This window comes from Odocoileus virginianus, chromosome 10, assembly GCF_023699985.2.
Source record: "Odocoileus virginianus isolate 20LAN1187 ecotype Illinois chromosome 10, Ovbor_1.2, whole genome shotgun sequence".
NCBI lineage: Eukaryota > Metazoa > Chordata > Mammalia > Artiodactyla > Cervidae > Odocoileus > Odocoileus virginianus.
The window spans coordinates 2,198,723-2,269,968 of record NC_069683.1 but is presented as its reverse complement, the minus strand read 5'-3'; the positions used below and the strand labels follow the sequence as shown (position 1 = coordinate 2,269,968).

The 71,246-nt window shown below is 46.5% G+C and overlaps 3 protein-coding genes, 1 long non-coding RNA gene and 1 pseudogene across 4 annotated transcripts; 2 read left to right on the top strand and 3 right to left on the bottom strand.

The window, feature by feature from the left end:
• Positions 1–12,494: 12,494 nt before the first annotated feature.
• On the top strand, positions 12,495–13,634 carry OR6Q1 (olfactory receptor family 6 subfamily Q member 1). The gene has a single exon (XM_020872309.2). The coding sequence runs from the start codon at positions 12,495–12,497 to the stop codon at positions 13,446–13,448; it is 954 nt and encodes a 317-aa protein (XP_020727968.2). The 3' UTR covers positions 13,449–13,634.
• Positions 13,635–21,102: 7,468 nt separating this feature from the next.
• Positions 21,103–25,552, top strand: LOC139037049 (uncharacterized). Its single transcript, XR_011489834.1, has 3 exons — positions 21,103–21,160; positions 21,747–21,911; positions 22,794–25,552. It is a non-coding gene; the product is annotated as an uncharacterized lncRNA (long non-coding RNA).
• Positions 25,553–31,330: 5,778 nt separating this feature from the next.
• On the bottom strand, positions 31,331–32,204 carry LOC110123995 (olfactory receptor 9I1-like; annotated as a pseudogene).
• Positions 32,205–46,287: 14,083 nt separating this feature from the next.
• Positions 46,288–47,232, bottom strand: LOC139036973 (olfactory receptor 9I1-like). Its single transcript, XM_070472819.1, has one exon. It carries the CDS (start codon positions 47,230–47,232, stop codon positions 46,288–46,290), a length of 945 nt encoding a protein of 314 aa, XP_070328920.1.
• A 7,683-nt stretch (positions 47,233–54,915) lies between these two features.
• LOC110123996 (olfactory receptor 9I1-like) lies at positions 54,916–55,860 on the bottom strand. Its single transcript, XM_070472818.1, has one exon. It carries the CDS (start codon positions 55,858–55,860, stop codon positions 54,916–54,918), a length of 945 nt encoding a protein of 314 aa, XP_070328919.1.
• Positions 55,861–71,246: the final 15,386 nt, after the last annotated feature.

Below are 71,246 nucleotides of genomic sequence, written 5' to 3'. Positions count from 1 at the left end.
TGAAGTCGCCCAGTCATGTACGACTCTTTGCGACCCCAAGGACTGTGGCCCACCAGGCTCCTCCGTCCATGGGATTCTCCAGGCAAGAGTACTGGAGTGGGTTGCCGTTGCCTTCTCCGAAAATGCTGTTACTCAACAGGAAAATGAAGGAATGCAATGCACAGGAGAGGAAATCCACGTGGTCAACAAGCATTTGACATGATGCCTAGCGCTCCACTGGTCAAAACTGTAAGAGGCTGCATCACCCCAGGCTGACTTTGAATGAGAAATATCGTAAGTAACTCTCAAACACTGCTGGTGGGAAGGGAGCTGGGGAAGCCCTTTGAGAGGGCAGCTGGCATCATTTGGTGGTGTGGGAGATGCTCATTTAGGTATACACTCTGGAGCAGCAGTTCTCAAACTTTGCTTGTCTCATAATCACCTGGTGGGCTTGTTAAAGCACCCAGGCCTGGGCCCCGCTTCCAGAGTTTCTAACCCAGAGGGTCTGGGGAAGGAGCTGAGGATGTGTGTCTAACAAGTTCTCAGGTGCCTTTGCTGGGCTGGAGGGACCATGCTTTGCAGACACCGCCTGAGACGGCCTTTTGAGGATGTGCACAAGAATGCTATCGTGGGCTTTCCAGGGCATCCAGCAGTTAAAACTTCGCCTCCCCTGTAGGGGGAGCAGGTTGGATCCCTGCTCAGGGAGCGAAGATCCCACATGCCTGGTGGCCAGAAAACCAAAGATCATAAAACAGAAGTAGTATTGTAACGAATTCACTGAAGACTTGAAAAAAGAATGTTTATCCTCAGGGAGAGCAAAAAATCAGAAACAAACGCCCACCAGCAAGAGAATGAAGAGGAAATTACTCTCTTTTAATACAACAGAATATACACAGAAATTAAAATGAACAAAACTAGAGATGTAAATATAACATAAAGAATGAAAAACAATGTTCTAGGAGAAAAGCAAATTACAAAGTGATATATGGAATTTGATACCATCTATATACATTTTAAAGAAATGTAACTTGAAAATAATATAATGTTTATGGATAACAAATTGTATGAATCATGCCTGACCAGGATAATGCCAAATATATGATACTGGTTAATTCTGAGCAAAGAGTGAGGGTGATGGCATGGAAAAATGGATAAACAGATAATAAACATACAATTGTATGTGAACTTTAAATATTTCTTTCTTTCTTTTTCTTTTTTCTCATCTAGCTAGCTCTCTAGCTAGCATTTATCAGCTATATATATATATATTTTTTTTTTTTTACCAAATAAGATCCTAAGTAAATATCGCTGTCTTAGTTCAGGCCGCTATAACACAGTACCCCTGACTAGGTGGTGCACAAACAACAGAAATGGATTTCTAACTATTCTGAAGGCTGGAGGTCTGAGATCAGGGGGTCAGTACAGTTGTGTCTCATGAGAAAACTCAAGTTTCAGACTGCCAAACACTTGTTATATCCTCAAATGGAAGGAAGAGGGCAAGAGAGCTTTCCGGAGCCTCCTTGTGTAAGAGAACTAATCACGTTCATTAGGATTGCATCCTCCTGACCAAATTACCCCCCCAAAGATCCCAACTCCTAGTAGCATCACATCGGACATTAGCATTTAACATGTGGATTTTGGAGAGACACAAATATTCAGTTTGTAACAACTGCCAAAGGTTGATATTTGATAAAGCCAGGGAGGGGGCATACATTCATCATTGTATCATGTTCCTTCTTGTGTAAACATCTGAATAATTTGAAATATTTCATGATAAAAATGCATTAAAAAGAATACCTGCAAAAACACCAGCCCAGGTTTTGTTTCTGGATGTTGTTAGAGACAAAAAACGTAATTTTGAGAAGTCTGAGTCTCTATTGTGAAATGAGGGCCAGATACAATGCCATGTGCATGCATGCCTGCTAAGTTGCTCAGTTGTGTCCGACTCTTTGCGACCCCATGGACTGTAGTCCACCAGGCTCCTCTGTCCATGGGGATTCTCCAGGCAAGCATATTGGACTGGATTGTCATGCCGTCCTCCAGGGAATCTTCCTGACCCAAGGATCGAACCCATGTCTCCTGCATTGACAGGCAGTTTCTTTACCACTAGCACCACCTGGGAAGCCCATACAATGCCACACACTTCATCATAATGATATACAAAATTAAAACTACCAGCGTATGTGTGTGTATGGGAAAGTTGCTCAGTTGTGTCCGACTCTTTGAGACCCCATGGACTGTATAGTCCATGGAATTCTCCAGGCCAGAATACTGGAGTGGGTAGCCTGTCCCTTCTCCTGGGGGTCTTCCCATCCCAGGTCTCCCACATTGCAGGCAGATTCTTTACCAGCTGAGCCACAGGGGAAGCCCGGTAGTGACTCAGATCTCTGTTCAGAGGAACAGTGAAGGCCTCAGCTTTCCACTTGCATCTGCGTTCCTCTCCTTTTGTCAGAGAGTTGGTTCCACTGATCATCCCATCTGTGTCCTGGTTTTTGAGCTGGGCTATTTGATGCCTCAGCCCAGAGGAGACTGAAAGGAATATGATCATTCAAAGCCTCTTTTATTACCCTCACAGAGGAGAATTCTGTCTTTAATTGCTCAATTTCAGCCTTTGGTGGTATAAAACTGGGACAACTGATAGAGAGAACTTGAGGAGCCGGCAGGACTGGGTTGGCTTGCACTGTCAGGGTGGAGGGTCACGGTGGGATGTTCTGGAAGGCGAGAGGAGAGGAGGAGAAAGACAGGAACCTGGGGACCCGAGTCTGAGAGCAGAATTTGACGCTTGCCTCTGTTTCCTTGGTTCTCCAGGCTGTTCCTCTCTCCTGCACGTTTCAGCAGGCATGATGGTCCTCTTAATCGCTTTTTAAAGAATCATTTACGTATTTGACTGTGCCAGGCCCTCGTCGCAGCCCGTGAGATCTCTGTTTCCACCTTTGCTGTGGCATGTGGGATCCAGTTCCCTGACCAGGGATCGAACTTGGGCCCCCCCACGTTGCGAGTCCAGAGTCATAACCACGGGATCACCAGGGACATCCTCCTAATTGCTTTTAATCAACCTAGTATGTTGATGCAGCGGATGGTTTTTGTACTCTTGGGAAGAAAGAGTCTCTGTCAGATTGGGTCCACTTGGGTCAGAACTGGAAAGGGGTTTTCCCAGTGAGCATAGATATAGGTGTGATACTCTTAAACATCCTCCCTGCCTAGAGAAGCCCAGAATTTTATGTGCAACCGTCTCATGTCCACTGTTGGATGAGCAGAACCTTGCTTCATTTGTCTCTAAGCATATCTTTGTCAGGTAGTATTATCTTCCTAACTTTACAGATGAGGAAACTGGCTCAGAGAGACTGACCTCCCCCAAGTAGCACATCCATGTAGAGGCTTATGTGGGATACAAATCCAAGTCTATGATGTTTTACACTGAATTATACTGAGCTAGGTTTGTGAGATTGGGTAAAACAGTAAGACTTGGTTAGTCGGGAAGATAGCTTTATTATTTAGTTAATAATAAACATTATTAACATTAAAACACCTGAAACATTAAGGCTGGACCCAAGTCAGGAAATCAAGGGGAATGAGCCCATATGTACGCTAAAGAACTACTCAGCTCCAGAGTCCTGTTGACTTTGATTCCGCAGTCTCCTATGATCCAGCAGTGGAGGAGGGCATGGCAGTCCACTCCAGTATTCATGCCCGAAGAATCGTGGACAGAAGAGCCTGGAAAGCTATGTCCATAGGGTCACACAGAGTCAGACATGACTGAAATGACTTAGCACTCAAGCACGCATGTTCAGGGTAAAAGTGACGCTTGGTCACAGCCTCTGTGGGACTCTGGACTTCATGCGGATTGAGGCTGGGTATTTCACATCTTCACTGCACAGAGCCTGAACCAAACTGGCTCATTGTGTCGGTTTTCCCCACCTGGGATAAAGGGCATGTAGGTGGGTGGGGAAAACTGACCTACCCTAGTAGAAGAAGACCTCATTGTAACCTTGCTAAGTCTGGAACTCTTGAGATTTCATTTTAGCCTGCTGCAGAGTAGTTAGGGCTTCCCAGGTGGTGCTAGTGGTAAAGAACCCCTCTGCTAATGCAGAAGACACAAGTCACACGGGTTCAACCCCTGGGTTGGGAAGATCCCCTGGAGTAAGAAATGACAACCCACTCCAGTATTCTTTCTGGGAAATTCCGTGGACAAAGGAGCCTGGCGGGCTATAGTCTATGTGTCACAAAGAGTTGGGCGTGAATGATGAGGACAGTCACACAGAGTAGTCAGAGCCACAGGCCGTGACGGAGTCTGGCCACATTCTAGACACAACCTTCCTAGGTTGCCCCTGTGGGTGTTGGTCCAGCTTGTCTACAAACGGGGACTCCCATGCAGCTTTCACGTGCCCTGTGGGGCAGGGTCTTCCGTGATTCATTATCTTCTTTCCTTTGTTGTCTGAGCGGACTGAACCTCCATGGAGAGCTGATCCCAGGGGCCGCCCCCAGGGAGTGAGAGTTACGTGCACGGGAGATGAGTTCTTTTATAGCTGGTGACAACTGCTGTTTCTTCCCTTTCCTGGTTCAGCGGACGGGGGACCTCTGCCCCCTCTCTTTGGTTCAGAAAAGACGTGATCCCTGAAGCGGGGATTCAGTGAGAGCCAAGAGCCTGCATTTGCCACCACCCCCGAGGTTCTGAGCACGCTGGGCCCTGCGTGTTCTACCTGGAGTAAAAGCGGAGAACTAGCAGCGTAGGTGAGTGACTCTTCTGGAGGTTCATGGGCACCTGGTGATGGCACTTTAGCTTCTGGTTGGCATCAAGGCTGGGAACTAGGAAGCACATAGAGGGCAGAAGGTGGCAAACGGAAAACTCATCGCCAACCAGAGAGACACCAAGCCTAGAGTCAAGAGCCTTTGTCCCAGTGTAACCCAGCCCGTCTTCAGTTTTCCCAATTTGTCATCTCATCTTTGTTTTCTTTCAAAAACTCTTTTACAGAGTCATTATGGTTTTATTTATTTAAAAATTTTCTTTTTTTAAAAAACATTTGCTTTTAATGAGGATAATTGCTTCACAATATTGTGCTGGTCTCTGCCATATATCGACGTGAATCAGCCGTAGGTACACGCACGTCTCCTCCCTGGTGAGCCTCCCACCCCACCCCACCCCACCCCTCGAGGCCGTTACAGAGCCGCGGTCTCAGCTCCCCGAGTCACACACAGCAAATCCCCACAGGCTCTGTGCCGCGTATGCTGAGGGACATGCTTCTGCGTGCCTCTCTCGGCTCCTCCCACCCTCTCCTTCCCCCGCCGTGTCCTTAGTCTGCTCACTGTGGTTTTAAACATCAACCTACTTCTCAAGTGAGGAAACCGAGGCACACGGAACTCAACTGATCTGCTTCAGCTCACATAGAGTAAGGCTGTCAAGGGGCCCTTGGGGCTTTAGGCCCCCTTCAACTCTGCCTGCCCTCTCAAGACACCTCAAATAAACCTACAGCGTAAGCAAAAGTCAATTTTCTTACTATTCGAGTGCAACTTCCAGGCTGCACCCAGAGCCCGGCTGAGGTTGCCATCCCCAAGGCTTTTCCTTGATTGAAATTCTGCAGTCGTCACTAGACCATCAGCAATCTTATAAGAAGGGCTTCCTGGAGTGTGTCTTTAAAGTTTTCAAAGAGCCTGGACATTGCCTCTACACTGGTTCACATAATGTCCTGGGAGTCAGGAAGAGCAGGTATCATTCCTATTTAGGAGCTCAGAAAGTTCCACCCACCTTGGATCCTTGACGCTGCAGTGGGCTCGCCGGCTTGCCTCGGGACTGGGGTCTCTGCTGTACCTGTGACTGGAGACCCTTCCCACTTCTTTGCCATGCCTCCGTTTTCCATTTGTCCCCTTCGTGAGGCGGCTGTCCGTGAGTAGCTTTGAGGGACAGGTCATGCCTACTCAGGTGTGAAGCAGCTGGAGTAATGAGAGAACTCCCAGGTAACTGATCAGGTTTGGTTTCAGGAAAGCCAGCTGCCGCGGAAGTTGGTTCGGTGGAAGATGGTGGGCTGTGGTCAGATGGAGCTGTGTTCTCATCTGGACTCTGCCGCTTCCTAGTTGTTGAAGCAGGGCTCGTGGGAACGCCACGTGCTGGGTGCCTCTCGGTTTCTCTGCAGGCGCCTGGCAACTGGGGAAACTTAGGGCTTGGTGGAGTGAAGTTTGAGAACAACTGATATAATACTGTTTTTTTGGGAAACTTAAGTTCAGGAGCTCAAATCTCTGTGACCCCATGGACTGTAACCTGCCCAGCTCCTCCGTCTACGGAATTCTCCAGGCAAAAATACTGGAGAGGGTTGCCGTTCCCTTCTCCAGGGGATCTTCCTGATTCAGGGATCGAACCCTCGTCTCCTGCATCGCAGGCAGGCTCTTTGCCGTCTGGGCCACCAGGGAAGACCCCCAGATTGAATCTAGTAGCTAAGTAAAGAGATTACGGGCAGAAGTCAACTCAGCTCATCTCTCACCCCAGGCGGGTTGAGAGTAGGCTGCTCCAGCACACGGGCTCTGTTCTTGCATCTTCCGTCTTGGAGCTGATTGGCAGGAAGGTGACTTCAGCATCCAAACTGGATGGCTCTTCCGTAAGTGTTGGTGGGCTTCCTCCTTCCTCCCCCTACCCCCCATTCCCTTCAAACGGGTGGCTGGACTTGGAAAGGAAACAGCTTTCTGGGTCAGCAGAATGCTCCACGCGGGTATCCAATTGTTTTCACTGCAATTTATTTACATGTGCAATTATTTAATGTACAATTTATTACAAATAAATATCGGTGTATTTATTGCACGCAGACTGCATCCAGGGACTCTCTGTGGCTCTGGCAACACAGTGGTGAGCAAAAAGACACAGGCTCTGTCTTCAAGGAGCTCACTTGTGCGCGTGATGTTGTAGAGAAACAAACATCTAACCGCTGACAACGAAGCCATGACCAAAAGCATTAAGGCACTCAGTGGGCCAGACAGTGATGGGAGCTGCATTTTCAGATGGGTGGTCAGAAAGGGTCTCTTTGCTTAGGAGAACTGAAGCAAGCGCAGGAGGAAACCACGCAGAAGGGCAGAGGGAACAGTGTGAGCAAAGGCCCTGAACTTTCACTTAATGCTACTTCCTTCCATCTTCAGCCCAGCCCTGCAGATATACGTATTATGCCCTCCATTGGAGGACAGAGAAAAGGGAAGCTCAGCAAGACAAGGAATTTTCTCCAAAATGCAGCCAGGGTGGGGCCAAGGTCAAGTTCATCTTCTCTGATTCTGGAGATGGTGCGGTGAACTCGGGGGACTGTGTGCCTGAAAGTGGGGTGACTGCTGCTGTCCCCTGCAGGGACCCAGAGTAGAGAGGGGGCAGGGAGCAGAGCCCGCAGCCCCTGCCCGAGTCGTAGCCCCTTCCACCTGCCCGTGCCCCCACCACCCCCCACTGCCTGCTCCCTGTGGCTCGGGCGCTGTTTCCTGAAATTGTTGTCTGGTCTTAGCATGCTCCTTTTCCAAGTCCTTTCTCCCCTGGGGCCGCGTGTCCCAGAGGCTGGGGAGAGAGAACCCGAACAGGGCGAAATCCAGACTCCTGCCGGGCCCATCACGCAGCTGCGCCAGCCGACACCTGCAGGGACCCAGCTTAGCTTCCCTGCGTGGGCTCCAAACTGCTTTTCCCTACCTGTCAGGGACAGCCTCAGCCAAGCGAGCAGCGCCTTTTGAGCACACTACGTCAGCTCAGGTTCCAGCCTTCGCTCTTTGTTCAGATTGCTCCCTCTGACCCTCTCCTCCCCGTGGGGGCCGTTTGCTCCCGGCCGGGCACCCGCTTGACAACGTTCTCTCAGCCTCGGAGAGGAAGCCGGGCCGCTTCAGAAGCCTGGCGGTCTCACCGGGTTCCCGCTGCTCGCTGGAGCTTGAGGGGGCTCTTCCAACCAGGCCCCGAGGCGCAGAGAAGTGAGCCTTACTGCCAGGGCCGGCAGCGAGGGGCGCGGTGCGTCATTTGGTGACATGAGATGGTGGAGATGGCACGGTGTGTGTGTGCGTGTGCGTGTGTGTGTGCGCATGTGCATGCGTGCGCGTGTGTGGGGCGAAAGCACACACGTGTCTGTCCGATGTTCTGGGACTTGACTCCCATCTTTCTCGCTCACTGTCTGGCTCTTTACAGGAGTCTCACGACTCCTGTTCTTGGAGGCATGACTAGTGTTCCTCAGGGAGCCAGGCTCCTTGTGCGGTTCTGTTGTCCACTGAGGTCTGCGTTAAGTGTACTGAACTAAGCCGGTGAATCGGGAGAGAGTTAGCCTGAAGAGAGGGGGCAAGGCTCACCTGCTTCTTAAAAATCCCAGCCCGCCTCAAGGTGGGGGATATATGTAAAGATACAGCTGAGTCACGTTGTGGTACAGCAGAATGTAATATAACAATGTAAAACGATCGCACTCCAATTAAAAAAAAGTAAAATCATACACACACACTTCAGTTTAGTCAGTTCAGTTCAGTCGCTCAGCCGTGTCCGACTGTGCAAGCCGGTGGACTGCAGCTCGCCAGGCCTCCCTGTCCATCACCAACTCCCGGAGTTTACTCAAACTCATGTGCATTGAGTCGGTCATGCCACACACACATCTCAACCCACAAATGAAACACATCATTGTCTGGAGGCAAGAAGGTGGGAACACAGCCCCGGGCCTGGCTGCCACCTGACAGTGGCTCACACCGAGGAAGGAAAAGTGTGGGCCTTTGCTGTGAGCGTGTGTTTAAAATATCCTACATTTTTACCTCCTCCACCAGCAGCTGAGAAATAAAAGCTGTGCTTTCAAGGTAACATCTGGATTTTATGCAAGCCCCACAGGTTCTGGCATCCTATCTCTAAGCAATGGATCAGAGAACTGAAACTATCCTAAGGCAACACCTGCTCTGTGCCAGGTCCCCTGGTGGAGGCTGGGGGCACCTGTTTTCTGAGTGAATGCCCCTCTGGTACAGTTGGCACAGAGCTGGTGTCCTGTGCATTTTTATGGTCTGATCTGCATACACATACGGAGGAATGAGAAGTCTTCCTACTAAACAATGAGACTATCAAACCTGAGTCACACCAGGGAGGCTGGCAAGATTTAGAAATAATACTAACGATTCATGGATGAGGCAACCAAGCTAGTGAGTTGCAGGGACAGGGCCTGATCCCAGATCTGTTGGACTCTAAATCTTGTGCTTTTAATGAGTATGGGAAAGAATGAACGTTTCTGAAAAGCTTTACTACGAAGGCAGGCGTCTACAGCATCTGTGTGCAGTAAAGACATTTGGGAAGGGTGAGCACTGCGCCTAGGATGCTACATTGTAAGCCAAGTTGCAAAGGGGCGAAGTGCAGGAACGGTGCTCTGAAATTTCCTGGAGCCAACAGAGGCACGAGGTGTCTGGGGCTGCAGTGCAATGATTTGTTCAGGAAAGCAGTGTTTACAGACGCCCCCACCCGCACCCCCCGCCACCACTGTGGGGAGGTCAGAGCCGGAGTTTAGGTGTGGTGAAGACACAGGCAGGAATCTGAAGACTTTGACCTTGTTTCTTTCTGATTTTGTATCTCTACAAGCTTTCGTTGCCAGGAAGTCATGAAATGTTGATGCCAGAGGGAACCTGGCATCAATTATTTTTTAGAGGAAAGAGCAAGGGTTTTAGACCTTGGCAAACCTGGATTCAAATTCCAGTTCAGGCATTTGTAACCACAGGCAAAACATGATTTGTTTTCCTCCAAAGTTTCAGCAATATTGAATAATGTGTCCGAGGTTACACAACCGGTATGTAATGCTTTCCGTTATCTACTGCTGTTTAACAAACCGCTCCGAGGCTTAGCGGCTGACAGAACTGATGCTCAGTGATTGAGTTCACAAATCTGCAACCTGGGGACGGCCCAGCGGGTAACGCTGGTGTCATCTGGGCCAGCCTGCCCAGGGCTGGAGGGTCGATGCCCCAGACGACTCACTTACCTGGCTGGCATGTGGTGTCGGCTGTGAGTGGGAGGTCAGGACCGGGACTGAGGACTGAGTCCCTCCCCACCTGAGCCTTGCCGCGGGCTGCTTGGACTTCTCAGGCCACGGGGGCTGGGCTCCAGGAGGCAGGCAGAGGAAGCCATGTTTTAAGGCCTGCAGACAGGCACAGCATCCCTCCCATCCTATTCTGCTGTGAAGCGCTTGCCTGGTGGTTCAGTCGGTAAAGAGTCCACCGCAGTGTGGGAGACCCAGGTTTGATCCCTGGGTCGGGAAGATCCCCTGGAGAAGGGAATGGCAACCCACTCCCGTATTCTTGCCTGGAGAATCCCCTGGACAGAAGGGTCTGGTGGGCTACAGTCCACGGGGTTGCCAAGAGTTGGACATGACTGAGTGATAAAGCTTGTACACATGCTGTTGTGAAGCAGCTACAAAACTCAGATTCAAGGGGAGTGGCCATTGGCCCCCACTTTTTTCTCTCTCTTTTTAAAAACATTAAAAAATTTTTTTAAATTAAAAAATTTTTTTTAATTTTTAAATTAAAAAGATTTAATTGGAGGATGCCCGCTTTCCAGTGCTGTGTGGGTTTCTACCGCACGACGGTGTGAAGCAGTGGTCTGTGTACATGTGTCCTTCCCCGCGAGCCCCCCTCCCAGCCCCGTCCCAGCCCGCAGGTCATCACCGAGCACCTCGGGCCCCTCGGGCTCTATAGCAGTTTCCCTCTAGCTGCCTGTTTACGCAAGGCCGTGTATATGCGTCAGCCCTGCTCCCTCAGTCTGCCCCACCCTCTTCTGCCCTCGCTGTGTCTGCAAGTCCGTTCCCCACGTCTGCGTCTCCATTGCTCCCTGCAAATAGGTTCATCAGGGCCATTTTCCTAGATTCCACAAACATGCGTTAATAGGTGACATTTTTCTCTTTTGAACTTACTTTACTCCGCATGACGGACTCTAGGTTCATCCACAGCTCTACAGATGACCCGGTTTCGTTCCTTTTTATCGGTTCCACTTTCTAATGGGAAGAGTGTCCAAGAGTTTTGACACGGCCATTCTTCTCCACTGGTCCCCTCCTCTCCAGACCTGCTTCGGCACAGCGCACTGACCTGTCTCTGCATCACTCCTGTGCTGAGAACTCGTCAAGGCTTCTGTTACCCTTTGCCTTCCTCTTAACTTGGTCACTTCACGACATTGTCCTAGCTTGCTTCTCAAGGTCAGTGAAGTCATTTCTCCTCCATGATCTATTCCAGGATAAAGAAAGAAAGAAATCGAAGTCACTCAGTCGTGTCCGACTCTTTGCGACCTCATGGACTGTAGCCCACCAGGCTCCTCCCTCCATGGGATTCTCCAGGCAAGAATACTGGAGTGGGTTCCCATTTCCTTCTCCAGGGGATCTTCCCGACCAAGGGATTGAACCCGGGTCTCCTGCACTGTAGGCAGATGCTTTACCATCTGAGCCACCAGGGAAGCCCAACATTAAAAACATTCCAGGATAAAGTCAACATTAAAAAATTTCCTGTGGTATGTACGTATGTACTTTTATTGAGGTGTAGATGATGTCCAGAATTATGTGTTCACATGTGTAATATAGGGATTCTCAATGTAAAGGCTGTATTTTGTTTATAGTTATTATAAACATTGGTCATATTCCTTGTGTTATACCCTATAGAGATAAATAAGCTGTCTAACTTTGCAGCTTATTTATTTTATACCTGGTAGCTTGAACCTCTTAATCCCCTACCCCTAACTTGCCGCTCCCTGCGGCTTTCTTCCCATGGGTAACCACTAGTTTGATCTCTGTATCTGTGAGTCTGTTTCTGTTTTGTTATATTCATTCGTTTTATTTTGATTCCACATGTAAGTGATAACTTGCAGCATTTTTCCTTCTCTGACTTATTTCAGTAAGGATTAAAGTGTCCACCAACAGATGATAAGGAAGAAGTACACACACACACAACGGAATAGTCTTCAGCCGTAAAAAAGAATGAAAACTTGCCACTGTCGCCAACACGAATGGCCTGGAAGGGTAGTAACCGCTAGTATTTATTAACCCTACCACGGTAAATACTTTAGAGGGATTCTCTAATTTGAATTTTCACCCTGTTAGCCAGGTTCTTTTGTATTTGAAGTCAGGAATGCTTGACCAGGAAACTGAGCTCTTAACTCCCATTGTAAACTGCATCTACTTGAAGTTTCCCAGATGCAGGTTGTTCTTGCTGAAGTCTGAGATTTTATCCTTTTTCTATGACTTCTCTACTTCTCTTTTATCTCACCAACTTACGCTTATTTTTCAGGTTCCAATTTAGCCACCCTTCCTCCAAGAAGACTTCCCTGATTCTTGAAGACAGGTTGCACTCCGCATTAATATTCCGTCTTATTTCTATCTAGCACTCTTCACTTTGTCCTGAAATTATCTGTTTTCTGGAGCCGGTCACAGGCTGTACATTTTCTTTCTTTTTTTCTTTTTGGAGAGTTAAGGCCAGCATCTTGATTTTATTTTCCTCTCCAGAAGTGAAAGATCCTTCAGTCCAACATCTCACAGATTCTCCCTGAGTTGTCCTCATCTATGAGGCTATGAGACCCCTCAGTTATGCAGCCCGACACCCCAAACCAGACCCACATGGCGGAGTTTGTCTTGCTGGGCTTCGCTGAGGCGCATGGGTCACGCCTCTTCCTCTTCGCCCTCTTCCTCACCATGTACCTGCTCACCTTGGTGGAGAACTTGGCCATCATCCTGGTGGTGGGCTTGGACCACCGCCTCCATAGGCCCATGTATTTCTTCCTGACGCACTTGTCCTGCCTTGAAATCGGGTATACGTCAGTCACGGTGCCCAAGATGCTGGCGGGTTTCCTTGGGGTGGCTGGAGCCCAGAGGATCTCCTACGCCGGCTGCCTGTCCCAGCTTTTCATCTTCACCTTCCTCGGGGCCACGGAGTGTCTGCTGCTGGCCGCCATGGCCTACGACCGCTACGTGGCCATCTGCCTGCCTCTCCGGTACGGGGCGCTGGTGTCCCGGGGCGCCTGCGGCCGCCTGGCAGCCGCCTGCTGGCTGGGGGGCCTCCTCACCCCCGCGTTGCCCATCTACCTCATGTCCCGACTGACGTTTTGTGGCCCCAACGTCATCGACCACTTCTTCTGCGACGCCTCGCCGCTGCTGGCCCTGGCCTGCTCGGACGTCGCCCTGAAGGAGACCGCGGACCTGCTGGTCTCGCTGGCCGTGCTCCTGGCCTCGTCCGCGGCCATCGCCGTGTCCTACGGCCGCATCGTCTGGACGCTGCTGCGGCTCCGCGCGGCCGCGGCGCGCAGGAAGGCCTTCTCCACCTGCGCGGCCCACCTGAGCGTGGTGAGCCTCTTCTACGGCACGCTCTTCTTCATGTACGCCCGCACCCGAGCGGCCCCTTCCGTCAGCTTCAGCAAGGTGGTGTCGGTCTTCTACTCCATCGTCACGCCCATGCTCAACCCCCTCATCTACAGTCTCCGAAACCACGAGGTGAAGGGGGCTCTGGGGAGAGCCTTCTCCTGCGGGTCTTGGGAAGGTCGGTGAGGAGGCAGGTGCTGGAGGGGTGGAATCCGTGCCTAGCTTCTCAGAAGGAGAGAGGTGAGCACTCTGGAACGGAGCAGAGGCCTAGGAGTCACCAGTCACGGGATCAGTTCAGCCACTCAGTTGTGTCTGACTCCCTGTGACCGCATGAATCGCAGCACCCCAGGCCTCCCTGTCCATCACCAACTCCCTGAGTTTACTCAAGCTCATGCCCATCGAGTCGGTGATGCCATCCAGTCATCTCATCCTCTGTCGTCCCCTTCTCCTCCTGCCCCCAATCCCTCCCAGCATCAGGGTCTTTTCCAATGAGTCAGCTCTTCACATCAGGTAGCCAAAGTATTGGAGTTTACGCTTCTGCATCAGTCCTTCCAATGAACACCCAGGACTGATCTCCTTTAGGATGGACTGGTTGGATCTCCTTGCAGTCCAAGGAACTCTCAAGAGTCTTCTCCAACACCACAGTTCAAAAGCATCAGTTCTTCAGCATTCAGCTTTCTTTATAGTCCAACTCGCACATCCATACATGACCACTGGAAAAACCAAAGCTTTGACTAGATTGACCTTTGTTGGCAAAGTAATGTCTCTGCTTTTTAATATGCTGTCTAGGTTGGTCATAACTTTCCTTCCAAGGAGTAAGTGGCTTTTAATTTCATGGCTGCAATAACCATCTGCAGTGATTTTGGAGCCCAAAATAAAGTCTGACACTGTTTCCACTGTTTCCCCATCTATTTCCCATGAAGTGATGGGACCAGATGCCATGATCTTAGTTTTCTGAATGTTGAACTTTAAGCCAACTTTTTCACTCTCCTCTTTCACTTTCATCAAGAGGCTCTTTAGTTCCTCTTCACTTTCTGCCATAAGGATGGTGTTATCTGCGTATCTGAGGTTATTGATATTTCTCCCAGCAATCTTGATTCTAGCTTGTGTTTCCTCCAGCCTAGCGTTTCTCATGATGTACTCTGCATGTAAGTTATGGATTGTGTATTAAAGTAAAATGCTACTTCTGCTATGACAAGAAACTCCTACCTATATTAGCTTAAAGAAGGAAGGAGACTTCCTCTTTCCTGCCAGAGTCTGAGGTAAGTGCTCCATGTTGGTGGCTGGCTCTGCTCAAGAGGCATTCGAGGATCCAAGTTCCTTGTATCTTTCTGATTTTTGTGGGGGAAGCTCTCTGCCTCCAGTCAGCAGCACACACTTCTCTTCCTCATCACTTCTTTTTCTTTCTTTTCCTTTTTAAAATAGATCTATCCAATTATTTTTATTTAATTTTTTTCTTTTTGAACCCTTTTATTGTGAAATATAAAACACAGATAGGAGGGACTTCTCTGAGGGTCCAGTGGTTAAGACTTCGCCTTCCAATGCAGGGGGTGCTTGTTTGATCCCTGGCTGGGAAGCTAAGATCCCATATGCCTTGTGGCTGGAAAACCAAAACATAAAACAGAATCAGGATTGTAACAAATTCAATATAGATTTTTAAAAAGGTCCATAGAAAAATATCTGAAAAAAAATACATTTAGGAAAGTGAATACAACATAACCATATAGCTTAATGGATTACATAATGACCAACAAGTTAATATACTGAACACTAAATCCAGAAATTAACCATCATTGGTACCCCAATGCTGGGAAAGATTGAAGGCAGGAGGAGAAGGGGACGACAGAGGATGAGATGGTTGGATGGCATAAGTAACTTGATGGACATGAGTTTGAGTAAGCTCCTGGAGTTGGTGATGGACAGGGAGGCTGGCTGAGCTGCAGTCCATGGGGTCGCAAAAAATCCGACACGACTGAGCGATTGAACTGAACTGGTGCCCCCAAAACCTGCCCCCAGCAGGCCTCTTCCCAGTCGTAGTCTCCTCTCCCCCAAAATGGTAACCACTATTTAGACTTCCATAGTTATCTTACCTTTCCCTTCTGAGGGTTTAAAACCTAAGAAGGCAAGCCCCAGCACTATACGGTTCACCTTGAACGACGCTTAGGGGCACTAACTCTCCAAATGGTCAAAAAGCAAAGGGTAACTTGTAGCTGACCCTCTGTATGCGAGGTTCCTGGTAACCATGCTTCTGTTATTTTTATTAAAGAAGCTTTATTTTCTGGTATGGTTGATTCACAAAGTTGCATTACTTTCAGATGTACAGCAAAGTGAATCATTGCACATAAACACATTCCCACTCTTTTTCAGATTCCTTTCCCGTTTAGGCCATTGCAGAATATTGAGTAGAGTTCCTTGTGCTACAGAGCAGGTCCTTGCTAGTTATCTGTTTTATGTATAGTAGGGTGTATGTGTCAATCTTGAAAGTGAAAGTGAAGTCGCTCAGTCATGTCCGAGTCTTTGTGACCCCAGGGACTGTAGCCCACCAGTCCTCTGTCCATGGAATTCTCCAGGCAAGAACACTGGAGCGGGTTGCCACGCCCTCCTCCAGGGGATCTTCCCCACCCGGGAATCGAACTCGGGTCTCTTGTGTCTCCTGCACTGTGGGCAGATTCTTTACCACCAGCGCCACCTGGGAGGCCTGCGTATGTGAGGGAAGCCCTACATGTGTGAAGTGTGACAGACAGCCACTGGGAAGCGTCTGTGCCACACAGTGGGCTCCGCTCGCTAGAGCTGGCGGCTGAGCGGGGAGCGGGACGGAGGTTCAGGAATGAGGGGGTACATGGTGCCTCCGACAGCGAAGAACTGGCCTGCGGTGCGGGAGACCTGGGTTCAGCCCCTGGGTTGGGAAGATCCCCTGGAGGAGGGCATGCCAACCCACTGCAGTGTTCTTGCCTGGAGAATCCCACGGACAGAGGAGCCTGGCGGGCTACAGTCCATGGGGTCGCAGAGAGTCGGACGCGGCTGGGCGCCCAAGCACAGTGCGTATCTTATTCACATTGTTGTGCAGCAGAATCTAGCACAGCATTGTAAAGTGATTGTACGCTAATGAAAAAAAAAAAAGCTAAGAAGCTCTCATAGAATTAAGACTTTTTTTTCCATAGAGAAGTGTAGAGACTAAACGAAATATGACTTGTCTGTTGAGTGGCACTGTGTGAAGCCTTCCCTGACGCCGGCTCCTCAGGCTGGGCTTGAGTTCTTGCTTCTCATCCCCTGCCAGCCCTAGGACCCTCGCCTTTATCCCATCATCACGGCGCTCCTTCTGTCTCAGATGGTTTGAGCTCGAGTCTCCCCTCCCCCGTTACACTTTAAGCAGGACCCACTGAACAGGCCTAGCTGTTGGGCGCCTGCATGAATGCATGCCCTTCTCTCCCGTCCTTCTCGTCTCCCTCCCCTCCTCCTGGAGGGTGTCTGGGCTGCTCCGGGCAGGGTCACTGTCTCACACTTTCCCCGGCCTGTGAGGGAAGCTGTCCCACCAGGTGTACGCAGACAGGTTCTTTAACTTCAAAGTCTTTGGCGACTCTCCGGCCCTAGATGAGCCAAGATGACACAGAGGACTTGGGAACTGGCTTTTCTCAAAAGGTAACTGCTCCTTCCAAGTTTACATTGCTAGCGTTACTATTAGACTCTCATCATTATCATTAGAATCTTTCATTACAATCATTCTAGTGTTAGAACATTATTGTTAGAATCTTATCATTATTATTACAATCTCTCATTGTTGTTAATAGCAACAACCACTAACTACTGGAGTGGGTTGCCATTTCGAACTCCAAGGGATCCTCCCGACCCAGGGATCGAACCCATGTCTCTTGTGTCTCCTGCCTTGGCAGGCAGATTCTTTATTGCTGCACTACCTGGGAAGCTCCTAACATTTATGAGCATTTATTATATAGCAGGCACTGATTATTCCATTGTTAACACCCACAATGACTCTAAGATATATCTTTGTCACCTTCGTCTTGTAGGTAAGGAATGTGGAGCTCAAAAGGGATGCCTTAATTAGTCAGGATCGCATAATGAATAAGATGTTTTTACGATTCAAATCCAGGTTTCCTGACTTTGAAGCCAGGGTCCTTCATCATTTCTAGTGCTTCTGCTTCCCAGCCCGTCTCTGCTGGTTCCCTCTGCTGGTTTGCATCCTGGGATTCATGTGAAACCAGGAGAATTTCTACCAGGTCCTCTGAGTGGATGAACTCTGGGGTTTTACAGAAGCAGAGTTGGAAAAACACAAGGCCTGTTGCCAAATGCTCAAGCATTTCTTAAGATGTAGTCCATGTGGAGCTCCCTTGAGTTTTAGCAAAATGAAGATACCATGCCAAGGGGTGGGATCCCCCGTGTTTAGAGGGACTATGCAGACACTCTTGAGTTCATGGACCTAGGAGCATGTGGCCTCCCAGGCTGGCCCTGGGGAAAATGAACTTGACAGAGGTCAGCGTCACATCACAAGTGACCCATTGGGCGGTGATGCTGCGGAGACCTAGGAGGTGGGCCAGGTGTGTCCTCAGGGCTGGAATGTAACCACCCAGACAGGTGACAATACCATCAACTGAAGACTTGACCTGCCTGAGTGAAACGGGGTGAGGATGTCTCAGCCGTGCCAAGCGTTCTGGTCGCAGGTCTGATTTCATAGAGATGCTGGTTCAGTTTCTTCCTACGCTCCAGTTCTAGGCTCATGGCTCATCCTTCCGAGAAGACACTGGCCTCAGATAGAAGCTTTTCTGCAGGGAGACAATACACAGACCAGCCAGCTCAAGGCTGTTGGTCGTGTTGAAAATCACATTTCTCATTCTGAGTTAATAAGTGATGTCTGAGTTTGACAGTTATTTTGGGCGGCTCGAGCCAGCCCCACCAATACCAGGCATTCCTGGGTGAGTACTTTTTCCTGGAACTGTGATGTCATGCTATTGTCTGTGCCCTACTTGACTGAGCCCTTTGAAGTTGGCAGCTGGGGCTTACTCATATTAGTATCCGAGGGGATTATAACCTGGCCTGCAGCAGTTGTTCAGAAAGCACCTATTGGCTGGATGTGAACCGTGCGATTTTTGGAGCTACTAAGCTGGGACTAGTAATGTGTCGGGAGGCTTTACTTTCCTTGTCCCCAGGGCGCCTGACTCAGGAGCGATGTTTGCGCTCTCGTTCTTGCGAGGACCATGGGGCTGGTACAGGAGCCCCCGGTGGGAGGTGGCAGATGGGCTCAGATCCTAACGTCACCCACCCTGCTGGAGGGGGACCGCAGAGCAGGCTGTGACCATGAGGACTGGACTGACTTCCTGCACTTTAACCTTTCTCAGTTAGAGCAACGTGGGTCTTATTGTCGGGGCTTCCCAGGTGGCTCAGTGGTAAGGAATCTGCCTGCAATGCGGGAGACGAGGTTTGATCCCTGGGTCAGGAAGATCCCCTGGAGAAGCAAACGGCAACCCACTCCAGTATTCTGGCCTGGAGAATCCCATGGACAGAGGAGCCTGGTAGGTTTCAGTGCTTGGTGTCGCAAAGAGTTTGACACGACTTGTGTGAGAAAGGCGTGCTCCTCCATTGACCTGAGACAGTCTCCACCACTCAGTACACAAGGCCTCTCCCCGCCGGGGGGCCTTGGAGGGTGGGCGGCAGGTCTGGGGTCCCCTGATGCCTGCATCGATCAGGAGGGCTCCTCCGCTTCCCCCCGCCCCTCCCCTCCGCCCATGTGGATAAAGAGCACAACCCACTGTGGGCAAGGAGGCTGCTGGAAGGTGACCTTCGGCTGACCCAGCATTGTGTATAAGGAGGTCACAGCCCCGATGATCACATTCCCTTTGATGGAGAAGAAGTCTGAGGGCCTGGATGCTGGCGGGTACCCCGGGGCCCGGACAGTGTCCCCCACAGGCATTCCCTGAGAGCAGGGTCCCAAGGACCCCTGGGCTGGGCAGAGGGGCTGCCCTGTCACCTGGGCGGGAGGCTGGGGCTTCTCTGCCTGCAGACCCCCTGGGCCTGGCTTCCCCCGGAGGCTCCAGGCGCCTGTGCTGGGTCTTTCAGAGACCCTGAAGCGAAGCACAGTGATCATTGGTGAGCTCCCAGATTTCGCCCTCCACCGCTGTACCCTTGGGCTTCTCCAGGGCTCTGGGACACCCTTCCAGCCCTCATCCCAGCAACCTCAGTCAGGCCGCTCACACTCTGACTGGTACTAACGCTCCTAACGTCCTGGCTGAGGGAGGCGTTGGCTGGGACAGTGGAGCTGGGGGTGTGCTCTGCCTAGCAAGACCTTCCTTTCTTCCAGGACCCCGCGGCAGGTGGCCTGTGTTTCTAAAGGACTCAGACCCCCCTGCCCCAGGGTCTCCTGGGCCTGCTCACACCGCAGAATCTTCAAAGCTAAAGTTAACCCAGTGATCCCAGCAGAGAGGCCTGAGGTCTCCAGGGAAGGGTTGGAAAACAGGCCAGAGAAGCAGCCAGTGGCCTGTGGCCGCGGGCCTTGGGGAGGCCCGACTGTCACTGGAGTGGGGACGCTGACACGGGGCTCCTGGGGGCCCCGGCCTTAGGGGTCAGCCTCAGGCTGCTGTGGGCTGTGTTCCTAGCTGTGTGGCAAACACCCCGACGGGCCTCCATGTTCTCTCCCGTGGCAGGAAAACGCTGGAGTCCACAGGTGGTTCCCAGACTTGGCTCCAGCGGCGAAACCCTCCGTGACTCACAGCAGAGGCTGCCTGCGCCGAGTCCGGAGGGACTGGGACAGCCCTCTGTGAGGCGGGGGCGGCTGTGCCTTGAGTTTTGCCCGCCTGCTCTCCCTGGCCTCTCTCGGTGGTTTCCTGCGCCTCTTGAAAGTATCTTCCTCCTGTAAGGACCACACTGTGATGCTGCTGCCTGAATTTCCTAGAAGGCTTCTTGCAGGGTGAGCTCTGACTTTCTTTTGTTTTGAACTGTAGACTTTGTTTTTTCTTCCAGTTTTGTGGAAATAGAATTGACATGTTTAGTTGGTAAGTTGTATCTGACTTTTCGGCCCCACGGACTATAGCCCACCAGGCTCTGCTGTCTGTGGGATTTTCCTAGGCAAGAATACTGGAGCGGGTTGTCATTTCCTTCTCCAGGGGATCTTCCTGCCACAGGGAGTGAACTCTCAGCTCCTGCACTGGCAGGCGGATTCCTTACCACTACGCCCCTAGGGAAGCCCAATTGACGTACAGCCCTGGATAAGTTTAATGTATACAGCATGGTGATTTGACTCACATACACCAAGAAATGATGACCACAGTAAGTTTACTGGACATCCATCTTCAGGGATAAAAATAAAAGAAATAAATTTCTTTTCTTGTGATGAAAACCGTTAAGATTTACTCTTGAAACAGCTTTCATATATAACATATAGCAGGGTTAATTATGGGGATTCCCTGGTGGATCAGGTGGTAAGGAATCTGCCTGCAATGTGGGAGACCTGGGTTCGATCCCTGGGTCAGGAAGATCCCCTGGACGAGGGCATGGCAGCCCACTCCAGTATTGTTGCCTGGAGAATTCCATGGACAGAGGAGCCTGGTGGGCTACAGTCCACGGGGCCACATATTTATCACGCTGTACGTTATATCCCTAGTACTTATTTATAACTGGAGGCGTGTGCATTTTGCCTATCTTCATCCAATTTCCCTTCTTCTCCCCTCAGTTTTCAAGTGAATATGACCAAATGAGCATTGGAATAGTCGTAACTGTTTTTTTATTAAAAAAAATTGACTGTAGTATAGTTGATTTACAGTATTGTTAGTTTCAGATGTATAGCAAAGTGATTCAGTTATATACATATGTATGTATATATCCATTCTTTTTCAGATTCTTTTCCCATGGAAGTTATTATAGAATATTGAGCAGAATTTTCCATGCATACAGTAAGTCCTTGTTGGTTTTATATTATAATATTTTATATATATATATTGTATTTTATTTTACATATATATTTTACATATAAAATAGTGTGTGTTTGTTAATCCTAAACTCCTGATTTAGCTCTCCCTGCAAAGTCTGCATTGGTAACTCTAAGTGAACTTATTTACTGAAAAGCAGCAGGCTCACAGATTTTAAAAAGAAACTGATGGCTGTAACCTTGACCCAGGAGGGATCGGGGCTGAGGAGGGGCCAGGGAGCGTCTGGACTCAGGTTAGCAGGGCGTGCGCAGGGATTATACTCTGTGCACGAGGGGAGGCCAGGAACATGGAGTGAGCAGGGGCCGTTTGTGAACTGAGAGCCCGTGGAATGCTCTTTCCTATGGATTGTGCCGGGGGCAAGCCAGCCGTGGTTCCAGAGAGTTCAGCTGAGCCCCTGAGGGCAGGTATGAGGAGGGCAGGTGCAGGGGCCCTGGAAGGGCAGTTTCAGGGCAGAGACACCTTACAGTGTGGAAAGCATCCTTGAACCCACGTTCCATTCGGTCCTCATCATCCTCCAGGTGATGCAGGACTTATCGTTCTCCTTTTACAGGTGGGAAGTGCAGAGAGGTGCAGCAGTTTGCTCCGGGTCACGAAAGCCATAAATGCAAGATACAGGCTTAGACCTCGAGTCACCTGGACCCGGCCCCACACCCGCACCGAGGGGCAAGGCAGTCCTTCTGGAACGGGAAGGGCGTCACCCGCAAGAGCCACTTGGGTAAAGCTGCCGGGGCAGCCTGTGTGTTTGAAATATCTCCCAATGCAGGGGGTGCATCGGCGGAGCTTTGTCCTTTCCCACCCCAGCTGCCGCACGGAGCAGCCTGCACATCCTGCCATGAGCTCCAGAAAAGCCTCGGGAGGCTCAGGGCTGCCACGCCCCTGCCCTGGCTGATGGCTGAAGCCTGAAATTCTTCTTTGTTATGTAACATTCCTGTGCCGCCGCGCCCGCCCCCCCCCCCCCCCCCCAAGTCAATGAGAAGGAGCCCAGCCGTCAATAGGAGGCTCCCCTAGTGGAAGCCCTTGGGAGACAGCTGAGACATTCCCCAGGATTCAAACCCTGACTCAGACCCTGCCATCTGTGTGAGCCTAGCAAGACATTCAATACCCTGGTTCTCACTTTGGTTTCTCCAAAGATGGGAGCTATTGTGCATCCCATTTGCTCAGCTGTTGTGAAGCTTAAATGTGATAATTAGGCATTCAGTAGAGCTTGGTAAATTTTAAAGTGCTGTGAAAAATAAGGGATGGCTGAGCCAGGACGGGAAACAGAGCAACAGCAGCATATTATTGTCAACTGCGTGGTTATCTCAGGGGCCTCCCTGCAGCAGGCTGGTGGGAGGACGGGGTGCAGAGGCAGTGTACCGGTCAGCCTGGAGGGGGCGCCAGGGCGGACAGAACGTGCAGGGCCGGGGAGCAGGGCCCAGGAACTCGAGTCCCGGCCAGCCATCTGCTTTATAAAGTGAAGCTTTATTGCAACACTGTCACAATAATTTGTTTAGTATTGCCTTTGGCTGCTTTCTCATCCTACTGGAAGACGAGCAGTTTTGACACAGGCTGGATCAGCCGGCAAGGCCTAAAATATTTACAGTCTGTTTCTTTCCAGAAAAAGTTTATCTGATGCTGCTTTAAAGCAACTCTGAATTTACAAGAACACAAAGGACGGTGACATCGTGTTTTCCATTGCCGAGTGACAGACCACCGCAAATTTAGTTGCTCAAGATCATGAGCGAACATAAGTTCTTGTGTCTGATGGACGGTGAAGACAAACAATACTGAACTGGCAGAGTCTGGAGCAGAGGAAGTTTTATGGAGGGCCACGCAAGGAGGCGAGTGGTTCCTGCCCCCCAACACCTCACTCTCCCAAGGATTTCAGCTATGTCATCTGTAGTAGAGTGTATATGTTAATCCCGGTTTCCCAGTGCACCGCTGTCCTCACTTATCCTTGGTAAACGAAAGTTTGTTAAGTACATCCATGACTCTGCTTCTGTATCAGCAGAACATTCATCGCTCTGCATTTTCTAAGTTGGGGTGTGATTGCTTTACCACGCTGTGTTAGTTTTTGTTGCAGAGCAAAGTGAACCAGCTGTGTGCATGCGTGTGTCCCCTCCTGCTGGAGCCCCCTGCCCAGGTCGTCACAGAGCACTGGGCTGACCTCCGTGCGCTTCGCAGCAGGTTCCCGCTGCCTGGCTGTTTCACACGAGGTCGTGTGTTACCTCAGTGCTGCTTCCCCGACTCGCCCCACTCTCTCCTCCCCCACCCCCACTGTGTCCACAAGTGCGTCCTCCATGTCTGTGTTCCTGCCCTGCAGAGATGCCCACCTGTACCATTTTTCTAGATTTCATATACGTATATGTGAGTTATATACAGTGTTTGTTTTGCTCTTTCTGGCTTCACGCTGTATAACAGACTCTAGTTTCATCCACATCACTACAAATGACCCAATCTTATTTCTTTTTTTTTTTTGACTAATATTCTTTTGTATATATGTGCAGCATTTTTTTTTAATCCATTCATCTGCCGATGGACATTTAGGTGCTTCCGTGTCCTGGCTGTTGAAAACAGTGCTGCGGTGAACAGTGGAGTACACGTCTCTCTTTGAATGTGGTCTTCTCAGGGTATGTGCCCAGTAGGGGACTGTTGGGTCATTCGGTGGTTAATCACAAGGTGAGGGAGGGGTGGAGTTGCTTGTTCAAGCTTCCTGGGGCAGGACTCCTTTGTCCAAATAGGTCGGGTCATGCTGTTCCTATAAACCTCCAATAAGGACAATGTTCTTCTCAGTTCTGCCACTTTTTGTCTCTGTATGAATGGAAAATCCTTATACTGTTAAAGGTCAGAACCTTGAGCACTGACTCCCCTATATATTTCCGGCTATGAGCAACATTCTTAACTCTAAATAAAAGCATAGACTACAAAGGCTAAAGTAAAAGAAGCAGATCTCATATGGAAGCAGAGTTGTTCTTCCCTGTTACAAAATGACATGTATTTATCATCTCATAATGGCCACGAGACGGCCGTCAGGGCGTGAGTCATAGGAGTCTTCTGATCAGGGTCTCCTGCGGCTGAAATCTGAGCACTGGGTGGGATAATAGTTCCACCTGAGACTCAAAGTTCTCTTACCAGGCCCATCGGTTGTTGGCAGAATTCCTTGCTTTGTGAGTTTAGGACTGTGGTGCCGTTCCCTTGGTAGCTGCAGGCCAGGAGCTGGCTTCGAGCCCACCCTTGCCTCTTAGCCCCCTCTCGCCGAGTGCCAGCTTGCTTCTTCAAGGCATGTAACGCGACGTCTCTACTGTTTTGAATTTCTCTTTGAGGGTTCTTCCCCGGTGGCTCAGACGGTAAAGCATCTGCCTGCAATGCGGGAGATCGGTTTCAATCCCTGGGTCGGGAAGATCCCCTGGAGAAGGAAATGGCTACCCCCTCCACTATTCTTGCCTGGAAAATCCCATGGACGGAGGAGCCTGGTGGGCTACAGTCCATGGGGGCTGCAAAGAGTCGGACATGACCGAGTGACTTTACTTTCTCTTTGAGGGTTACTCCGTCAGGTCAGACCCGGTCAGGCTCACTGCCTTTTTGGATGAACTCAGAGTCAACTAATTGGAGACCCTACTTACATCTTAAAAATCTGGCACTCTCATACCAGGATTGCTATTGCATCATATCTCAGGGGCTGCCCTCGTCCTAGGAGAGGGGAGTATAGAAATCTGCGCACTCCAACCACTCAGACAGATCTAGAGTGCAGAATATTTATAACACAACTATGTGTCGTGAAACAAGTGAAAAGGAAGGGGGACTCTATGAGATTAAAAGAAGGCAAAAAATGTAGCCGTCCAGTGCAGTGCTTTAATTTAGACTGGACCTGGATTAAAACTATTAAAAACTACAAAACCCATTCTTGGGTAAACGAGGAAAATATGAATGAGAACAAGATATTAAATATTGTGATGGGTTAATCGGTCATTTTCTTGGGTGTGGTAGTATTGCAGGGAAGAACCAAATCCAGCTCCACGTTGGAACTGTTTCTTTGACTTGCTTTTCATTGCCTTTGTTATTATAATCAGAGAGAAGGAACTTGTCTCAGAGAACCCTGCCCCTCTGCCTTCTGTCAAACGGAAGCGCCTTTGTTCTGGACCCTGTCCACCTGTGCATGGTCAGAAGGAAGAAATGATCATGTCCCCTGCCCAAAGCTTGCTCTTCTAGGAGGTATTTGCAAGATTAATGGCCTTTTTACTTTGTTTCCTAACCTCTCTCAATCTTTGACCTGAAAAAGAACCTGTCACTCAGACCTCGTAAGATGGCTGCTTTGAGACGTTAGTCTGCCGTCTTCTCTGTCTGCTGGCTTTCCGAATAAAGTATCCGTCGCCTCCACACCTGGTCTCCGAGTCACTGACCTGTCATGTTGCACGCAGAGCGAACTTGGACTTGGGAACAGAAGGGATATTATAATATCATAGTCACGTGAGAATATCCATAATATCCATACTATTTAAAAAAGATCATTGAAGTATGACAAACACTCAGAAAAATTAATGTCATACATGAATTTTCAGTCTGAACAGACCTGAGTTACTAGCACCAGATGGAAATCAAATACTTCACTAATCCCTGAAGCCCCTTTGCGTGCCATTTCAATCATCACTCCTGAGCCAGGTCTGATAGCACTGATTCCTTTGTTTGCCTTTGTGCTTTATGTATCTGGAATCATATAATATATAGTAATTTGTGTCTGATTGCTTTCATTCAACATTATGCTAGTGAGATTCATCCAGATGTTGCAGTAAACTGTAATAGTTTTGATGGAATCACTATTTTTTCTTCATAGAGGTGTCTAGTATGCTTTGAGAAAATTTTGCTGAATGGAGAATATTCTTAATTCTGTTTTTTCACATTGAACTGTATGTTTCAGTGAAAATAAGTATTTCCACATGAGCATTTTTTGACCTTTAGTTAGACTACCTACTGTTCTTTGATAATTTCTTTTAAGACAAAAATCATAAAATTATGATCTCTTGAATGTTTCATCAAATTTGTTGAATGAAAAATGATTGACTTTATTATTTCACTCCAGTTCAGAAGAGAAATTTCTCCAAGTGAATCAGGGACTCCACCAAAAAGAGTCTTGTCACAGGTCGATATAATCCAAGCCACAGTTATGTAAATTCAGAATTAAATCTTGAACACTGATTTGTATGTTTGTTTAGGTTTTCCTTTTCAATGGAATGGATAAATTTCAATTTCAATGCCTTCCAGTTTGCAAGATTTGCTTTCAATATTTGGAACTTGCCAAAACCTTCAAAAGTTGAAGGTTCTTGTGCTCCATACCTTACATTTTTTGGTTAAAGACCAAGATTTCTAACTGATTTTAAATAAATACAATACAAATTTTGGGAACATTTAAACAAAGGAGCTCAATATTATTGTAGATCACTCAGGTTGATTAAAGAGGAGCATTTCAAAGGCTTACATACTTCTACGATGCTATGGATAAGAAGCAGGAAAGAAATGTTGAGCTGCCACGCCAGAGAGTTTTTGTTTTTGTTATTCAATCCCATCTTGATCAAAACATTTTGTACTCCCTTTCTCTAACTGTATCGCTATGAAAATACTTGTAAATGCTAAAAACTATAGCTTCTATTTTGATGGAAAAACCATCATAACTTGTTTGGATGTGATCCTAAATTATGTGTGCCACAGTTGACTTCAAATATAAGTCTGTGCCATAGGTTTCATAATTCAGTAAGAACATCCTTTTCCTTTTTTCATGATTTCGTGCTTCAGTAAAACTTATATTTGTCTTACCAGCACATAAACAAGGAGTGTTGTCTTCAAGCTTGACGTTTTATGTGGAATTTACAGCGGCATTCACAATAATGTCAGCTATTTCATCTTTGTCAGAATGAACTCTCAACAGCTTTGCTTTGAAGAATTGGACCAAAAAAAAAAATCAAATTATTGGAGTAGATTTTCTGTTTGAAGTTTTTAATGACACTGACATAAAACCATTGTCATTTCACTGTATGAAATTGTAACTTTCTCTTGGAGACAAGACATTACCAAGTATTGTTTTACTTTCTCTCTGTGCACAAAACACTGGTATTAAAGAAATGAGCTAAATTACTTTTGATGAGTTTGAAAAGTCGTGCTTTGTGGAGTGAAATGTAAACACACCTGCTACTTTAAATTGTCATCAGGCACAGTCTTTGAAAGCAAGGGGTAATGTGTCTTCAGATGATTTGTATCTTCTACTGTTCAAATCCTCATGGACACTACTAAGACATCTGCTGTGGATGATAAATGGCGACAAACATTTTGGGCAAAATATATGTTCATCATTAACTGTCTTGAGTAATATGCACTTGTTTTTTGCTACCAAAAGTTCTCACTGCAAAATATGAAAATGATACCAAACAATCATATATATTGTCTGACTTTTGCCTTGTTAAAAAATGGACCAAACTACTGTAGCAAAAGCTTTTGGACTACTCTCTAATACACTATAGATGGACGTCATTTACACCTAGGAATCAGCCCAGTGGGCAACGTGTTGGCGTCATGTGCTGAGTCATGGACCACAGTATAACTGGCTAGTACACCAGTGGCTGCCAGGGGCAGCAGATTTGAATATTTCTGTCATCACCACCCTAGACCTAAGAAATGAGCTGTCTCTAGATCCTATGTCTGGGTGATTTCTTTCTTTCTTTTTTTTTTTTTTTAATTTTTAAGCAGGGGGCACCTTGCTTGCTGTCCTTGGACAACAGATTTCATTCTGGAAAGAATCAAATAGAGAGACGAGATTTGGCTGATTAGTCTTTCAGATTTAAATACATGTCGACAAGAGAGCCCTGCTCACTGCGTGCATGTCCCCCGCACTATCAGACTGACCGTGGTAGCAGGTAGAAGTACAAAGATGGAAGTCTACGCAGCTGTTAATTAAAAGGTGAAAGGTCTGGGACAAATGCTGCACTGACCAGGACGCCAGGACAGCAGGTGCCAGTAAAGGCTGTCCTGGGAAAACCGTTCAGTTGTAAACGTGCTTTTCTTTCCTCCCCTCCTTCCCTGCTCCCTTCCTCTCTCCCTCCCTCCTTCCTTCCTTCACCTTTCTTCTCTTTCTTTCCTCCCTTTCTCTTTTTCTTCTTGAAGCATTAAAGCCTTTCTTTCCTTCCAGATAACTGATGCTAAATACAGGTTTCTGTTTCATGCCAGCAGCACTTTACTGAGGTATAATATAAAGGCAGTAACTGACATGACTGAACAGGGCTTCCCTGGGGGCTCAGACGGTAAAGAATCCGCCTGCAATGCGGGAGACCTTGGTTCCATCCCTGGGTAGGGAAGATCCTCTGGAGAAGGGCATGGGAACCCACTCCAGTGTTCCTGCCTGGAGAATCCCCACGGGCAGAGGAGCTTGGAGGGCTGCAGTTCATGGGGTCGAAAGAGTCGGACACGACTGAGCAGTGAAGCACAGCACATACAGCGACTGAACGACAGCAAAATTCACTAACTGTTGCGATTTAAGTGCGCAGATTAGTGGATTTTGATAGCATACATGTACACATATAACCATCACACAGATCGAGGTATAGAAGATTTCCATAGTCCAGGGAATCCTTCCTGTTCCTTTCCAGACCATCCTTCTTCCCTCATCCTCCAGAGGCGACCACTATCTGTTTTCTATTACCATGGGTTAGTCTGTCTACCTGAACTTCGTAGAAAGGAAATCTTTATGTCTGGCTTCTTTCATTCATCATAACTTTCTTTTTTGAGATTTGGCCATGTTGTTGTATGTATCAATGGTTCATTTCTTTAAAAAATGCTGAGTGTGAATAGACTGCAATTCATTTATCCGTCCTTCTGTCTTTACACATTTGGGTTGTTTTCAGTGTTGAGTTTCTATGAATAAAGTTGCAGTGGACGTTGCTGTCACGGTTGTTTTGGGTGAACATAGGCATTTGTTCTCATGAGTGCATACCAAAGAGGAGGAATTACTGGGACATAGGGTAGGTGCATCTTTAGCTTTATAAGAAACTGGAAAACGATTCTCCAAAGTCCTATAATCTTATATTGATCATACCAAGAGTCAGAAAGCACATGGAGAAATTGGAGTTCTCACTGCAGGAGTTCCCACATTGCAGGTGGGAATGTCTTGGAAGTTGTTTAAAACACATCCAATTCCTTCAACAAAGTAGGATAATTCAGATTTTATTATTATTTTAGTTTGTAAAACTTCTGTTTATTAGGGAATTTGTCTATTTTCTCTGTTATCAAATTTATTGGCATAACGTTGGTTATACTATCTCTTTATTCTATTTTATGATATCTATAGGATCTGTAGTAATGCCCTTTTAAAATTTAAAAAATCTTGGTACTTGGGAGTTCTATTAATCTTTTCAAGGAAGCAAAGTTTGAGTTTTTGTTGAGTTTTTAAAAATCTATTTTTATTAACAGCTTTGTTGAGGTGTAATTGATATTCATCTATTTTTTACGTCATTGATCTTTTTCTCATCTTTACTACTTCTTTCATTCTATTTTCTTTGGGTTTAATTTGATCTTCCTTTTCTAGCTTCTTGAAGTGGAAGCTTAGATAATCAATTCAAGACATTTCCCCCTTAGTGTTGTCATTTAGAACTCTAAGCACTGCTTTAATATCATCCCCATCCCAAATTTTCATATTTATTTCATTAGTGCTCAGTTTAAAATATTTGCTTATTCATGTTTTAACTTATTTTTCCTGCATAGTTTATTTAAGAGTGTATTCTTTAATTTCTTTTAGTCACAAATTACTAACATTGTTGGGCTTCCCTTGTAGCTCAGTTGGTAAAGAATCCTCCTGCAATGCAGGGGGCCTGGGTTTGATTCCTGGATTGGGAAGATCCCCTGGAGAAGGAAACGGCAACCCACTCCAGTATTCTGGCCTGGAGAACCCCATGGACGGACGAGCCTGGTGGGCGACAGTCTATGGGACCACAAGTGTTGGACGTGACTTAGCGACTAAACCACCACCACCAGTAGCGTTATTCATTTAATTCATGTGGAAAGAGAACTTGTTTGTCTTGATTTCATTTCTTTGTGATTTATTGAGACCTGACCAGCATATAATCCATTTTGGTGGATGTTCCACATAAACTTGAATTTCGATTCTTCTGGCTTTGAGGGTGTAGCGTTCCATGTATATCAATTAGATCAATTTAGATAGTGGGATTCAACTATCTGCCCTTACTGACTTTGACCTACTTTTTCTGCACATTACTGAAGAGAAGGGTTAGCATATCCACCTATGTATTTTCCTCATGTGTTTTGAAGCTGTGTTGTTGGGTATGTAAATATGTATGATTGCTGTGTCCTTCTGAAAAATTCATGCTTCCCTTTATCTCTGGTTGTGTTCTTTTCCTTAAAGTCTCTTGTTCAATAATCACGTAGCCAGCCTAGCTTCTTTATCTTAGTGCTTCCATGGAATATAATTTGTCATTCTCTTGCCTTTAACCAATCTATGCCTTATCTTTAAACAGTGTCCCCTATAAAGAGCATATGGCACAAATGCCTATGGCTGATACATATTGGTGTATGGTAAAACCATCACAGTTTTGTAAAGTAATTATCCTCCAGTTAAAATAAATAAATAAATTTAAACAATAGAAAAAAAACCCAAACAGCAGGTTATCCATATCATAAAAAAAATCCCTTATTCTCCCATTAGCATGATTCCAGCTACAATCCTTCATAAAGAGTAGAAGTCACTATTAATGAGCATAGAGACAAAGCATAAAGAAAGGGTAACTACAATATTGTAATTAGCCTCCAACTAATAAAAAAAAATGGTAAAAAAAATTTAAAAAAATACATGTCTTCATAATATAAAAAATAAAAGAAGGGGTAACTGGAAAACTCAAGCATGTTTACTTTGGGGAATGGGAGGTTGGATGTGGTGATTGGTTTACTAGGATTATGTGATCTTTTAGCTCTGTGATATCAGAGAGTAGCCCTGGGACTCTGAGAATTTGGGGGGTAGACTAAAGAGAAAGAGGGAAAGAAAAAGGAGGCAGAGGGAACCAGCCAAACAAATTTCACCAAGCTTGCAGCTTTCCTTACAGAGCTGTAGTTCTTGCCCACTTCCGAGGTGCCAGTGAAAGCATTCCTTCTTTAGGGTAAGCTTCATATGGCATTGATGCTACTGATGCTTATCTCTCTGGGGAGAATGTGGGTGAGGATGAAGGACCTTATTGAAGCTACATCCATTGGGAACTGAATTTTACAAATGACTTCTCTGATTGCGCCTTTTATGTCTTTGTTCCTCAGACTGTAGGTCAAAGTGTTGAGCATAGGGATGACCACAGTGTAAAAGACACAATCTTGCTCTCCTCTTGGGATTTTGTCTGAGTTACTTCTCTGGCACATGAAGGCAAGTGTCCCAGGGAAGAGAACAAAAGCAGTGAGATAGGAGGTGCAGGTGGAGAAGGTCTTGGCTTTCCCACCAGGAGACCTCATTCTCAGAATCTGAGCGTTCTGATGAAGAGCCTGTAAGAGACCAGGATGATCGTGCCATTGGCCAGGAACATGCGTTTGGCAGGAAAGAGGATGACAGTCTCACTTTGTGTCATGCTGTGGGAGGCAAGCTTTAGCAGGGGTGGGAGATGGCAGAAGAAGTTGATTTGATTGTCATCACAGAAGGAGAGGGTAAATGTGCACATGGTACGCAGGATGGCCCCTGATAACCCATAGACGTAGGCCCTGGCCAACAAGCCCATACAGATGTCTGGAGACATCACCACGTTATAGCTCAGTGGACTGCTAATGGCAACAAAGCAGTCATAGGCCATCACAGTGAGCAGGAAGAGTGAACTGACAGTGAAGACGATGGTGGATTTGGTGAACTGATGGTGAAGATGGTGAAGAAAAAGAACTTGGGTGCACATTGGAAATAGGAAATGACCATTTTGCTTGTGGTCAGTGTGGCCAGGACCGTAGGGGTGATGACCACAGTATAGCAGGCATCTAGCAGGGAAAGAAGGCCCAGGAAGAGGTACATGGGGTGTGGAGTTGGGTGTCCCCTGGGGTTAGAATAAGCATCTCCACATTTCCCAGAAGGGCGACTAGATAGAAATTGGGAAACATCAGGAAGCGCGGAATGGTCAGTTCAGGGTGATCTGTGAAACCCACAAGAATGAACTCTATCACAATGGTGAGATTTCTTCGGCCACAGGTTCCATGCAGCCGGGTGGCCTCAGAAGGAGAATGGAATTAGAGATTCCAGACCTGCAGGCCTTTGTCTTCCTTAGAGTCAGATGTTAGATGAAAATCTCATATTTTTCTGCTCAGAGAGAGAAAGAAATGTTATGATTTAAAGAATCTGCAGGCACTGCCCTGGTAGTCCAGTGGCTAAGACTCCGAGCTTCCAGTGCAGGGGGCCTGGGCTCGTGGCCCGGAAACTAGATCTCACATGCTGCAACTAAAAATTCCGCATGCCACAAAAGATTGAAGATTCCATGTTCTATAGCAAAGACCTGGTGCACCAAGTGAAGAAATAAATAACAATAAATAATAACAATAAAAGAATCTATAGCTGGCAGGTACTATGGAGAGTGTTCACCTATATGTGTATCCTTCTGGAAAATGGACTCGGGGTAGGTATTTCTTCAGGTTCACTTGCTTGTCGTCTAAGGTCTAAGACCAGAGAAAATCTTAGACTATCAAGACTGGAAGGGACCAATACGGAGTCTCTCTTTCCTAGAATATCCCCAACAGATGGTCACACAGCCCAGATGTACACGAGGGCTGCCTTGTATAGATTCCAAAGTTGGGCCCTGCCAACTCCCAGTAGGACGTAGACTGTGATGTGAATGCTGCCTCCAGAGTTGGTGGTTGGACGCGGCGCCCTCGGTGGTTGGACACAGAGTCCTCTGTTACCTGATGGGGACTTTCTGGGCACTCTACCTTTGGAAAATTCTTCCTGTCGGGAAAGCCACATTGCCCTTTCTGTATCTTCTACACATTAGTGTAGGGTTTCCCGGTTGGCACAGCGGGATGACCTGCCAGTGCAGGAGATGCAAGAGAGGCAGCTTTGATCCCTGGTCGGGAAGATCCCCTGGAGGAGGACATGGCAACCCACTCCAGTGTTCTTGCCTGGGAAACCCCATGGACAGAGGAGCCTGGCCGGCTGCAGTCCACAGGGCTGCAAAGGGTCGGACCCGACTGAGCGACCGAGTTTAAGGTTAAGTCTCCCACATTAGTATTACGCTTGATTCTGCACGTTGAGCAAGACCCCTCTCTCCCAAGACAGAAAGCGATCATGCCCACTCTTATCACGTCTCTTATTCTTCAAGTCAAACATTTCCAGTCATTTTAGCAATGCCTAGTGAGCCCTTTCATAATCTATTTTTGTTCTGCTATGAACATGGTTATCATCTGTCTGCTGGGATCTCTTTTTGGAGGGTCCTTGAGAGAAAGCAATTCTGTGAAAATCGTTAGATTTATGAGGCTCTTATTCTGTGTCGGACGTTTCCACATTAATTGACTGATTTCTCTCAATAATCCTGAAATAGCCGTTATGAATTTTCACTCTGAACTGTGTAAGCCGAGGGTCAGGAAGTTACAGTGGCTTGTCAAAGGATAAATTGCAGGTGCAGAAGCCAGAACTTAAGCTGTGGTGTCAAGACTCCAGGGCTCTGCTTGTTTCATTACCCTACTCTGGTCCTCAACCACCATCCGTCTCCTTGAATTTTTAGCTTCCGGAGCCTAGAGGCACCTCATAGGAAGGGGGTTAAGAGAAATCAGGGTTGATTCTTCACTTTCTAGGGGTGGAATGGGTTCTTTGATAGCTATTCATTGTTCCAGGCGCTGCCCTCTGGAATGAAGCCTCTGGGGGTGGGGGTGGGGGTGGAGACTTCTCCCTCAGGAATTCAGGGACTCACTGGGAAGCTGGTTGGAGTCAGGATTAAAGACTTGTTTGTGAGCTAGGGGTTCTCACCAGCCAAAGAACTTCCATAAAACGTTTTGGGCTGTCTGTCAGTTTCAATCCTGAGGATTTCAAGGCTCATAAGGCAAAATCAAATTCCTAGTATTTCAGATGCGGAGTACCGGGCCCACCAAGTTTCTGACGATTACCATATTAGATCTGCTGATTAGCCGCAGCTTGAGTGCCGACCACCCTGGCTCACCCCATCGCTCTCATCTTCTTCGACCGCAAGTGCCTTTCCTCCAGAGCACTGTGATTCCTGTGATTTTCCTGTGTTCCTACCTTTTGTTTCTTTCTGTCCCTCTGTGAAATGCTTCCCATCATTTTTCTCTTTTTTGCTGTCTCATAACTTACACATGGTGCGGCTATTCACCACATGGAGGTCCATCACCTTATTGAAAAACTGAAAGAAAATTTTCAGGGCTTTATGTTATAGTTCAAATACATTAAAAAGGGAATTTGATGTATCCAGCTGCCTTTCTGGGAGGCAGTCCAAAAGTTAAAGAGTTGAACTATATAGCCGGGCCTACATGTTAATTGCTGTGTCCGAAGGATCAGTTATGTGGTACAAAACAGAGCTTCACGCCTTCACCTGGATTGTGGAAGATGCTGGCATTGTGATAGCTTTTTGAGACCCAAGTCTTGAAAACTCAGCTTGGAACTTACTAGTATAGACAAACTGAGTTTGTACTCACATCTATTATTCTGTTCCAAGACTCTCTAAATCCTTCTTTCAAAGCAGCATTCTTTATCCTCATTTAGGCACACACTCTATTTTTCCTTCTTTCCATAGAGATGAAAATTTAAAGACATGGAAGCATGCTTTAGAACATGCTTAACTAAATGTCCTCCAACTCTTTTTGCCACACTTGTCTCTGAATCTTAAGATTAGAAATGTAGGTTTCTTTGAAGCATTTGAAAGATTACTTTGAAAATTTCAGTATTTGGACTAAATAGCTAGTAAATTCAGATTTCTAAACAATCACATGCTTTGTAGACATAGCAATATCCCACAGCTTAGTTGGATTTGGATTGGCTAATCCACCATCTATTTTCCAGAGTGGGCATAATCTTTTGGCTTCCAGGTGGCTCAGTGGTAAAGTATCTGCCTGCAATGCAGGAGATGCAAGAGGCAAGGGTTCGATCCCTGGTGGGGAGGGGGGTAAGATCCCCTGGAGGAGGAAATGGCAACCTGCTCCAATATTCTTGCCTGGAAAATCCTACGGAGAGAGGAGCCTGGAGGTCTGCAGTGCATGGTCTTGCAAAGAGCCGGCCAACCAGTGAACATGCAGGCAGCATAACCTTTCAGTCCAGCCCTTGGACATGCCCCACAGCATTTGCATAACTTAGTTAACACAGCCTGAGAATAGGCACCTTCATTGGTGTCTTCAATAGGCCCTCATTGACCTAAAAAGAAACGTTCATCTGGCAACTTTCTTTCCGAGGTGGTAGCTAAAATTTGCATCTGTTCAAGACACTGTCTCCATGGGGAAACCTGACAGAGAGAACTTTCCTTGAAACTTAGTTATCAGCAGTTGTCTGCTGGATTCTGGGTGCACGTCTGTCCGATGTCTGACATTTGAACGTGACCTCGTGTCAGCAGAGCGTCTGGGAGAGTGGTTTGTCTTTCTCCCCAGGGACTGGGGGTCTCTGTGTCCACGGCCGTCAGGATGGGCTTACATGTTCTTCTCTAGCAGTTGGTGGGAGTAACCACGACCCTCACCAGGGCTCCTGGGCTTTACAAACACACGGACCCCTGGAGCCAGGAAGGACCTTGGCACGCTGTTCTGTGAGTTTCCCCTCTGCTCCTCAGAGGCCTCGGCCTTTGTGGAGATGCCTCGGGGGACACGGCAGGGGACGTAAGCAGGAGGCGGAGCGCGGACGGTTCAAACAACGCGGCGTTTCCTGTCACGCTTGTGAACAGACAGGTACTTTTCCATCTTGTTTGGAGAGGGGGTTGACCTTAAAGAAAGGTGGCCGTCTGCTCCACTACGTTCTTTTCGTTTGGCAGAAGAGAACACAGAAGCTCAGAGAAGTAACTGTCACCCAGCGTGTCAGAAGACACTGCTCCCACACCGCTGCCGGTGGGGCGTCTCCTGTGGGGCCCAGGACAGCCCGTGGGGTCGTGAGAGGGCAGCCCGGAGCTAACAGGCCCGGGACGGAGCCCCCGGGCTGGGAGGATTGCGGCAGCGTAGTTGGGAGCCTCGGCGGCCAGGTCCCCGAGGCTTCCTAGTGGCCACCTCCCTCTCTGTGACGCCCATCCCCACGGCACCTTCTTTGTTAATGGGGGGTTTTTGCCGCACATCAGTGTGAACCAGCCACAGGCATGCGCGTCCCCCTCCTGAGCCCGCCTGCCCCCGGCTCCCCATCGCCCCTCCAGCTTGTCTCGGCGCTGGCTCTGGGCCCCTGTGTCACAGAGCAGGCCCGCTGGCTGACGGTTTGACAAGTGGTGATGGATACGCGTCAGTGCTGTTCTCTCAAATCCCCCCGCCCTCACCTTCTCCCACTGAGTCCGAAAGCCTGTGCCTTATGTCTGCGTCTCCTTTGCTGCCTAACACTTGGGATCATCGGTACCGTCCTTCGAGATTCCATATGTATGTGTTAATATGCAGCATTTGTCATTCTCTTTCTGACTGACTTCACTCTGCATCAGGCTCTAGGTTCATCCACCCCGTTAGAACTGACTCAGATGTGCTCCTTTTCATAGCCGAGTAATATTCCGTCATACATGTACCACAAAGTCCTTATCCATTTGCCTGCCGATGGACATCCAGGTTGCTTCCCTGTCCTAGCTATTATAAATAGTGCTGCAGTGAACACGGGTACACGTGTCTTTTTCAGTTTTGTTTGCTCTGGGTGTTTGCCCAGCAGTGGGATTTCTGGGTGGTATGGTAGTTTTATTCCTAATTTTTTTAAGGGAATCTCCACACTGTTATCCATACTGGTTGTATCAGTTTGCATTCCCACCAACCGTGTAAGAGGGTTCCTTTTTCTCTACACTCTTTCCAGCATTTATTGTTTGTAGGCTATTCGATTTTGGTCAGCTGTTCTGACCAGTTCTACATTATCTTTTCAAAAGCTTCTTCTGAAAGAAGGTCTTTCTGACCTCACCACCTGAGACAACCTCCCCAGAGGGATGGGACCCAGCCTTGGTACCTGCTCTGAATACCTAGTTATTCAATCATGTGGGTGTTAGGAGAGTAATAGTATCTATGCCAATTATTGTTCCCTGCACTTGACATACTTAGTGCTAACTTCTGCAGTCATCAGTAAGGTATGTATTCCTGCGTCTGCTTCACAGGAGACAGAATTAAAGCCTTGGCAAGATAACCTGAGAGGTCACAGAAAAATTTTAATTGTTTTCAAACATTTGGAAAACACACTTAATAGTCTCTGGAATATTTCTGATCTCCCAACATAGTTACAGGATTTACCCTACCTCATGGGGAAAGAGCTGGTCCTTTTGCTTCTGTGAGGAAATTCTATGAAGCACTGCTGATATTTCCTGTGTTCTGAGCAGATCCAAAAAGACTGCTGCTGTGGTGATCTGAAAGTCATAGAAAATGCAATTACCTAATCTTCCTCGGGCTGATATTACATTTTGCTGAAACCCGCTTTTGAACACACTCCCAGCAGGTAGCAAGACCAGGCTGTAAGCCCAGTTTTATCCAGAGTGCCTGGGCAGCTTTCAAAGCCTGCAACCCCCAGGTCCTCCTGGTGTCTAACTGTTTTGCCTTCTTGCTCAAGCAACCCAATTCAGACCGTCTTGTTTCTGAATCATTGAGTTTTTGGATCCTATTGAATCCTTTGGTGGTTTTAACACCTATAGGTATCACTTGTGTGTGTGTGTGTGTGTGTGTGTGTGTGTGTGTGAGAGTCACTTTAGTCGTGTCTGACTCTTTGAAACCCCATGGACTGTAGATCACCAGCCTCCTCCGTCCATGGGATGCTCCGGGCAAGAATACTGGAGTGGGTGGGGGGAAGCAGGGCTTGTTGGGATGGTCTGCACCACTTCTTCAGCGTTCTATTGGCTAAGCTGCGTGTCCATACTTTGCCGCAAAGGAGGCTGGCTAAGAGTCTAGTTGTTTTACCAGCCCTAGCTAGATAACATGAATCATTTGGGGTCAGAGGGCACGATGAAGTAGGCGGCCCCCAAGATGGCCCTAGTGATTCCTGCCATCCGGTAAGCACTCTTTGAGTGATTTACTCTTTTGAGAATGGCCCGGATTTAGTGACTCACCCTTAGTAAATAAAGTGTGATGGGGTGTTACTTTTGAGATTAAGTTTCAAAAAAACGCTGGTGCCTGTATCGGGTATTCTTTCTGAGAATACTATTCTATTCTCTATTAGAATACTATTCTAATACTCTGCTATTCTCTCTGAGAAAAGTCAGCTGTCGTATTGTGAGTTGCCCCATGGGAAGGTCCATGTTGCAAGGAGCTGACATATTTGGCGACCAGTGGGGAAGGATCCGAGTCTTGCCAACAGCCATGCCTGAACATGCTGCCCCGGCCAGCAAGATAATCACCGCTTTGTGAGACCCTGAGGCCAACATGCTAATCACCGCTTTGTGAGAGACCCTGAGTGAGGTTCCCAAGCCACTGGTGCTGCATTCCTGACCCCATGAAAACAGTGACAGGAAATGTTTGCAGCTTTAAGCTGCCAAGTTAACAATAATAGACAACTAACACATCCTCATGCAGAGATGCTACTGATGGCAGGCAGAACTTCAATACTCTGCTTACTTCTTGTGGTTCTTTTTTTTGCCTTGTATGTTTAGCCCTTGATTTCTTAGTATCTTTTCACTTGTTTATTTTATCTTTTTAGGTGCTTTTGTTTTATCTCTTTACATGTTTTAAGGCCAGTTTGGTCAGAAAATCCTAGTCTACCATCTTGCCAGAAATGGAAATCCTATTCATTTAAATCTTTCTGCTTTTCAACAAGTCTTTGTTGAGCACCTACTGTGATTCAGAAAGCACACTAAAAATAACGGATAGTTCTTGCTTCCATGGAACTTACATTCTACCGGAGGCGGGGTAGAAAACAAACAGGCAGATAGATACCAGGCCTTGTCGTGTCCTTAAGAGTGAAATAGCAGGGTCGGGGGATAGAGTGTGACATGCAGCAGGGAAGCTCTTGTTCTAATATCATGGTCCAGAAGGGTTTCTCTTAGATGAGGCAACATTTCAGCAGAGACCTGAGTGAAGTAAATGAATAGGTCTTGTAGAATGATAATGAGAATGCTTGCGCAGACCCGTTCTTCTTGGAGGTCTGCAGTAGATGTTAGGAAGGATGCATTCTCTCATTCCTTTTATTCCAGCGGAATTGAATGTAGGGAGTTTGGACACGGCTTAGCAGGTTGGAGGATCTGAGATGTCATTGCTGCTTTCAGCCTCTCAGGCATCAGTAGAGCTGTCTTGTCTGGGACAAGACTTAGAGCTGAAGCTGACTTAAATGCCCTGGTCCCATCTCAGCCATCACAGAGAACAGGGTCAGTGTAGGCACTGAATAAATCTTTTATTGAATTACTCTTATATACAGTCTCTTCCATTTTCTATCCAGCTGTTTAGCCAAGAACTTGCAGGTGTATAGGCATTTAGGTTAAGTAAGCTTCTCTCCTTGTTAAATACATGTTTTTATTTTGTTTATCTTGTCTTCTCTGATGTATTGACCTTTGGATTTTCCCTGACTGAGCTTTGAATGTCCCATCACACGACTCCTAAGTTCCCCAGCAAGAAAACCATCTTCTATGATTCTTGGAGAAAGAGACTAATGAGTAAGCCCGTTCTGTTGTTGTTGGGAGAAATTTATTTATTTTTAATTTGATTTTTATCTTATATTGGAGTATAGTTGGGCTTCGCAGGCGGCTCAGTGGTAAGGGATCTACCTGCCCGCGCAGAACATGCAAGGTTGATCCCTGGGTCAGGGAGATTCCTTAGAGAAGGAAATGCAACCCGCTCCAGTATTCCTGCCTGGGAAATCCCGTGGACAGAGAAACATCGTGGGCTACAGTCCCTGGGGTTGCAGAAAGCTGGACATGGCTGAGCACACATATAACCGACTTACAATATTGTGTTAGTTTCAGGTGTGCTGTGAAGGGACGCATGGGCTATTTTCCCTTAAGTGATTCTGTACCAGAGAAGGCACGATTGTTTATAAATTGGTGTTCAAAGGTGATGTAAACTGGTAAATAAGAGTCCAGTTTCTGGAGCCAGATCCTCTCAGCGCAAATCAAGAGTCTGGCTTCTGTGACCTTGGACAGCTTAGCTTCTCATGTCTTAGTTCCCTCACCCCTGTGCTAGAACAGTAGCCTAGAACACCCCTGTTCTAGAAAGTGCTAGAACAGTAGTTACCTAAGCAGAGGGTGATGAACGGGGAGGTCTGTCCTGTAATGGAAGAATGACAGAAGCGTAGACACACTCTCATACTGAAAAGCGAAAATGAAAGTCGCTGCGTCGTGTCCGACTCTTTGGACCCCGTGGACTGTAGTCTGTGGAATTCTCCAGGCCAGAATACTAGAGTGGGTAGCCTTTCTCTTCTCCAGGGGATCGTCACCACCCAGGAATTCAACTGGGGTCTCCTGCATTTCAGGCAGGTTGCTTACCAACTGAGCTCTCAGAGAAGCCCACCTCGCTCCTGTGTGGGGTGATAATCGCACCTGCACTTTAGGGTTGCTGAGGCATCACAGGGCTGTTAAAGACATCTCAAAGTTCTTAGACTCGTGTCGTGCATATAATAGGTGCTCTGTAACTCTTAGCTGTAATGATGATATTTTATTAGGAGCCAGGACAGTGAGTTATTAGATTCTATAGATTGTAAAAAAGACCACTCAGATTATCTAGTAGAATAAGGGTCTATGGTTAAGACTTTTATGCTCCAAAAGGGAGACAGAGATTTCTTGGGCGACTTAATGGCAATGCTAGAGCTCAGTCTGGAACATAATTCAAGACTCAGAAAGATCTAATGCTGCACCAGGGACTGGTTTCTCCGGCTGCTTTTTCAGCATCTCATTTGCTCATTTCCTCTCGGTCTGCCCATAAGCATGACTCAGCCATTCTCTCCATATCTTATCGTCACGTGTGAGTCTCATTTCTCAGCTAACGTAGTCTTTCCTCATATTTTTCGGTTTAAATCCTCAAAGCAGAGACGCCTTTATTGCTCCTGCTTAGTAATCACCACTGTACGAGTCTAGAGCGTCTCATGGTTTCCTACTCTGTTCATGTACTGATGAAATCTGTGCCGGGGGCTTATTCTAGTCTGATCGCCTGAAGGGCAAAGTCAAGTGCTAGAACCGTAGTTACCTAAGCAAAGGCGACAAGTAGGGAGGTTTCTCCCGTTATGGGGGAATGACAGAAGCATAGGCACACTCTTCATTTACACCACTTACTAGGTCTCACACCGAGACCCAGTCCTTTGTTGATTCAAAGAGTGTAGATGAAATGAGTGTCCATGAGGGCAGACCTGCTGCAGCATACTAAAGAGCTCCTTTCCATTAGTGTTCTGTAAGGATGGAGGCCTTTGACCCTGATGACCGAGCTGGAGCTAGTCCCCGAAGGGGAATTTATTACAGGCCCCAGTGTGTCCTAAGGGAGCAAGAACATGGCTGTGGCCGTGTTCACTGAAATGGAAAGTAGGGAATGGGAACTGTCCGTGCTCTTCCTGAGTCTTTTGTTGCAGATTCTTTAAAAAAATATTTTTTTTATTGGGGTGTAGTTGCTTTACAATATTGTGTTAGTTTCTACCATATAGCAAAGTGAATCAGCTATTCGTATGCATATATGCCCTCTCTTTTTTGATTTCCTTCCCAGACATACAGAACAAATGTATGGATACCTACCAAGGGGGGAAGATGGGGATGGGATGAATTAGGAGATTGGGATTGACATGTATACATACTGGTACTATATATGAAATAGATCCCTGGGGGAGGAAATGGCAACCCACTCCAGTGTTCTTGCCTGGAAAATCCCATGGACAGAGGAACCTGGCGGGCCACGGTCCACGGGGTCACAGAGAGTCAAACACGCCTAGCGACTAAACACCAACAACAACATAAAATAGATAACCAATGAGATCATACTGTACAGAGAAGGGGCCTCTGCTTAATGCTCCGTGGTGGCCTAAATGCAGGTTCTCTTTGAATAACTACGTCATTGTCGCCTCTCTCTTGACGTCTCCACGCTGGTCAATCTGGTCTCCTACGCTTGATCTCTCATGTGTTGAGCCTCGCGATGCCCGGGGAAAAGTTTGTATTCATACCAGGTGTTCACTTCTGAACAAAACGCCTGCAGGCAGAGGGGCAGGCCATCTTAATGAAACAGTTGTTCCCATGTGGAGGGGCATGGAGCATCGACTTCTCATAAATTCACAATTGGTTAGAGGGATTCATTGGGCACAGAGCAATACATTCAATGAAAAGGGCATCCTTGGGTTACCCTTGAGTATGTGGGATGCAAATAAACACACTCACTCCTCCTACCCCACCCCCAAAATTAAACATTCATATTCATTTTATTTCTTAGGTGAGAAGGAATGTTGTTCATCATTCTGTGTTCATTGTCTTGCCTTTTCATTTGTTCATGATCTATTTAATATTTGCTCATGGCCATGGAATTGTGGCAAGGGCCAGTGTTGACATCAGAAAGTAAACGAAAGAGAAGGGAAGAGAACAATATATATTGGGCAACTGATTGGTGCTGGATTTCTTTCTCATCACTTTGTTTAATTTTTACAATATGCTCTTGAATTAAAAGTTGTTACATTTGTTTTAGACTTGATGAAATTTAGGATTTGAGACATTAAACCACTTATCCCAGTTGTCACAGTGAATTAGTGGTAGAAGTGGAATTAGAATACAAGCCTGCTTCTGAGAGTCATGCCTTTGTCTATGGCTATAATCTGAACAAAAGGACTCTGAGCAAAGGCCCAAAGGGACGGTGAGAGAGCACTTTCTTAACTGCAGAATGGGACTCTTCTATGTAACTGTGGCCTCTGTATTTGCCACTTCTGTGAAGCTCAGATGAGACCAGGCATGTGCTGTAAAAACGTGTTCAAAGGCAATTACTGAGCACTCCTCTGGTTCAAGCTCTGGACTGGGGGACGCGTTCAGCCATGCAGAAAGCAGACTCTGCCCTAAAAGGGTTTTGCAGTCTTGTGAAGGGGTTATAGTTACTTCCCCCTCTTACCAGATCTTTTGCTAGAGAAGATAATATGCGGGGCAGCATTTTCCTTATACCTGCCTTTGCTCTCTGACCTTGCTTTTCCTGGAAACCGGATGCCTGGTGGGGAGAACTGTGTATGAGGCAGGCAGTGTGAGTCAGGAGGGCAGGCCATGCACCATATCCTTCAGAAACTAAAGACTTGGTCCTTGAGGAAGCATTCCCAAAGGCTTGATTCATCTTGAAGGTATCACAGTAACATTAAAGTGGGAAACAAAACAAACTGAGTGATTAGGTGGGAAGGCAATTTGCAGATTTACAAATTCCATTGTTCTGGTGTGAACCAGGAGGAAAGACACTCCAAGACGTGAGAATCTAGGATGTGAGGAGGAAGGCTCATTTCTTAAACACTCCCTTCCCGTGACCATTGAGAGACTCACTTTTTAAAAATCGAGGTATAGTTGCTTTACAATAATGTGTTAGTTTCCGCTGTACAGCAAGGTGAATCAGCTCTATGTTTACAGATATCCCCTCTTCCTTGAATTTCCTTCCCATGTAGGTCCCCGCAGACCAGAGCATCGCGTAGACTTGTCAGTGCTATACGGTTGGTTCTCATCATTACATATTTTATACGTAATATCAATAGTGTCTGTATGTCAGCCTCAACCTCCCAATCCATTCCACCTGCCCTCTTAGTGTCCCTGTGTTGTTCTGTAAGTCTAGGTAGAGACTCACGTTTGTCTTATGCAACACTCCCCATTTACTGAGGGAATGAGTCACTTATGTATTAAAAAGTAAAGACTAGCTTTTTTTTTAAACTTTTTATTTTGTATTGGAGTATAGCTGATTAACAATGTTGTGATAGTTTTAACTGAATGATGAAGGGATTCAGTCCTACCTATACATTTATCAATTCTCCCCCAAACTCCCCTCCCATCCAGGCTGCAACATAAGACTATTTAACTTTATCTACGGGTATCTTCAGAAGCAATCCTTGTCCCAGAGAAGAAGGCAGAACCAATGGGAGCAAAACTGAGAAGGAAAGGACGGGAAGCCCAGGTCTGGGCACAAAGAACGCTGGACTGGGGAAGAGTAACTGAAGCCTCCCTGGGCCGCCGAGACCCTGTGAGTTATGATGTCAGTGAGCAGCTTGAGACTTCTGGGTTCTAAGGAATGGAGATGGGAGCAAGAGAAGAAAGTACATTTGAATTGCTGGAAATAAGTGTTATCATATACACAGTTAAAATTTAAAAAAAATTTTTATTGAAGTATAGTTGCTTTATAATGTTGTGTTAATTTCTACTGTATGGCAGAGTTATTCAGTTATACATACATATATGTATATATATACACACACACACACGTAATATATTATTTTTTTCATATTCTTTTCCACTAAGGATTACAAAGGACATCACAGGATGTTGAATATTGTATCCTGTGCTATACAGTAGGACCTTGTTGTTTACCCCTTCTATATATAATAGCTTGCATGTGTTAGCCCCCAGGTATCTGCACTGGCTCAACTAGTAAAGAATTCGCCAGCCAATGCAGGAGATGCAAGAGACCTGGGTTCGATCATGGGTCAGGAAGATCCCTTGGAGGAGGAAATGGCAGTCCACTCCAGTATTCCTGCCTGGAAAACTCATGGACAGAGGAGTCTGATGGGCTACAGTCCATGGGGGCTCAAAGAGTCGGAAGCACGCACACACGCACACATCTGCTAACCCCAACTCCCTACTCATCTCCTCCTCCCTTCCCCTCGGCAATCACAAGTCTGTCTACTACAGCTGTGAGTCTGCTTCCCTTTGGTAGAAAAGCTCTTCTGTGTCATGTTTTAGATTCCACCATAGGTGTATATTGTCACCCTGCTTATTTAACTGATATGCAGAACACATCATGTGAAACGCTGGGCTGGATGAAGCACAGCCTGGAATCAAGATTGCTAGGAGAAATATCAATAACCTCAGATATGCAGATGACAACACCTTTATGGCAAAAAGCAAAGAAGAACTAAAGAGCCTCTTGAGGAAAGTGAAAGAGGAGAGTGAAAAAGTTGGCTTAAAGCTCAACATTCAGAAAACTAAGATCATGGCATCCGGTCCCATCACTACATGGCATAGTAGTGGGAAAATAATGGGGATGTAATAGATGTAGATGGGGAAATAATGGAAACATTGAGAGACTTTATATTTTTGAGCTCCAAAAATCACTGCAGCTGGTGACTGCAGCCAAGAAATTAATATGCTTGCTCCTTGGCAGAAAAGCTATGACCAACCTAGAGAGCTTATTAAAAGCAGAAACATTACTCTGTCAACAAAGGTCCGTCTAGTCAAGGCTATGGTTTTTCCAGTAGTCATGTATGGAGGTGAGAGTTGACCTATAAAGAAAGCTGAGCGCCAAAGAACTGATGCTTTTGAACTGTGGTGTTGGAGAAGAGTCTTGAGAGTCCCTTGGACTGCAAGGAGATCCAACCTCCATCCTAAAGGAAATCAGTCCTGAATATTCATTGGAAGGACTGATGCAGAAGCTGAAACTCCAATACTTTGGCTACCTGTTGCGAAGAGCTGACTCATTTGAAAAGACTCTGATGCTGGGAAAGATTGAAGGCAGGAGGAGAAGTGGACGAAGGAGGATGAGATGGTTGGATGGCATCACTGAATCAATGTAAATGAGTTTGAGTAAGCTCTGGGAGTTGGTGATGGACAGGGAAGCCTGGCATGCTGTAGACCATGGGGTCACAAAGAGTCAGACATGACTGAGTGACTGAACTGAACTGAATAGGTGATATCATATGGTATGTGCCTTTGTCTTTCTGACTTAATTCACTTAGGATGATAATCTCTAGGTCCATCCACGTTGCCGCTGATTTTCAGTTGTTCTTGTGTGTCTGTGTGACTACTGTCTCTCTGAGGATACAGGCTGCATATATTGCTGGCGCCTGTTCGGATAGGTTGAAACGGGGAAGAAAATGGACCGAGAGAGCCTTTCAGCCAGATCTACACACTCTGAGACACCTGGAACCTACCAGTGACCTTTCTGAAGGCTGCTTTCACATCCGTGTTTCTCAGGCTGTAGATCAGAGGGTTCAGCATGGGGATGACCACAGTGTAGAAGACAGACACCACCTTGTCTTCCTCTAGGGATGTGCCTGAAGCACTCCGCAGATACATGAAGGCAAGGGTCCCGAAGAACAGAGCCACAGCAGTGAGGTGGGAGGCACACGTGGAGAAAGCCTTAGCCCTGCCCCCTGAAGAGCTGACCTTCAAAACGGCCTTGATGATAAGCAAGTAGGAAATCAGGATGACCAAGGCGTTGACCAAAATCACAAAGCTGCCAAAAAAGATAATGATAACCTCTGCATCTTTTGTGTCACTGCAGGCCAGCTTCAGCAGGGGTGGGAGGTCACAGAAGAAGAAGTTGATCTGATTGTCATCACAGAAGGAGAGGGTGAACGTACACGAGGTACGCAGGATGGACCCCGTTACCCCACAGACGTAGGCTCCGAGCACCAGCGCCCAGCAGATCCTGGGAGGCATGGCCACGGTGTAGAGCAGCGGGTTGCTGACAGCCACATAGCGATCGAGGGCCATCACTGACAGCAGGAAACACTCCGTGCCTGCACAGACGGTGAAGAAGAAGAACTGGGCAGCACACTGGCCGTAGGAGACGACCGTCCTGCCCGTGGCCAGGGTGGCCAGGACCTGAGGGGTGATGACCGAAGTGTAGCAGGTGTCCAGCAGTGAGAGATGGCTCAGAAAGAAGTACATCGGGGTGTGGAGTCGGGCATCCTCCTGGATCAGAATGAGCATGCCCAGGTTCCCCAGGAGGGTGACTAGATAGAAACTCAGAAATGCCATGAAGAGGGCGATCTCTAACTCAGGATAGTCAGGAAAGCCCATGAGGATGAACTCAGTTACTATGGTGAGATTATTCTTCCCCATGGATTTCACATTGACTAGAGATCTGAGGTTGAGAATGAGATGGAAAAAAAAAATTCCCAGAATTGAAGAACAAATGTTTTCTGTCTGGTTGAAGTTAGGTTTATCTTTGTGGGCAAATGTACAGAGGTTGTGTTTGAGAAATCTTGTACCTGGCTGACTCTTCTCGGACATCCTGCGTTTTTGGGAGCTGAGCCATGAGCTGGTGCTTCTAATTTAAATTAACTCTGGTCTATATTTGGAAGTTTCTGCGAAGATAAGAGACACATAGACTCTGAGATTTGGAAATAATCTAGGCTGCATCTGCTCTAACATCCGTTGGACACTGGAGTCTCCTCTACTGAACACCACTCCATGTGTTTGTCTGGTTGCCCTGTGAGCTTCTATCTGTGGACAGTTCTACCTGTGAATTGCCTTTTTGGTTCTAGATTCTGTCTTTTTCTTTGGCTTTAGTTTCACCCCTTCAAGACACAACAATTCTAAACCCTTCTTCTCAGGAAAGCATTTTGGAGGTTGGAAGATGGCTAATCTTTAGGTGGACTATTCCCTCATTTCAGCTCAGTTCAGTTGCTCAGTCGTGTCCGACTGTTTGTGACCCCATGAATTGCAGCACGCCAGGCCTCCCTGTCCATCACCAACTCCTGGAGTCCACCCAAACCCATGTCCATAGCGTTGGTGATGCCATCCAAATGTCTCATCCTCTGTCCCCTTCTCCTGCCCCCAATCTCTCCCAGAATCATGATCTTTTCCAGTGAATCAGCTCTTCGCATGAGGTGGCCAAAGTACTGGAGTTTCAGCTTCAGCATCAGTCCTCCCAATGAACACCCAGGACTGGTCTCCTTTAGGATGGACTGGTTGGATCTCCTTGCAGTCCAAGGGACGCTCAAGACTCTTCTCCAACAACACAATTCTAAAGCATCAATTCTTCGGCGCTCAGCTTTCTTCACAGTCCAACTCTCACATCCATACATGACCACTGGAAAAACAATAGCCTTGACCAGACGGACCTTTGTTGGCAAAGTAATGTCTCTGCTTTTTAATATGCTGTCTAGGTTGGTCATAGCTTTCCTTCCAAGGAGTAAGCATCTTTTAATTTCATGGCTGCAATCACCATCTGCAGTGATTTTGGAGTCCCCAAGTATAAAGTCTGACACTTCCCTCATTTACCCAATGATGTATATTTTAATTTTTTTACTTTGCAATTTTATTGTATTTTATTGATGTGTAGTTGATGTATAAGTTGGAAGTATACAATATAGTCATTTGCAATTTTGAAATGTTGTGCTCCTATGTAGTTATTATAAAATGGTGGCCATGCTCCCTGTGTTGTACACTCTATCCTTGTAGCTTATTTTCTTTCTTTCTTTTTTCTGCTATTGAACTCTAATTGCCTTAGAATGTTGCATTAGTTTCTGCCATACAGCAAAGAGCATCAGCTCTCCGTGTACATACATTGCATCCCTGTTGAGCCTCCCCCACCCAGTTCTGTCTCTCCGGGTCATCACCCAGCACTGAGCTGAGTGCCGTGTGCCGTGTATCTGTAGCTGCTTCCCGCTGGCTGTCTAGTTCACACATGTGCCACATGTATGTCTATGCCCCTCTGTTCATCCCACCCTCCCCTTCTCTCCTGTGTCTCCATGTCCCTTGTCTATGTCTGCATCTCTATTACTGCTCTGGAAATATGTTCATCTGTATCCTTTCTCTAAATTACGTCTGTATGCATTAAATATATTTGTTTTCTCTTTCTGACTTACTTCACTCTGTATGACAGACTCTAGGTCCATCCACATCACTACAAGTGACCCAGTTATTGCCTGTTTCAATGTGTGGTCAATACTGTTAGTCAGATGGTATTAAAAGACGTGTTCATGGGTCCAAACTAGCAAGTGGTAAATAAGTTCTGAATATCTAGGGCACAGCAGAGTGCTTTTAGGTGAAACATTGTATTACAAACTTCAAAGTTGCTAAAGAGTAGTTTCTGACTGTTCTGACCACAAGGAAGACAGGACAGTTATGGGACACGGTGGAAGATATGCTATGCTGGCAATTATATTGTAATATATGACTATCAAACCAAAGCATTGTACAACTCAAACTTATACACTATTATGGTAGTAATGAAAATTATAACTGAATGATTTTCTCCACTTTAATTTTTGCCATGTTATTCTAGGGCTGGAGGTCTCCTCTAGCTGGGATCAAGGGTCGCTCGTGGGAGGGAGTCACTGGCTTATCACAGAAAACACAGCCTCCTTGAGCCGTTCCCTGCACCCCACTCCGGCAGCCCCGTTCTGGGATGAAGGATGTTCTTCGGGGAGCCCTCTTGGGGTTGTCAGGATCCACAGCCACCATCTCTAGGACGGACACTATCCAGCTGCATAAACTTCCGGAGTCACTTCCTCTCCTTGGACTTTGCTGTCTGTCCTGCAAAGTGGCAGGGCTAGATGACGTCATCATGATGATGTCGTCATGATGATGAGACCATCATGAAAGTTCCTCTGCTCTCAGCACCATGACTGTATCTAGATGTGCGGTCGAGTGCGGCTCCAGAAAGGGTTTTTCTAGCCCGGGTGCTCTAGGTGTGAGTCACTGAGCACATGAATGCGGCTCTCTCTCAGGTGGTGTACCGCTTGTTTGCTTGCTAGGTCGTGTCTGACTCTTCTGTGACCCCATGGACAGCAGCCCACCAGGCTCCTCTGTGCAGGGGATTTCCCAGCCAGGAGTACTGGAGTGGGTTGTCCCTTCCTTCTCCAGGGTGTCTTTACTTAAACGTCATATTATGCACTCTTGCATCCAAAATTAATCATATTCCCAAGTTCCTGATAAACTGTCATTATTGAGCAGGGTGAGATCCTTCATATTATTTTATTCTTCTCTCCATCCTCAATTGTTTCCCAATCCCTTGTAGGGATACATGTCAACTATATATACCTCTCTATATATTGCTTTTATATTTACTTAAATATGTGTATATTTTAAAAAGTATACTTATTTTTAGTGTAGTTTAATGTTTATAGACATGATCTTTTTTGTGTCTTTTTCCACATATAGTATATCTTTTTGATTCATCCATGTTGTCTCGATAAATTGTTAATTTTTTTCTGATTTTGTTATTCTCTTCTTGTGTGCCCTTCCTAAGAGTGGCAGCCAGGATATTAAACATTCCACATACATTATCTCATACAATCCTCATGATGATCCTGTGATAAAATCATTATTTTGTCCTGCAGGAAACTGAGACTCTGAATAGTTAAGTAACTTGTCCACAGTCACATGACTAGTCAGTTGAAAACCCCAGATTCTAACTCAGGTCTGCAGTGTTTCAAAGCCAAAGCTTCAGTACATAGGAGTGATCCCACCTACACATAATCACAGGACACCCAGTGCTTTGTGGTAGATTCTCTGGTCTAAGCAAGGCAGTATAGTACCCCACCCCTGTCCGGGAAAACTATCTACATTTTCTATCTGTTGCCTACTGACACACAGATAAGCCTGAAAAGATTGCAGCTTAGGTTTTCAAGGAAAAAGATGAGCCAGTCTTGTTTGTGTGTTTCATATAAGAGCTGGAACCCCAGTCTGGCCGGGGTCCCATTAGGTGACAAGGTCTGATGAGGTGGCCAGAATCTCTGCCCAGTTTCACCCTCCCTAGTCTGTGTGGACCTTCCTTCAGAGCCAGGACCCTCTCAATGTTATCAAGGTCTCGATGACATCCTACTTACCTGGTGGAATAATCCGGTTGGATGCATCTTCATTTTGGAATCAAACTAATCAAAAGTCATTTAAGAATTTTGAAGAAGCAGCTCAGATTATGCAAATGGATGTATAGAGCTGACAGATTTTAGATTTTTTCTTACTCAGAAAACCAGAGGCTCTTTAAAAGTACGTCTGGGGATGGTTTTATAGAGGATGCAGTGAGCGTGAAAACGGTCCCTGACTTGTGAATCAGCACCTGGACAGCCCCCAGGGCTCCCTGGGACAGGCAGCGCTGTCACGGGAAACTCTTCTGAAGGTGCTCGTTAGCTCAGCTCCCACGTCAGAGAGGATGAAAACAAATTCTGTGGGGTTCCGTTTAACTCCTGAGTCTCATTAGTCTCAAAGCTCATCTGCAGCTCCTCTAGGGACTGAGGCTGGTTCCCCTTCACCACTGGCCCTCAGTGTCCAGCTGTGCCATTAGTGGTGATGTCAGGACCGGGACTCAACTCTGAAAAGTCTGGGTGAAGTTTTATACACTGCGTCCATCCTACATCAATCCATCCTTAAGTCTTAAACCTGATGTCAAATTCCATCTCAGAATCTGGAGTCCAGCTGCATCATCTGTGCAGAATTTCACTGGGAGGGACTCATCTGTGCCATGAGTATAGCCCTTTCCTTAAAGATCCATTTCCAGAGTTTCTCTGGGCAGTGTTCTCCGGCTATTCTAGCTCTTGTCTCTTTCCTGGTGTCTGAAACCCACGCTCCCTTCTTCAGAACCATGCAATTTGGCACTTAGTTCTGCTTGTCTTACGTTGTTTATGGCTGTTCCTTGTTGGTTAGTCTCATCTCTCCAGCTGGATTACAGGTTTCTGAGACACCCCATCTGCTCCTTCCTAACGACTTCTATTCTTGCCCTGTAGGCTTCCATCGACTCATCCACGTAGAATCAGAAATCCTTCAGCACTGGGGCCTCAGAGAGGCCATGTGCTTCTTCACTCTAGAGTCACCCAGCTGGAATAAAATCTTTTCATAATCAGCAAGTGTTTAGCCACTCTAGAGCTTCCCTGGTAGCTCAGAATCTGCCTGCGATGCAGGAGACCAGGGTTCGATCCCCGGATGAGGAAGAGCTCTGGGAGAAGGGAATTGGAACCCACTCCAGTATTCTTGCTTGCAGAGTCCCATGGACAGAGGAGCCTGTACAGTCTATAGGGTCTCAGAGAGTCTGACTGAACGACCAACACTTCCTTACTTACCGCCAAGCCAGGGAGGCTTTTGCACTTGCAGATGCCAGGTGATGCAAGAAAATATTCTGAAGATGGAAAGCAACCATGTGTCATGACCTCCGGCAGCACAAGGAATACTATTTTCCAGTGTATTTTGGACAATATGTGTGATCATTTCCTGTAATTAAACACTTATTCAAATAACTATGTGTTAAAAGAGTATGTGTTGGAAAAGGAAAACCCACTCCAGTATTCTTGCCTGGGAAAGCCCATGGACAGAGGAGCCTGGCGGGCTACAGTCCATGAGGTCACCAAAGAACTGGACAGGACTTAGTGAAAAAAAAAGAGTCTGTACACTGTACTATGAATGCTTCCTGAGGTAGTCTAGAGGGCACAGTGGCAGTTGGGACAAAATAGACGAGAAAAAGGAGAATAAGCCAGTGTTGATAATATTTCATTAAACATCCGCATTGCACTCATCTCACACGCTAGTAAAGTAATGCTCAAAACTCTCCAAGCCAGGCTTCAGCAACACATGAACTGTGAACTTCCAGATGTTCAAGCTGGTTTTAGAAAAGGCAGAGGAACCAGATATGAAATTGCCAACATCCACTGGATCATCAAAAAAGCAAGAGAGTTCCAGGAAAACATCTATTTCTGCTTTATTGACTATGCCAAAGCCTTTGACTGTGTGGATCACAATAAACTGTGCAAAATTCTGAAAGAGATGGGAATATCAGACCACCTGACCTGCCTCTTGAGAAACCTATATGCAGGTCAGGAAACAACAGTTAGAACTGGACATGGACCAACAGACTGGTTCCAAATAGGAAAAGGAATACGTCAAGGCTATATATTGTCACCCTGCTTATTTGACTTATATGCAGAGTACATCATGAGAAATGCTGGGCTGGAAGAAGCACAAGCTGGAATCAAGATTGCTGGGAGAAATATCAATGATCTCAGATATGCAGATGACACCATCCTTATGGCAGAAAGTGAAGAGGAACTAAAAAGCCTCTTGATGAAAGTGAAAGAGGAGAGTGAAAAAGTTGGCGTAAAGCTCAACATTCAGAAAACTAAGATCATGGCAACTGGTGCCATCCCTTCATGGCAAATAGATGGGGAAACAGTGGAAGCAGGGTCAGACTTAATTTTTTGGGGCTCCAAAATCACTGCAGATGGTGATTGCAGCCATGAAATTAAAAGATGCTTACTCCTTGGGAGGAAAGTGATGACTAACCTAGACAGCATATTAAAAAGCAGAGACATTACTTTGCCAACAAAGGTCCATCTGGTCAAGGCTATGGTTTTTCCAGTGGTCATGTATGGATGTGAGAGTTGGACTGTGAAGAAAGCTGAGCACAGAATTGATGCTTTTGAACTGTGGTGCTGGAGTAGACTCTTGAGAGTCCTTTGGACTGCAAGGAGATCCAACCAGTCCATCCTAAAGGAGATCAGTCCTGGGTGTTCATTGCAAGGACTGATGCAGAAGCTGAAACTCCAATACTTTGGCCTCCTCATGCGAAGAGTTGACTCATTGGAAAAGATCCTGATGCTGGGAGGGATTGGGGGCAGGAGGAGAAGGGGACGACAGAGGATGAGATGGCTGGATGGCATCACTGACTTGACGGACATGACTTTGAGTAATCTCTGGGAGTTGGTGATGGGCAGGGAGGCCTGGCGTGCTGCGATTCATGGGGTCACAAATAGTCGGACATGACTGAGTGACTGAACTATTACTTTAGTAGTTTAAAAACTACAACAGATTCTATAACTTCCCTATTAAAAACCCTTCATGGGCTTCTCATTGCACTTAGAAAAGAGTCTAGTTTCTTGTTCTAGTCTATGAGATCATAAGGCATCTCCCTTCTTCATCTCCTACTGCCTGTCTCTTTCCTTTTCTTTTGAGTGGACAGGAGTCAGTTTAGCCTGGACAGATCAGGATAAGGAAAGATGGGGCAAGCTGAGAATGGATCCAGAGGAACAGAAAGATAGTAAGCAGCACAAGAATGAGCACTGTCTGAGATGAGTCTGATTTCAGACCTTCTTTTCTTTTCCCTGATGTGTCTGTCCATCCAAGGAGTACTGTACTGGGATGGATGGATGCTTTCCGCACACTTGAATTAAACTTAGCTTGAATTATAAAGGTTATCCAAGGATATTCTCTGGTATCTGAGCATCCAAGACAATTTCTTTTACTGTCTGAACTCTTTATTTTCTATTAGCGCACAGCTGGCTGACAATGCTGATAGCTAGCTTCAGCTGAACAGAGAAGGTCCGCGGCCATACACACAAAGGTTCCATTCTCCTCCAAACGCCCCTCCCATCCAGCTGCATATAACACGGAGCAGAGTTCCCTGCGCTGCACAGTAGATGCTGGGTGGTTATCCGTTCCATGTATAACAGCTTGCACATGCTAACCCCAGCCTCCCGATCCAGCCCTCGCCCACCCTCCCTCCCATTTGCAACCGCAAGTCTGTCCTCTACATTGATGGGTCTGTTTCGTTTCATAGATAAGTTCATTTGTGTCATATTTCAGCTTCCACACCCAGGTGATATCATATGGTATGTGCCTTTGTCTTTCTGACTTAATTCACTTAGGATGATAATCTCTAGGTCCATCCACGTTGCCGCTGATTTTCAGTTGTTCTTGTGTGTCTGTGTGACTACTGTCTCTCTGAGGATACAGGCTGCATATATTGCTGGCGCCTGTTCGGATAGGTTGAAACGGGGAAGAAAATGGACCGAGAGAGCCTTTCAGCCAGATCTACACACTCTGGGACACCTGGAACCTACCAGTGACCTTTCTGAAGGCTGCTTTCACATCCGTGTTTCTCAGGCTGTAGATCAGAGGGTTCAGCATGGGAATGACCACGGTGTAGAAGACAGACACCACCTTGTCTTCCTCTAGGGATGTGCCTGAAGCACTCCGCAGATACATGAAGGCAAGGGTCCCGAAGAACAGAGCCACAGCAGTGAGGTGGGAGGCACACGTGGAGAAAGCCTTAGCCCTGCCCCCTGAAGAGCTGACCTTCAAAACGGCCTTGATGATAAGCAGGTAGGAAATCAGGATGACCAAGGTGTTGACCAAAATCACAAAGTTGCCAAAAAAGATAATGATAACCTCTGCATCTTTTGTGTCACTGCAGGCCAGCTTCAGCAGGGGTGGGAGGTCACAGAAGAAGAAGTTGATCTGATTGTCATCACAGAAGGAGAGGGTGAACGTACACGAGGTACGCAGGATGGACCCTGTTAGCCCACAGACGTAGGCTCCGAGCACCAGCGCCCAGCAGATCCTGGGAGGCATGGCCACGGTGTAGAGCAGCGGGTTGCTGACAGCCACGTAGCGATCGAGGGCCATCACCGACAGCAGGAAACACTCCGTGCCTGCACAGACGGTGAAGAAGAAGAACTGGGCAGCACACTGGCCATAGGAGACGACCGTCCTGCCCGTGGCCAGGGTGGCCAGGACCTGAGGGGTGATGACCGAGGTGTAGCAGGTGTCCAGCAGTGAGAGATGGCTCAGAAAGAAGTACATCGGGGTGTGGAGTCGGGCATCCTCCTGGATCAGAATGAGCATGCCCAGGTTCCCCAGGAGGGTGACTAGATAGAAACTCAGAAATGCCATGAAGAGGGCGATCTCTAACTCAGGATAGTCAGGAAAGCCCATGAGGATGAACTCAGTTACTATGGTGAGATTATTCTTGCCCATGGATTCCACATAGACTAGAGATCTGAGGTTGAGAATGAGGTGGATAAAAAAATTCCCAGAATTGAAGAACAAATGTTTTCTGTCTGGTCGAAGTTAGGTTTATCTTTGTAGGCAAATGTACAGAGGTTGTGTTTGAGAAATCTTGTACCTGGCTGACTCTTCTCGGACATCCTGCATTTTTGGGAACTGAACCATGAGCTGGTGCTTCTAATTTAAATTAACTCTGGTCTATATTTGGAAATTTCTGTGAAGATAAGAGACACATAGACTCTGAGATTTGGAAACAATCTAGGCTGCATCTGCTCTAACATCCGTTGGACACTGGAGTCTCCTCTACTGAACACCACTCCATGTGTTTGTCTGGTTGCCCTGTGAGCTTCTATCTATGGACAGTTCTACCGGTGAATTGCCTTTTTGGTTCTAGATTTTCTGTCTTTTTCTTCCACACTTTGGCTTTAGTTTCACCCCTTCAAGACACAACAATTCTAAACCCTTCTTCTCAGGAAAGCATTTCGAAAGTTGGAAGATGGCAAATCTTTAGGTGGACTATTCCCTCATTTTCCCATATACATATTTTTATTTTTTTACTTTGCAATTTTATTTTATTGTGATGTAGTTGATGTATAAGTTGGAAGTATATAATATAGTCATTTGCAATTTTGAAATGTTGCGCTCCAGCTATAGCTATTATAAAATAGTGGCCCTGATCCCTGTGTTGTGCACTCTATCCTTGTAGCTTATTTTCTTTCTTTCTTTTTTCTGCTATTGAACTCTAATTGCCTTAGAATGTTGCATTAGTTTCTGCCATACAGCAAAGAGAATCAGCTCTCCGTGCACATACTTGCATCCCTGTTGAGCCTCCCCCACCCAGTTCTGTCTCTCCGGGTCATCACCCAGCACTGAGCTGAGTGCCGTGTGCCGTGTATCTGTAGCTGCTTCCCGCTGGCCGTCTAGTTCACACATGTGCCACATGTATGTCTATGCCCCTCTGTTCATCCCACCCTCCCCTTCTCTCCTGTGTCTGCACGTCCCTTGTCTATGTCTGCATCTCTATTCCTGCTCTGGAAATAGGTTCATCTGTATCCTTTCTCTAAATTACGTCTGTATGCATTAAATATATTTGTTTTCTCTTTCTGACTTACTTCACTCTGTATGACAGACTCTAGGTCCATCCACATCACTACAAGTGACCCAGTTATTGCCTGTTTCAATGTGTGGTCAATACCGTTAGTCAGATGGTATTAAAAGACGTGTTCATGGGTCCAAACTAGCAAGTGGTAAATAAGTTCTGAATATCTAGGGCACAGCAGAGTGCTTTTAGTTGAAATATTGTATTATAAACTTCGAAGCTGCTGAGGACTAGTTTCTGACTGTTCTGACCACAAGGAAGACAGGACAGTTATGGGACACGGTGGAAGATATGCTATGCTGGCAATTATATTGCAATATAGGACTATCAAACCAAAGCATTGTACAACTCAAACTTATACACTATTATATGTCATCATGTCTCAATAGTAAAAAAAATTATAACTGAAAGATTTTCTCCACTTTAATTTTTGCCATGTTATTCTAGGGCTGGAGGTCTCCTCTAGCTGGGATCAAGGGTTGCTCGTGGGAGGGAGGCACTGGCTTATCACAGAAAACACAGCCTCCTTGAGCCGTTCCCTGCACCCCACTCCGGCAGCCCCATTCTGGGATGAAGGATGTTCTTCGGGGAGCCCTCTTGGGGTTGTCAGGATCCGCAGCCACCATCTCTAGGACGGACACTATCCAGCTGCATAAACTTCCAGAGTCACTTCCTCTCCTTGGACTTTGCTGTCTGTCCTGCAAAGTGGCAGGGCTAGATGACGTCATCATGATGATGACACCGTCATGAAAGTTCCTCTGCTCTCAGCACCCATGACTGTATCTAGATGTGCGGTCGAGTGCGGCTCCGGAAAGGGTTTTTCTAGCCCGGGTGCTCTAGTGTGAGTCACTGAGCATATGAATGCGGCTCTCTCTCAGGTGGTGTACCGCTTGTTTGCTTGCTAGGTCGTGTCTGACTTCTGTGACCCCATGGACTGCAGCCCACCAGGCTCCTCTGTCCAGGGGATTTCCCAGCCAGGAGTACTGGAGTGGGTTGTCCCTTCCTTCTCCAGGGTGTCTTTACTTAAACGTCATATTATGCAGTCTTGCATCCAAAATTAATCATATTCCCAAGTTCCTGATAAACCATCATTATTGAGCAGGGTGAGATCCTTCATATTATTTTATTCTTCTCTCCATCCTCAATTGTTTCCCGATCCTTTATAGGGATACATTCTAGTATATGTCAACTATATATACCACTATGTATATTGCTTTTGCTGAAACTCCAATACTTTGGCCACCTCATGAGAAGAGTTGACTCATTGGAAAAGACCTTGATGCTGGGAGGGATTGGGGGCAGGAGGAGAAGGGGACGACAGAGGATGAGATGGCTGGATGGCATCACCAACTCGATGGACATGGGTTTGCGTAAACTCCGGGAGTTGGTGATGTACAGGGAGGCCTGGCGTGCTGCAATTCATGGGGTCGCAAAGAACTGGACACAACTGAGCAACTGAGCTGAACTGATATTGTTTTTATATTTACTTAAAAATATGTGTATATTTAAAAAATATACTTATTTTTAGTGTAGTTTAATGTTTATAGACATGATCTTTTTTGCGTCTTTTTCCACATATAGTATATCTTTTTGATTCATCCATGTTGTCTCGATGAATTGTTTATTTTTTCTGATTTTGTTATTCTCTCTTGTGTGCCCTTCCTAAGAGTGGCAGCCAGGATATTAAACATTCCACATATATTATCTCATACAATCCTCATGATGATGCTGTGATAAAATGACTATTTTGTCCTGCAGGAAACTGAGACTCTGAATAGTTAAGTAACTTGTCCACAGTCACATGACTAGTCAGTTGAAAACCCCAGATTCTAACTCAGGTCTGCAGTGTTTCAAAGCCAAAGCTTCAGTACATAGGAGTGATCCCACCTACACATAATCACAGGACACCCAGTGCTTTGTGGTGGATTCTCTGGTCTAAGCAAGGCAGTATAGTACCCCACCCCTGTCCGGGAAAACTATCTACATTTTCTATCTGTTGCCTACTGACACACAGATAAGCCTGAAAAGATTGCAGCTTAGGTTTTCAAGGGAAAAGATGGGCCAGTCTTGTTTGTGTGTTTCATATAAGAGCTGGAATCCCAGTCTGGCCGGGGTCCCATTAGGTGACAAGGTCTGATGAGGTGGCCAGAATCTCTGCCCAGTTTCACCCTCCCTAGTCTGTGTGGACCTTCCTTCAGAGCCAGGACCGTCTCAATGTTATCAAGGTCTCGATGACATCCTACTTACCTGGTGGAATAATCCAGTTGGATGCATCTTCATTTTGGAATCAAACTAATCAAAAGTCATTCAAGAATTTTGAAGAAGCAGCTCAGATTATGCAAATGGATGTATAGAGCTGACAGGTTTTAGGTTTCTTCTTACTCAGAAAACCAGAAGCTCTTTAAAAGTACGTCTGGGGATGGTTTTGTAGAGGATGCAGTGAGCGTGAAAACGGTCCCTGACTTGTGAATCAGCACCTGGACAGCCCCCAGGGCTCCCTGGGACAGGCAGCGCTGTCAGGGGAAACTCTTCTGAAGGTGCTCGTTAGCTCAGCTCCCACGTCAGAGAGGATGAAAACAAATCCTGTGGGGTTCCGTTTAACTCCCGAGTCTCATTAGTCTCAAAGCTCATCTGCAGCTCCTCTAGGGACTAAGGCTGGTTCCCCTTCACCACTGGCCCTCAGTGTCCAGCTGTGCCATTAGTGGCGATGTCAGGACCAGGACTCAACTCTGAAAACTCTGAGTGAAGTTTTATACACTGCATCCATCCTACATCAATCCATCCTTAAATCTTAAACCTGGCGTCAAGTTTCATCTCAGGATCTGATACTTAGGCATATCATCTGCTCCAAGTTTTATTAGGAGGAGATGTTTATTGATTCTGGAGGAAATGAGGCTAGGTGTGCTAAACATTCTTCATCCCAAGGACAAAGGAAGCTGGCAGGCTACAGTCCATGGGGTCACAAAAGAAGTGCACAAGCTTGCTGAAACAATGAAAGAGTCTGTGTGTTGTATTGTGAATGCTTCCTGGAATGATCTAGAGGGTACAGAGGCTGTTCGGAAAAAATAGAGAGAAAAAGGGCGAATAAGCCAGTAGTGGTAGTATTCCATTAAACATCCCCTTCCCTCCACAGTGCTCAGTTGTGTCTGGTGCTTTGGGACTCCACAGACTGTAGTCTGCCTGGCTCCTCTGTCCACAGAGTTCTCCTGGCAGGAATACTGGAACGGGTTACCATTCCCTTCTCCAGGGGATCTTCCTGACCCAGGGATAGAACCCCAGTCTTCCTGCATTGCAGGTAGATTCTTTACTATTTGAGCCACCAGGGAAACCCAAGCATCCCCTTGGAAACTTGCAAAATTATGGGGTAATTATTGCTTTCTTCTCTTTGTGACATACTGGGAGGATCTGAAGTGCTTTGATGTATTACACAAATATTATTGTTATTCCATTATTAATATTAACCATAGAGCTTTTGTCTGGAATTTTAGAAAGAGATGTGCCTTAGGTTGGATTCCTTAAAAAAAGACTCGAGCCATGGATTTTGGGGCCAGTGTTTCACTGAGGGAGTAGAAAATATAGGAATGGCATGGCTGGGTGGTTTCTGCACACTCAAAGCTCTGTACACAGTAAAGCCCATTTACTGCGGGCTGCCTCATTAACTCTGGATGCAATGATATCATTTCAGTTCGAATCAAGCTTTGACTTGGTCCTCAAGGGACCTCTAGAATATAAACTATACCATGGGCTCAGTTCTGCCTCTAGCAGGGGTTTCGGCCTTCTGCAGGCCATAGTAACTATCCACTGACCGAGGGGTGTCCCCAAGAGGTGGGGATGTGATGCCCACCTCCACTTTGGCATTTCTGGGAGAAGTGGATCCCCTGGCTGAGGGCAATACCCCAGAGAAGGCTGCACCTATGAGCCATTAGCAGTCCACACTCACAGCAGAACAGAGTGGTACTGGCATAAAAATAGTGACACAGGCCAATGGACGAGAACAGAGGAGAGGCTTTCGTAGAAGTCACGTGTAAGTGATACCAAGGGAAAATTTCATGCAAAGCAAAGGACAGAAATGGTGTGGACCTAACAGAAGTAGAAGATATTAAGAAGAGGTGGCAAGAATACACAGCAGAACTGTACAAAAAAGATCTTCATGACCCAAATAACCATGATGGTGTGATCACTCACCCAGAGCCAGACATCCTGGAATGTGAAGTCAAGTGGACCTTAGGAAGCATCACTATGAATAAAGCTAGTGGAGGTGATGGAATTCCAGCTGAGTTATTTCAAATCCTAAAAGATGGTGATGTTAAAATGCTGCACTCAATATGCCAGAAAATTTGGAAAACTCAGCAGTGGTCACAGGACTGGAAAACGTCAGTTTTCATTCCAATCCCAAAGAAAGGCAATGCCAAAGAATGTTCAAACTTCTGCACAATTGCACTCATCTCACATGCTAGTAAAGTGATGCTCAAAATTCTCCAAGTCAGGCTCCAACAGTACGTGAACCATGAACTTCCAAATGTTCAAGCTGGATTTAGAAAAGGCAGAGGAACTAGAGATCAAATTGCCAGCATCCATGGATCATTGAAAAAGCAAGAGAGTTCTAGAAAATAATGCATTTCTGCTTTATTGACTATGCCAAAGCCTTTGACTGTGTGGATCACAGCAAACTGTGGAAAATTCTGAAATTTCTGGGGATACCAGACCACCTGACCTGCCTCCTGAGAAATCTGTATGCAGGTCAGGAAGCAGCAGTTACAACTGGATGTGGAACAACAGACTGGTTCCAAATCAGGAAAGGAGTACGTCAAGTCTGTATGTTGTCACCCTGCTTATTTATATGCACAGTACATCATGAGAAATGCTGGGATGGATGAATTACAAGCTGGAATCAAGATTTCCAGGAGAAATATCAATAATCTCAGATATGCAGATGACACCATCTTTAGGGCAGAAAGTGAAGAACTAAAGAGCCTCTTGATGAACATGAAAGGGGAGAGTGAAAAAGTTGGCTTAAAGCTCAACATTCAGAAAACTAAGATCATGGCATCCTGTCCCATCACTTCATGGCAAATAGATGGGGAAACACTGGAAACAGTGGCAGACTTTATTTTTTTGGGCTCCAAACTCACTGCAGATGGTGAGTGCAGCCATAAAATTAAAAGACGCTTGCCCCTTGGAAGAAACGTTATGACCAACCTAGACAGCATATTAAAAAGCAGAGACATTACTTCTCCAACAAAGGTCCATCTCATCAAAGATATGGTTTCTCTGGTGGTGGTCATGTATGGAATGAGGGTTGGACTGTAAAGAAAGTTGAGCACTGAAGAATCGATGCTTTTGAACTGTGGTGTTGGAGAAGACTTGAGAATCCCTTGGACTGCAAGGAGATCCAACCAGTCCATCCTAAGGAAAATCAGTCCTGAATATCCATTGGAAGGACTGATGCTGAAGCTGAAACTCCAATACTTTGGCCACCTGATGCAAAGAACTGAATTATTTGATAAGACCCTGATGCTGGGAAAGATTGAAGGTGGGAGGAGAAGAGGATGACAGAGGATGAGACGGTTGGATGCCGTTGCTGATTCTATGGACATGAGTTTGAGTAAACCGCGGGAGTTGGTGATGGACAGGGAGGCCTGGCGTGCTGCAGCCATGGGGTTGCACAGAGTCAGACACGACTGAGCAACTGCACTGGTCATCAGTGTTGATAGTTTCAGGTGCCCAGAAAAGGGAGTCATACATATCCATATATCCATTCTTCAAACTCCCCTTGCAGCCAGGCTACCACAAAACATTGAGCAGAGTTCCTGTGCTATATATACAGTAGGTCCCTTTTGGTTATGTCTTTTAAATATAGCAGTATGTATGTGTCCATCCCCAAATCCCTAACTATTCTTTTCCCCAATGCTTCTCCCAGTAACCATAAGTTTGTTCTCTATGTCTTTGAGTTTAAAGCTTTAATTTTTAAAAAATCTATTTGTTTTTAATCGGAGGATGATTGCTTTATAGTATTGTGTTGGTTTCTACTGAAACATTTCATTTTTGATGTCCAGTGGTGTGAGTGCCAGGTACAAGAAGGAACGGGGGACCCTTGCTGCTCCAGGAAGGGAGATTCTGGAGAAAACCGTTCCAGGAAACGCCTTTGGGTGCCCAGGGATTTTCTCCCAGCTCACTTTCTGCCTGGAGGGCTTACTCAGATTGCATTTGATGGGAGCAGTGGCACTTTGGCAGGGATCAAAAGTTAATGACCACCTCTTGCATGGTATTATCTTGCAATAACACCAGAGGCTCTGGCCACCTGCCAGAGCACCTCCAGGCTCTCCCAGCCCTAGGTGACTAGAGTAGCATGCCTCCTGCCTGCCTAACTGCGCCTCGAAAGCCCAGCTCATTCCTGCCCCAGGGCCTTTGCACTTGTGGTTCCAGCCGCCTGGCATGTTTTTCACTTAAGAAAATACTCTTGTGTCTTGTTTCCATGCAGATCCCAGTGTAAAGGCCACCTCAGAGAGACCTTTTCTGACTTCCAGGAGTCCTCTTTCTTTGTTACCACACCAGAAAGTTGCTATCACATCACCCTGCTCTATGTCTTTATGGCACTATTTATTTGTATTATTTTTTTTTTGGTCTCTGCCTATTAGAATGTAAACTCCCTGAGGGAAGGAATTTCATCTGTTTTGTTCATTACCACGTCTTTAGCGCTCAGTTGCTGGCATATACTAGGCACTCAATAAATTGTTGTTGCTATTCATTCACTAAGTCGTGTCCGACTCTTTGCAACCCCATGGACTGCAGCACGCCACACTTCCCTGTCCTTCACCATCTCCTGGAGTTTGCTCAAACTCATGTCCGTTGAGTTGGTGATGCTATCTAAACATCTCATCCTCTGCTGGTCTCTTCTCCTTTTGCCTTCAATCTTTCCCAGCATCAGGGTCTTATCTAATCAGTCTCTTCACATCTCTCAAACAAATCAAAGGAGAGGGACTTCCCTGGTCCAGTGGTTAAGAATTTGTATTTGCATTTCCGGGGGTGTGGGGTCAATTCCTGAGCAGGGTACTAAGATCTCACATGCCATGTGGTATGACCAAAAAAAAAAAAAAAAAAAAAAAAAAAATCAGATGAAAGGAGCTATCCTTAATGTTTCTATGGTTCAGTTAGAAACGTCAAACATTTCATTGGAAAAAAAAAAAGACAAAGAGAATGAACGCTAAATTTACAAAAAATGTATAAAAGTGTCTAAATAACGCATGAAAAATGTTTAAAATCTCAAGCCTATCTGAAGACCCTGGAAAATGAAAATTCCCCTTTCCCCAGAGTTCTGCTTCTAAAAAATTATTCTAAGGAAGCAATCATTAATATTTGTAGAAATCTGTGGTCATGTTACTTCGTAATAAAAAGTTGAAAGCACCAAAGAGGCGGAACTTATTTAGCATAATAGGATATTTTGGATGAGGGGACCTGGGTTCAAATGGAAACATCTCCCAATGCAGACACTTGCTTTTAGCCTGTGGATGTTGGGTAGGTGGAGGTGAGTAGGGCCAGTGGTCTACACAGGAGGCTGAGGAATTTCCTCTGAGATATAAGGGATCCGAGCTGAGTCCTCCAGAGGCTCCGGAATGTAAGCTAGCTGCGGGAGAAACCCGCACGGAGCCCGCCTTGAGGGCGGGGCCTCGCTGTGGGCGGGGCTGCGTCGGGCGTGGAGTCGGTGTCAGACGCGCGGAGGAAGAGATCGCCTCCGCCCGGCTGTGTTGGCGGGCGGCGGCGGAGGGCGGGAGTGACCTGAGAGCGTAGCAGCTTCGGGCGGAAGCCCACGGGCTGCGGGCCCGCCTCACTGACTCTGGAGCGGGCTGTGCGCCGTGCTCAGACGGCTCTGTCGTGTCTGAGCCTTCGGGACCCCGTGGACTGGGGCCCGCCAGGCTCCTCTGTCCATAGGATTTCCCAGGCAAGCATCCTGCAGTGGGCTGCTATTTCCTCCTCCAGGAGATCTTCCTGACCCAGGGATCGAGGCCTGGAGCTGGCTAGGAGTGCAAAATGGTGACCCACACTAGGGCCTCTCTGTGGAATGGGCAGCGGTTCTGGGGCTTCCCTGGTAGCTCAGCTGGGAAAGAATCCACCTGCAAACCAGGAGAGACCCTGGTTCAATTCCTGGGTCAGGAAGATCCTCTGGAGACGGGATAGGCTACCCACTCCAGGATTCTTGGGCTTCCCTTGTGGCGCAGCTGGTAAAGAATCACCTGCAGTGTGGGAGACCTGGGTTCAGTCCCTGGATCGGGAAGATCCCCTGGAGAAGCGAAAGGCTACCCACTCCAGTATTCTGGCCTGGAAAATTCCATGGACTGTATCGTCCATGGGGTCGCAAAGAGGTGACACGACTGAGTGACTTTCAGTTTCACTTTTCGCTTCCTAGGACATAGTGAGATGAGCTGCAGTATGAATGCGCACGCGGCCGCATTTGACCACTGCGGTGGAGAAGGCTCAGGATACCATGCTAAGTGCCAACATTCTCTCCATCACGTGTGAGCATAAGAGATTCCATATACCTTTTTTTAAAGCATGCATGAAGCTTTTATTTTTATTGAAAGTCCAAACTAATGAACTGGCAACTATTAGAGCTCAGCAAGTTTTCCAGACAAAAAGGACCTACATAAATAATTATCAGTAGCCTTTCTTGACAAATATCACGATATCACTTACATGTGAAATCTAAAAAAATGATGCAAATGAACTTATTTAAAAGTAGAAACACTCACAGATATAGAAAACAAGCCTGTGATTACCAAGGAGGAGAGCAATGGGGGAGGGATAAAGTGAGAATTTGGGGTTAACAAGCACACACTGCTGTATGTAAAACAGATCAGTTACCTACTGTACATCACAGGGAACTGTATACAGTATCTTGTAGAAACCTATAATGGAAAAGAATCCGAAAATATATATCTACATATATGTATAAATGCATTATTTTGCTGTGTACCTGAATCATTGTAAATCAACTATGAAGTGTGAACTGAAAGTTGCTCAGTCGTGTCTGACTGTTTGTGACCCCACGGACTGTTGGCCACCAGGCTCCTCTGTCCATGGGATTCTCTAGGCAAGGATACTGGAGTGGGTTGCTGTGTTCTTCTCCAGGGGATCTCCCCAACCCAGGGATCAAACCCAGTTCTCCCACACTGCAGGCGGATTCTTTACTGTAGTTCAATAAAAAATAATAATAAAGCCTTTTTTTATAGCAGTAGCCTTTCTCTACATGAGAAGTAATCAATAACATGTCAATAGCCTTTCTCTATGTGAGCAGTAATCAATAGAACAATGAAACAGAAAACTGAAGGGCTAGTGAGGGGACTGAATGAGTGGAAGGGAGGTCTCACATCTCATTGATTGGTATAGGCTTAGAAGTGTGTGCCTGTGTGTAGCAAATCCTTATTAGTGTTTTCAAAATTACATAAATCTGTTTCAATTCGCTTTCTGTCAAGAGTGGAAGGATATTACATCTCAGAAACATATATATCAAAAATTTAAAACATATTTTTCCTTATAGGGTCTCTCCTTCACCAAAGCATTCCAGAAACCTGGGGATGTATTCTGCAGGTAGGTTATCATGACTACCCTTGTGATCAGGTATCAGACAAAGGCAATAGCACCAGCTCTGTGACAAGTTTGGGAGTTAGTTGTTCTTTCCCTGGGTTGCTTAGACTTTTAGGGTATAGAATCTTGGGGTGTGTTGTTTGATGACCCCAGCATCATGAGCTACATGAGGTCTCAGCATTTTCCAGGGTATTGCAGTGGGCTGTAGGTTTCTCCCACTTGAGCAGCTTATAACAGCTATGTTTCTCATATTAACTCACCCCAGTGGACAGCATAAAAAGTGCATGAATTTTGATACTGAATTTTAAAAATATGCAGTAAATGTCTAGAGAAAAAAATTCAGGAAGGACATTAACAAGGATATTCCAAGATATCTGGAAGGATATTAATTTTTTATCACTGTGTTCCTTAGTATCATCCGTATACTTACTAGCCCTTTAAAAAAAGAAATAAGAGAAGGACCCATCATTAGTATTTCAACCTGAAAACCAGTGTTTTCACAGACTAATGTACTAACGGCAGGCACCTGGGGTCATGTACATTATTTTCTGCATTTCTCTCTCTGTTTGAAATAGTTTTAGATTAAATATTAAGAAGCTCAATAGAAAATAGAAAACAAATGCTTTCTAAAAGCTTGACACTCAAGATGCATGAGTGTTCTGTATGTTTTCTACGGAACATCTTTAATCTCCATGTCCATCTCAGGAGGTGGGTTTCGAGAAGTCACAATAGTTCTTTAAATTCCCATCACAGGGAAGGAGGATTTGAACACACACAGTCTACTGCCAGAGTTTATGTGCTAAATAGCTTCGTCTTGGTGCCTTTCCCCCAACTATAACAGTGCTTGTTGGAATGGTGTGATTACAGTGGTTTAAATGTTTTCACTGGACTTCCCCGTGGCTCAGTGGTAAAGAATCTGCCTGCCGATGCAGGAGATGCTGCTTCCTTCCCAGCTGAGGTCTCCGCAGAGCGCAGAGTGGCGTTCCCTGGGCGCCATAGTAGGCTCTCGTTAGTTAGTGTTTTATACACAGCAGTGTATATGCATCAATCCCAGTCTCTCAGTTCATTCCCCTTACCCCCTTTCCCCCTTGGGGTCCATGTGTTTGTTCCCTATGTCTGTGTCTCTCTTTCTGCTTTGTGAAGACAGACTGTTAATGTTAGTTGAGTCAAAGAGCAGGCAGTGTTCTGGGACTCCACATAATCACTAATTTCACTCGTGCCCCAAAAATGAGATTGTTCAGAAGGTGTCACCTTGGGTGGTTGAGAACATCTCAGGGTGTGGAAATATCTCTCCCATCCCCGCAATGAGACTAAATTATGATAGGACTGCCAGATCAGACACAGTTTGAGTGGGGAGGAACTGAGAAAGCTAATTGTGCAGGGGCTGTTTTCTGAAGGTTTATCTCCTCTGGGGCTCAGAGAAGCCTAATTAGAAGCTCAGGGCCTGATTAGAGACACCCAATCAGTGGCGAAGTCCCACACCCCGGTTTTCTAATTGCCTTCCTGGAGCACCCAGAACAGGACAGAAGTCTAGGCATCCATCAATGGGTGCTTCTGTGGATGTCACGGCTTATGAGCTGCAGGCGCTCAAGATGTTTATTCCTCTCGTCTCCAAAAGCCACTTTCGGACCTCACGTCACATTCTGCTCCCATCCAGCCTCGTCTTCCAGGAAAGGAGCTCTTGCTCCTGCCGAAGGTAAGCGTGGCCAAATTAGATCAGAGAGGAAATGAACCACAGTCTAGATTCAAAACATACTTGACAGGCTTGAATCTTGGTTTCCTCTCATCGAAAAAGGGGTCATCTCTCTTTTCTTTGGAGAGCAGGGTCAAAGCTAGTGTGGTTCATGTGGAGCACAGCGTACTGGGAGTTGTTAGTTCATCTCCCCTGCCGGGATGCAAGACGCTCAGCACGTTTGGGTCTTAGTCCCCTCATCTGTGTCACGGGACTGATAATGCACCGCACACCTCCTCCAAGTGATGGTTTTTAGAATCAGAGACAAGGTAGGTGAGACCATGTGGAAGACTAGGGAGGCTCTTTCAATTAAGGGGTTATACTGAGAAAAGGGAAAGAGCAAGAAGCATCTCTCGTTGAATATTTAAGAAACTTGTAAAACTCCGGTAGGCTTTTGGAATGTGACAGTACTGACATTATAAGCAGAGCTGGAAATGATAGGAAGGCTCTAAAACAGAAATGTGGGAGAATAATGTCCCCATCGTGGGGATTGTTCCAGCTCCATAAAGATTGGTTGGAAAGGGTCACCATTAGCTCAAAGGTCAGCCATCAGAGATGCCCTATGTGGGATTTCTGCTGTGGGTCAGAGGGAAATCTCAGATTCTTTCAGACTAGGGTCCATGAATCACTCAGTCGTGTCTGACTCTTTGCGACCCCTTGGACTGTAGCCCTCCAGGCTCCTCTGTCCATGGGATTCTCCAGGCCAGAGGACTGGGGTGGGTAGCCATTCCCTTCTCCAGGGGAGCTTCCTGACCTAAAGCATAGACAATTGAGGTCTTTCTTTCAGGACTGATCAACTGGGTGCTGATTTTGGGAGAAGCTCTAAGGAGGTTGAAAGTGAAAGTGTTAGTTGCTCAGTCACGTCCACCTCTTTGTGACCCCATGGTCTGAAGCCCACCAGGCTCCTCTGTCCACAGAACTCTCCAGGCAAGAGTACTGGAGTGGGTTGCCATCCCCTCTCTAGGGGACCTTCCTGACCCAGGGATCGAACCTGGGTCTCCTGCACTGCAGGCGGATTCTTTACCATCTGAGCCACCAGGGAAGAAGCCCTGAGGGGGTGAGAAGGTGAAAAAACCCCACCCAGGGCTGCAGGACCTGTTCTATCCAGGTATTCCCCATCATCAGAACGCCTCTCCCCTCCCATCCCCCTTTGCTGGGGTCGGCTCATCTATTCTCATCACTCTCCAAGAGGCAGAAGGCTTGAGTTGCTCTGGGACACAGAAAAGCTAGGATTCGGAAAAGGAGGTGCAGTCCAGACAGTAGAAAGAGTGTCTCAGCAGGCTGCAGGAGACCTGTCACCCCCAGAATTTTCCACTGGTGTTCGCTTCTTGGCAAGACCCCCTTCGTCTCCGGATCTCTTTTCCTCACCTCTGCTCCATCTGTCCGAAGTCCAAAGGGCAGAGCTGTGACCATCAGAGAATCCTGTAATTTCCAAGAGTTGACTGCACTTTCTGTCCAGGGGGCAGAAGTGGCTGAGAGAGCAGGCAGTGATGAAGCGTGAGAGATTTGAGGTCAGTGTTTGGAGTGAATGTATGTAGCATTCTAGAAGTTGACTGCAGGATCACACAGTGAGGGAGAACTCGAGATTTCCACTTTCCAGATCTCCCGTCTACGGCCCCCAACGTCCCACCTTCGGGGTGTTGGGGGGGGTACCTGTATCCCTATGGCCGCCGTGCTGAGGGACTGGGAGGTGAGGTGGAGGGATTCTCAGTTCTGGCTGCTTTTCTTCCTAGCTATGTGACCTCTGCACAAGTCTGGTGACCTCTCCAAATCCCAATTGCCTCCCCTCAAAATGGGCTGTGTGAAGATCAGATGGGATCATGGAAGGACAGGGTTTTAAAGGCAGGGATCACGAGAGTCGCCTGTCATTTGGGGAAGGGGTGTTCACGCTTTTCATGGCATGCAGCAGAACCAGTCTTTGTTGAGAACGCATGCCTTTAATTGCAGCCTCGAGCATTCCTGTGACTTGGGTGTTAATCCTGTCCATCTTATACATGACACAACTGAAGTTCAGATAATTTACATGACTGGCTGGGACTTGAGCCCAGTGTGATAGAACTTCAAAGCATTCTAATTCCATGACACCATGCTGGTTCTGTCCTATTTTTCAGTGAGGTTTGCTGGAGATTACTTTCCTATGTATAAGTTTAAACTCAACTAGAAAATGGCCAATTAAAGTTTTCTTCCAAACAAATTTCTGAGACAAAGGGGAGCTCTTAAATAGTCTCTTTTCATCTCTAGATTGAGCTACCTTTTACCTGGACACAGAGTGTTGGTGCAGGAAGCAGTTAAGTTTCTTTTCCTCCCACCACTTAAACATCCTTAAGACCCAAGTCCTCGCTGACACCGTGAGTGGCAAATTGTCTTGTGCCTCGTTCCTTTATTCCTTTTTCCTATGAAGTTACCACAAGCAGATGATGCCAGCTGTATTCTAGTGGCCCAGGGAAGATCATTATCACCTAATGTTTGTTTAGTTCTGTATGTTCATCACTGCAACCCCAGTGGACAACATACTGGTTGGCATAGAATACAAAGGAAGATCCTTTAGAAACCTTAGTTGCATATTTCCAGCTGAGAGCAATGGCTGCATAAATTTAGGCACATTGTACAACCTTTTTATCTTACCCTTTTAAAATCACTTTAACCCTGACTTGGAGGATCTAAGTGGTTTAGTTTTGCTGAGCTATATAAATAATCTTCAGATCCATGGCTCTGTATTTTCCACAGTGTGAGCTATTGTAAAGCTGGCATCTGGGCCCTGCTAACAATCCTTTCCAAGTGCAGACTTATTACGTTGAGAATCATCTTCCCATATATTTTCTCGATTAGCCCATAGTAGCCTCTTGGCTCCTAGTCCAGTATGTTAAACACCAAAACCTGCTGGGCATCTTTGCTTCAAAACCCCTTAGTATTCTGAGATCAGTGGTGGTTTGGGGGAGGTTA

Excerpts from the sequence above, each read along its gene's own strand:
- OR6Q1 (XM_020872309.2), top strand. The coding sequence starts at position 12,495 with ATGCAGCCCGACACCCCAAACCAGACCCACATGGCGGAGTTTGTCTTG.
- LOC139036973 (XM_070472819.1), bottom strand. The coding sequence starts at position 47,232 with ATGGGGAAGAATAATCTCACCATAGTAACTGAGTTCATCCTCATGGGC.
- LOC110123996 (XM_070472818.1), bottom strand. The coding sequence starts at position 55,860 with ATGGGCAAGAATAATCTCACCATAGTAACTGAGTTCATCCTCATGGGC.